Source organism: Hemitrygon akajei, chromosome 15 (genome assembly GCF_048418815.1).
Source record: "Hemitrygon akajei chromosome 15, sHemAka1.3, whole genome shotgun sequence".
Taxonomy (NCBI): domain Eukaryota; kingdom Metazoa; phylum Chordata; class Chondrichthyes; order Myliobatiformes; family Dasyatidae; genus Hemitrygon; species Hemitrygon akajei.
In genome coordinates, this window is record NC_133138.1 from 90,811,380 (window position 1) to 90,883,468 (window position 72,089).

Consider the following 72,089-nt stretch of genomic DNA (forward strand, 5'->3'; position numbering starts at 1 on the left):
TCAGAGTTTATACTGACTGAGATAGATACTTCAAGCCGGTTCTTTCACTGGAATTGATACATGTTTCAACTAGTTAAAAGGATATTAAACCACTGGTATGAGATCAGAATCAGAATTTAATATCACCGGCATATGTCGTGAAATTTGTTGACTTAGCAGCAGCAGTACAATGCAATACATGATAATATAGAAAAAAGTAAATCAATTACAATAATTATATATCTGCCTATTAAATAGCTAGATTAAAAATAGTGTCAAAACAAAAAAAATCACTATTCTTCTGCAAATATGTGAAGGTTTGCCTTATCCCCAATTTTCAAGAAGATGGCAAAGCCCAGATAACAACAGGTGTTGCGTTCTTGATGCAGCACCTCATGGAGATACAGGAGATGGAGATATAGGAGATGGAGATACAGGACTTTACTTTCTCTTCCCACAGGTGCAGCCTAACCTACTGAGTATTTCCAGCATTTAGCTTTTAGTTCAAATCTCCACTAGCTGCAATATTTTGCTATTTCATTTTTCTAAGCAGTTTGTTAGCAAGATCTGTGAGACATATGTAATTCTATCTGCTTAGAACCCTGTCCTGCCCAGCTCCACTAACCTTTCCTGGTCTTGAAATATCAACATGCCCCAGATGCTGAACATCTTGCTGAGTATTTCAAGTTTTCCCATTTTTATATCAGAGTTAAACACTGTAGGCCTCCGTTAGTCTCAATAGACCATGGATTTGCGCCTTGGAAAGTTTCCAGTTTTTTTTTAATGGAAGTCCAGTAGTTGCCCGAGCTGCAAGTCTTCCCTCTCCACGCCACCGATGTTGTCCAAGAGAAGGGCATTAGGACCCATACAGCTTGTCACCGGTGTCATCGCAGAGCAATGTGTGGTAAGTGCCTTGCTCAAGGATAGCGGAGATAGCAGAGTCAATGGATATGAGAAGAAGGCAGGAACGGGGTACTGATTGTGGATGATCAGCCATGATCACAGTGAATGGTGGTGCTGGCTCAAAGGGCCGAATGGCCTACTCCTGCGCCTATTGTCTATTGACACACACGCAGCGTCAGCCAAGGCTCAAACTAGCCACCTTCAGATCACCAGACAAACGCCTTAACCACTTGGCCACACGCCAACACAGTTAAACACTAGCATCTATTGAAAAAGCCAGTCGATGTTCGGCAGAGTCTCGGCCCGAACGTTGACTGGACTCTTTTCCATAGACGCTGCCTGGCCTGCTGAGTTCCTCCAGCATTTTGTGTGAGTTGCTTCGATTTCCAGCATCTGCAGATTTTCTCTTGTTGTTTTGTGAAAAGAGTAGGATCCATCATTAAGGAATCCCACCACCCAGGACATGCTCTCTTTACATTGCTGCCGTCAGGGGCCAAGTACAAGAAGCTGAACAGACACATTCAATGTTTCAGGAACAATTTTTTCTTCTCTACCATCAGAAAAACCAATGAATACCTCACTATTTTGCTCTTTTTAAACTATATTTCCTATTGTAACTTATACTGTTTTATGTATTGCACTGTACAGCTGCGGCAAAGCAATATATTTCGCATTTGTCAGTAATAACATTTTATACTATTAAATACTATTTACCACATAGCATTAACATAGTGAGAGCTTACCGCAGTTTGTAAAGCTGATGATTTATTTCAAGGCTCGAAATGTCAAGTACTATACGGTGTAGGTTTAGGATGAGAGGGCAGGTGTGCGGGGTATTGCTGATGACTCGCGGCTGTCGGCTGCTGATTGACAGCTGGCTGGATCGCGCGAGATCTGCGCAGGAGGCGGGACTGCCGTGCCTATATAAGGCGGCAGCGTGCGCTGCGCTGGTCTTATTGCCGGAGCACCGGGACGTGCAAGATGGAGGACTACGAGCTGGATAATGCGTTGGAAAGCGCCTCGCTGCCGTCGCGGACTTTCCTGTTCGGTGAGAGCCGACTAAGACTCGGCAGGGGCCGTACGCTCAACCCTCGGCCTAGTTTGGGAGCGTCCGCTTCTGCAGGCCCGGCCCCGTATGCCAGCCCACGTGTAGCGGGCCTGAGGCCTCGGTCTCTAAGTTTGGATCGGGCGGTGGGTGCACGGGGTTCGGTCCCGTAATGGGTGTAGCTTGGCTGCCTCATGGGGCCGCTCTCGCGTAGTAGGTAAGGGGAGGTCCCAATCTGGCCCACTGCTCATCGTCTCTGTCCCTTTCCCAGGCTGCGAACTAAAGGCTACTGCAAAGGAATTCAAAATGGAAGTGGCGGACGATAACTCCGAGCATCAGCTGTCTCTTCGGGTGGTATGTATTCCCCCACTCCATGCGATACCACACCGAGACCGGCACCACATAATCGGCTCCTGGGCCCACCTCGCGTCAGGTGGATGGTCTCCACCCGAAACTTCGGTCCTTGTCTCACCCGTTATGCTTATGCATAACTCGTGCTGAGGCTCCTGTATTGGTGTATAATACATAAATGTTAATGTCTTTACAATCGGTACAGCAATCTGTCCTTTCCCTGTTACAGTTGACTTAGATCCCAGTGGTGCGCAATTTGAATGAGCCTTCCATGCCAGATCTTGTCCACGTGGACAGCATTTACCCCATATAATTCATCACTATGCTTCGTTACAGTTTGAGGAAAGCTGTATAAGATGTTGGTGAGGCCTAATTTGGAGTTTTGTGTACCTACAGGAAAATGCAAATAAGGTTGTAAGAGTGCAGAGAAAGCTTATGGGGATATTGCTGGGACTTGAGAAACTGAGTTGTAGGGAAAGGTTGAATAGGTTAAGACTATTCCCTGGAGTGTTGGAAGAATGAGAGAAGTGATAGATAGGATGGGCCAGCTGGTGGTGGTGTGGCATCAGCACTGGACTTCAAGGCAGGGTTCAAACCCACCTAGGTCACAATCTGGGCAGCAGTATTTGCATGGAAGAAAGGCCTGGCAATCTAACCCTAACCATTCCCTATCTTGCCATGAAAACCCTATGAGTCGCACTTGACTTAATGACTGAACAACATAGACAGGATAACTGCAAACAGGCTTTTTTCTGAGCTTGAGTGGTGATTACAACTAAAGGTCATGGGTTAAGGGTGAAAGATGAAATATTTAAGGGCAGCTTCACTCAGGGTGGGTAGAGTGAAATGAACTCCAGTGCAATTTCAACATTTTTAGGAGAAATTTGGAGAGGTATGTAGATGGACAAGGTATGGAGGGCTGTGGTCCAGGAGCAGATTGATGAGATTAGGCAGCGTAATAGTTTGGCATGCACCAGATGGACTGAAGGGCCTGTTCTGTAACTCTTGTCTTTTCAAGGAAATATAAATCCTTAACCTTCGTTTATATTGTGTGACTCATCTGGCTATTGTTTCTTCTATTAGCTTGATATAATTGTGCATGGTATGATGAGGGGATGGTCTCACTCTTCGTCAAATGTATTCTCAGCGTTGTCCCCCTTTGATTTTACAGGTTTGTCTTGGTGCTGATGCTAGTGATGATGTACACTTGGTAGAAGCAGAAGGATTGAATTTTGAAGGCAAGAATACAAAAATCACATTGGCTGCTTTGAGGTTATCTGTACAACCTACAGTAAGTATGCAATATGAGCACCCTGCAGGTCACAGGAACAAATTGTTTATAATACATGGGGGGGTTGCACTTGTCCTATAACAGCTTTTTTGCATAATTATTGAGTATCCTGCTTTTGGAAATGAATGGGTGAATAAAAGTCCTTTTCTGGTTGGCTGCAGGTAACTTTTAATCAGTGCTCTAAGTAGGCTTTCCAACTCTTGAGTTTGTGCCACAATTCATGTTGCACTATTACAACATGATTAATGTCTGTAGTCCTTGTTTTCAATGAGCACCAAGTTGGAATTCTGTTAACCCATGGGTACCGAGTGCCAAAGGCTCACTATCCTCTGAAGGTATTTCTCACCAGTCTTTAAAAAATAACAACTCTTATTTCAGGGGATGTAAATATCACAAATCCAACATGTCTCAGCTAGGTTTTTAATGAGCTTGCAGATTACTTGAGCTTAGGTCCTGTCTGCTAAGTTTCTCCCTGACAAAAGTACCATTCAGAATCAAATCACCTTTTTTGGTATTGTCATTTTTAAAATCACTACCATTTGTGAACAGCTGGAGTCTTGTTCCTGGGCTGTCCCACATTTTTATTTTACTCTATTTGTTAGAATCAAGTGCAGTTGCTGGTTAAGGAGGTTGGGGCTGCTCCTGTCAATTGCAGGAGTGGGGGAGCTGTGCAGAACGGGCGCCCCATTTTTTTGGTAACATCTGACAGTTAACATAAAAGCAAATTATTCATGGATACTTTCATTGGCTTACAACATTTAGTAGTTCAGTGACGCTACTTTTCCTAGAAAAGATTGAATTTTTAATTGTTTTGAAACTAGGTTAGTTTGGGAGGATTTGAAATTGAGCCACCAGTGACATTCAGACTGAAATCTGGAACAGGACCTGTGTACATCAGTGGACAACATCTCATAGGTGAGTAAGTGCTTGAGAAATACCTGGGTGGAGGGAAGGTGAGTGATTTAACAGTAGTTTAAGGGTGGTTAGCACTGGTGCATGTCTGTCTGGTGTGGAAGCAACTGGGTTAGGGTACCAAAAAACTGAGGTACCAGGTCTGGAATTTAAAAGTTTGTGTTTAAAAAATTTGAAGAGAATAGTGTTGTTTGGACTTTCACTATTTGCTTTCTATTGACTTGGTATGTGAAAGTTATTCTTACATGTACAAAGGTAAAGACCTTGCATGCCATCCATTTTTATCCTATTCATGGATTGAACTAGTACAAGGAAAGTATAGCCATGTGAATGCAGAGAAAGTGAAGTGCAAGGCCATAATGGGGGGTATATTGATAGGTGAACTATGGAACTGTCTATAACAGCAGAATGGTAACTTACTTATGTCGTGGTTTCTCGTGCCTCACAAATGACTAGGAGACGCAAAAGATTCTTCAAGAAGGGTTAAACTTTAATTTGCAAATCAAAGCTGAGACAGTCATTGAGCTAATCGCTGATTGTCTCCCCCCCCCCCCCCCCCCGGAAGTCAGTGGCTAGCTCTCACTGACATTGAGGGGGAATGCTAATTTTGAGAAGTATCAAGGATTCCCCTTTCACATTTGGTGATTAATCTTTCAGCTGATTTGGATTCTGATGAAGAGGATGACAGTGTGTTGGAGAATGCTGTAGCAAAACAAGCAGTTAAGCGAGCAGCTCCTGGAGATTCGAAATTAATACAGGTAAGAATGACAAAGCTGAATTCTGTGAAATTCATTTTCTGCTGTTAACTAGATTTATTTCACTCATTGACACTGTGGCATAGTCACTCTTAAACAGGTTGGGGTGTGGGTGCTCAAAGTTCTGTTTGCTTTTCTCTAGTTAAATCTATCCCCAGTATAACTTTTTTTTGCTTGACAGAAAAAAATGAAAATGGAGGATGAAGATGACTTTGAGTGAGTATTTTCAGAACGCATCAATGGAGAATTGTTTGGAAAGTCATAGCTGATCAATCATGTTTTGTCAGTAACATTAGCAATGTAGGATTAAGAAATTTGGGGTGAAGACTGAGCTGATTCAGTCCATTGCTGACAGGCAGGAGGCAGTGAGTGGGAGTGAAAGGGGCCTTTTTTGGTCGGCTGCCAGTGAATAGTGATGTTCCTTGGTGGTCAGTACTGGGGCTGCTACTTTTCACATTGATTGTCATTGATTTGGTAATGGATTTGTGGATGATACAAAGTTCGGTGGAGGGGCAGGTAGTGCTGAGGAGATCGTGATAGGACTTGGACACATTGGAAGAATTGGCAAAAAAAGGTAGGTGGAATAGAGTGTTGGGAAATGTATGATAATGCATTTTGGTAAGGGGAACAGTAGTATAGACTGTCTAAATGGGGAGAAGACTCAAACACCAGAAGTGCGGAGTCCTTGTGCAAGACTCCCAGAAGCTTAATTTACTCCATTTTGAATCTGGTAAAGAAGGTAAATGCAACTTTGGTATTTATTTCAAAGGGAATGGAATTTAAAAGCAAGAGGATAGTAAGTGCTTAGAGTATTGTCAACAATTTTGGGCCCCTAGCTCAGAAAGGTGTTGTCATTGGAGAGAGCTCAGAGGTTTACTAGGATGGTTCTGGGAATGAATCGCTGATTTCATCAGTAGCTGGTTTATTATCCCTGTGAAACCAATTCTATCTTCTTTATATCTAATGATGGCCTTTATTGAAGACTGGTGATGCATTCCACATTCCCTCTGTATTCTAGAGGGTCATCCCCCTTTTGGAAACATCCACTCTCAACTGTAGGTCTTCTAGTATTTCATGAGATATTCCTCAGTGCTCCATTAACCACTTCATTTCCAGGGGCATTCTTGTAAACCTCTGGACTCTCTCCAATGTCAACTAAAAACTGCTCTCATTCTCCCAAGTACAGCTTGGCCAATGCCTTATAAACTTCAACATTGCCTTCTCACTTGTATATTTTAATCCTGTCAAAATGAATTTGCCTTCCTTCCTCAACCTGCATGTTACCCTTGAGAGAATCTTGTATGTGGGCTCCTGTTTTGCACCTCTTTTGGAATTTTCTCTCTAAAAGTAGTCTTGTCTTTCTAAATTCAGCCAAACTGAATGACCATACCCTTCCCTGTACTATATTTCATCTGCCACTTTGTTCTCCCAATCTTGGGTCATTCTGCAGACTCCCTTGTTTCAACAAATCCATCAATTATACAAATCAATGACATTTAACATGAAAAGAAATTCTGTCAATGACCTGTGCAACACCCTTCACTCCATGGTGTGGTACTGCACTAATAAGCTAGTGATCTGTATCCCTTCATTCTCTGCATATTTGTTTTGGAGTAAGTATATGATGGGAGATATTCATAATGTGGAATAAAGGTTAAACTTTAAAGTATAAAAGACGCAAAGAATTGAGTTAAGCAACTGGGCTGTTTTGGCAATATTGAAATGTGAAAATCTTTTTACTTGTGAAGAAATGTGGCTGGTTGACTCACTGAAACAAGCTCTTGTTTAGAGATGATGATGATGATGATGATGAAGAAGATGATGATGAGGATGATGACACGGAAGAGATTGCGGTAGTGACCCCTGCTAAAAAGGTAAAAAAGTTGCAGATTGTGGATCCAGAGGTACCTTTGAGCCCCAGTGAAATAGGCAGAGATGCAAATAAAAAGGACCATTGAGATGGTGGGTAAAGTTTCAGAAGGGAAAACCTTTTGTTTCATTTTCATAAAATCTTCTCAAGCACCTTTTTGCAGTGTTCATTTTGGAAAGCAAAAGCATTAGATTCTTACTGAATGATTAACTGTGAGGATCAATGTTTTCCTTCTCCAGGTGTTGATGTGCAGAAAATGCAGGTGGCCATCTTTTACTATGGCAGATGACAATTTAATGAAATTGCTGTATTATTTTGGACTTCCATTCCATAACAATTTAATACTGGACGTACTGCAGGAAAACCATTACAAGCTGCATTAAAGATCCATAACTGGTCAAAAATCTGATGTTGGGCCACTGAATGAGCTTTTGGGTTGGTAAATGTTTGAAAGGTGGACATTTTAAATTGTATGCTGGGTAAATGTCATTTTCAATCGTGCTTTGTTTGTATCCAGAAAACTCCACAGAAAGTTACTCCTGGATTGAAGGGGGCAGGACCAAAGGGAGCTTCCAGCCAAAATGGCAAAACACCAACCAAAGCCACACCAGCTAAACCACAATCAAAAGTTAGTGTTCCTATACAATAACTTGAATACAAACCAGGTTCCTGTTAGCTGCTTGTGGGGAGTCAGTGATATCAAAATAAGGTTCTTTATTAGCTTGCATATGCATTCTAGTGGATGTTTGTAGATTGAGAGTTAAAATAGATTTATCACCTAGATCAGAAATAATTATTAAATTGGGATTTTCTTCTCAAGTTTACTGCTTATTGGCGTTAATGTTTTTACCTGTACTGTTTCAGTATTGAACTGTAATCAACTTGCAGGACACGTTTCCAGAATCAAAATCCATTGTGTATCATTGCTGCAGCTTAATGTATACATGCTTTACATTGTACTACACAAGTGAGATTAGTTAGTTCCTTTTTACTTTGCAGACACCAGAATTATCAAAGAAATCAGGCAATAAGCCTCAGACACCCAAGACGCCAAAACCCTCATTGACAGCTGAAGATATCAAGGCTAAGTTGAAGGCTTCAGTGGAAAAAGTGAGTGCCTTTGGAATAACCATTAGAACTCGGTTATTTGTTTCTGGTCAGGTAACATCGGCTGGTTTTTATAAAATGTTATTAGACATGCTGGTGGTACATTTAGAATTGGTATAGAAGCCCTAGACTAAGCATTTGAATGTTTGCCAGGATTAAAAACTGATCATAAGCAGATAGCTAATAATTCTGATATGCTAGCTAATTTGCATGCATAAGTCAGGAAGAGGTAAATCAGGTTTGATAAAAGCCTATAAGGTTGTTGATCATTAAATTGGTTCTGCTTTGATTTTCACTGTAAAATAGAGGCTATTGGCATTGTTCATGCATGTGGTTATGTATTTTTAGTTGCTGGGCTGGGGCAGGTTTGCTGTATTTACTGTTGTTTGGCATTTAAACAATTGTTTTAAAAAAGGTTTAAGATCATGGCAATCCCTTAACCAGAATGAATGGTTTTGTGTATTGTATATATGTTGTATGATTCTAATTCTAATTTGTCTCACCAGGGTGTTGGTCTGCCAAAAGGGGAAGCAAAATTCTCCAACTACATTAAACACAGTTTCAGAATGGAAGACCCAGAGGTGAGAAGTTAATGAGGACTAGATTGGCTGTGAACTGGTTGCTCCTATAATCACCCTAATTAGTATGTATTTATTTGGTTCTTTACTGCTATGGGCATTGTCTGAGAAGGTCAAAGCTGTACAACCTTGGAGTGGAGTGTTGGGCTAAATCCACATGGGGCTCCAATCTCTTATTACATCCTTCCCATAAAACAAATTGTCCCAATCCACTCCATCTAAATCCTTTCCTATCTCAAAGTTAGCTTTTCTGCAATCAAAAAACTCAACCCTGGGTCCAGTCCTATCCTTCTCCATAATTATATTGAAACTAATGGCATTGTGATCACTGGACCTGAAGTGCTCCTCAACACATACCTCTGTCACCTGACCTATCTCATTCCCTAACAGGAGATCCAACACTGCCCCTTCTCTAGTTGGTACCTCTATGTATTGCTGCAAAAAACTATCCTGTACACATTTTACAAACTCCAAACCATCCAGCCCTTTTACAGAATGTGCTTCCCAGTCTATGTGTGGAAAATTAAAATTTCCCATAATCACAACCCTGTGCTTACTACAAATATCTGCTATCTCCTTACAGATTTCCTCCTCCAATTCTCACTCTCCATTAGGTGGTCTATAAATGTGTTACTACACCTTTCCCATTCCTCAATTCCACCCAAATAGCCTCCCTAGACGAGCCCTCTATATCTTGCCAAATAACTGCTGAAATGTTTTCTTTGACAAACAATGCAACACCTCCCCCTCTTGCCCCTCCGATTCTATCAAACCTGAAGCAACAAAATCCAGGAATATTTAGTTGCCAATCACACCCCTCCTGCAACCATGTTTCACTAATAGCTACAACATCATATTTCCAGGTATCAATCCATGCTCTAAGCTCATCCACCTTTCTTACAAAGCTCCTAGCATTAAAATAAATGCATTAAAGAAATTCTCCACCTCTTACTCTGTTTATCCCTAACAGTGCAAACAACTTTATCTTCTTTTTGTTCCTTCTCCCCATATCTTCGGTCTGAACGCTTCCCTTCTCTATCACCTGCGTATCCTCCTTCACACTGTCTACAAGCTTTCTCTATTTGTGAACTAACCTCCTCTCTCCTTGTCTCTTCATTTTGATTCCCACCCCCCAACCATTCTAGTTTAAAGTCTCCCCAGTAGCCTTAGCAAATCTCCCCGCCAGGCTATTGGGCCCCCTAGGATTCAAGTGCAACCCGTCCTTTTTGTACAGGTCACACCTGCCCCAAAAGAGGTCCTAATGATCCAGAAACTTGAATCCCTGCCCCTTGCTGCAATCCCTCAGCCATGCATTTATCCTCTACCTCATTCCATTCCTATATCACTGTTACGTGGCACAGGCAGTAATCCTGAGATTACTACCTTTACAGTCCTTCTCAACTCCCTTCCTGACTCCCTATATTCTCCTTTCAGGACCTCTTCCCTTATCCTACCTATGTCATTGGTGCCTATATGTACCATGACCTCTGGCTCCTCACCCTCGCACTTCAGGATATCTTGGACATGATCAGAAACATCCCGGACCCTGGCACCAGGGAGGCAAACTATCATTCGGGTCTCCTGACTGAGTCCACAGAATCGCCTATCTGACCCCCTAACTATCGAGTCTCCTATTACTACTGCCTTTCCTCTTCCTTTCCCTACCCTTCTGAGCTATAGGGCTGACTCTGTGCCGGAAGCACGGCCACTGTTGCTTCCCCCAGGTAGGCTGTCCACCCTCAACAGTACTCAAATAGGAGTACTTATTGTCAAGGGGTACAGCCACTGGGGTACTCTCTAGTACCTTACTCTTGCCTTTCTCTCTCCTAACCATGACCCACTTGTCTGCCTCCCATGGCCCTGATGTGACCTGTAACTCCTCACTCCCTGACCAAAGATCATCGAGCTGCACCTCAGCGCACCTGACACAGATATGGATGTCTGGGAGGCTAGGAGACTCCAGGACCTCCCACATCCGACACCGAGAACAACAAGCTGCCCTCACACTCAAAATTCCGCCTTTCCTCAAATAACAGGATTAATTGAAAACTAAACCTACCTTGCCTCGCCCATTTCCGCCTAAGCCCGTAAGCCTTCACTCTGCTCCTGGCTCACTCCGCTGCCCGCTGTATAAGGCTGTGTTCCTTTTAAATCTTCCACGCTTCACTGCCTGGCGTCACACACCTGCGCAGTTCTGCTTCTATTAACCCCGATGAAAAGAAAAAATAAAAATGGCTCCCGCAGCACTCCCGTTCTGATTCTGACTTCCTCCAAATTCCAGCTGATAAATATAATGTAGTTGAAGACAATCCTCTATATGCAGGTTCTTAACCCACAAGGACTCCACATCATCTGATCCTATGTAACATCTTACTGATGCCACATCCTCTGCCTACCTTCCTATACCTCAAATACAACGTGTAACCTTGGACGTTCAGCTCCCAACCTCAACCATCCTTCAGTCACAATTCTGTGATGGCCACAACATCATACCTGACAATCGTAATAGTGCAACAAGATTATCATATTTCTTAATACTCTGTACATTGAGACACAAAATGGATATTGGGTCGGTTCTAAATGGATGTCACTCTATTGAGGCAGGTCCTCGTGGTTCTGACTCCCCCACTATAGGAAACATTCCCTCCACGTCCACTCCATTTAGGCTTCATGCCCCCACCTTCCCTAGTCTTCTAAATTCCCACTGAGTAAAGTTCTAAAGCCATAGACACTCCTCAGACATTTCCCCTTTCATTCCCAGAGACATTCTTGTGAACCACTTCTGAGCCCTCTCCAATGTTAGTGCATCCTATCTTGGCAAGGCTGCTCAGAATACTGTGTACACCCTGCTTTCTCAACACTTACTCCACCCATCTTTGTACTGTCTGTCAAGTTGGCCATCAATTCCTTCATCAAAATACTTGAAATACAATATGAAAAGCAGTCCTAACACTGAACCCTGTGGAACACCACAGCCAGAGGCCCTCTTTCTTGCCTGTCAGCCGATCTTCTATCCATTTCATATAATGCTGTGCACTCTTTATCTTAATGAGCAGCCTTGTGTGGCACCTTATCAAAGGTCTGAAAATCCAAGTAAACAGCATGAACATTCCATCAGATTTGCCAGGCAAGATTTCCCCTCGAGAAAACTATGCTGACTTTGGCCTTTTTACTTGTGCCTCCAGGTACTCTGAAACCTCATGCTTAATGGCTCTGACATCTTTCCAACCACTGAAATCAGGCTAACTGACCTGTAATTTCCCATCTGCCCTCCCTTAAGAGCATGGTGACATTTGCAACTTCCCACTATCACTACCTGAATTTACCAGGCAGCTATTACTGCAGGGGTTATGCTAGTTGTGCCTTTATAAATTCCTGGTGTACTCTTGGTGGGTTTTGGATGTTTTCCCTGTAATTGGGTTTCCTCCTCCATTCCTGCTTTAAGCTGGTTGTGCAAATGACAGCACAAAGCAGATTTAAAATGATGCCTTAAATGGGCATGATTTTGGACTTTTAACAATTGACTTTGGTCTAGAAAAGGTTAAAAATTGTGATACATTAAGTTAGATTTCTACCCTAAATCCTAAACAAGCTGCAAAGGTGTAGTAAATCATTAACAAGAAATTCTGGAAATCTTGAACAGTCTTATGGAGAGCAGTCATTGCTTTGGGTTGAAGCCATTCAACGGGACTAATCCACTTCCTGAATTCCAGCATTTGGTGTATTGCAGAGGTGTTAAGGGTTGCTGGGTATTCTGAAGTATGTTAATGCATGCAATAAGGCTTTGACTCATGGGATGGGCCTGCTTGTGATATTGTCTGATATAACCTCTTCTGTCTTTTTAGGTCATCAAGGAACTCTGGGGATGGAGGCAGAGTGTAGATGGGAAATGAAGACTGTCGATAGGAAGTAGTTTTCAGACATTGGAGTGAAGTTTTATATTGTTTATGCATCAGTTTCATGTCAATAAATATTTCTTTTCCAATATTCTCATTGGACTAGAATGCTTTCACTTTTTGTCAACAATTGAGCTAGCTGAAGGGGTTGTCTGATGGTAGCAATTACAAGTTGGGCTGAGGGTGGGATAATTACCAAGAATGTGGCCCAGACATCACAAGTTCCCAATGAAGAGATGACAGATGAAATTTATGCAAAAGGCTTCTAACACTGTTAAATTGCCAATATGGGAGTGGGGACAAATAGTGTAGAGCAAGGTTGTAGGCCTTGACTTGGATGCCCTTCCTTAGTTGGGTTGTCTGTAATTTGGGATCTCTATCGGGTTCCTATTCCTCACACTGAAATAGCAATTTGGGCGTTGAGAACTTGAGGCTTCTGAAGCTCCAGAGGATGCATTTCAAGCTAGAGACAAGGATATCCCATGAGATTTTTGCTAAGATACTGTAAAACAGCCCAGAATTACTTACTTAAATACATCGTAACTTGCCATGTGCTTCAATCTTGCTGCTTTTTTTGAGGTGCCTGACATTAAATTTGCAAATTCAAAGTTCAGGCCTGAGAAACCATTCAGTGTTTGAAAGTATCCATATAATTTGGAGCTTCTGAATGGGTTTGTTTGTATTCTAGGAATGTCTTCATGTAATTTTAATGCTCTGGCGGATAGTTCAAAATGTTGACTAAAGGATCCACTACCATGTGACATTTGTGGAAATGAGGGAAATTTTCAATTATTAACATTTAGTACAAGTATAAGAATCAGTTTCATTTTAAAATCCTGTTGCAAGACTTGCAGAATTGTAACATGCATGGAAGAAATCCTTTAGGTGACTTGGAAACAAAGCAAGGCATACTTGGGTCAGGCAACATCTATGCAGAGGGGAGGGGAAGCTCAATGGCTGGCCAGATTGGACAGACTGGTTATTCAACTTCAGAACTAGCCACTTCTGCTTGAAGACAATTTTCTTTCTGGTATGGCTTTTAAGGAGGGAAAAAGTTCTCATTCTGATAATGGTGATAAATCTTTCAGCTCCTGTTAAAAAAAAATGTAGTTGTATGCACAATTCTCTGCAAATTCAAATGTTTTTAAGTCGCTATGCTACCATTCCTCCCTGCAAAGATGCTGCCTGGCTTGCATTTTCATTTCCCATAACTGCAGTTTGCTTTTACACACAATATCACACTTTTAAATATTTCATACCACTCACTGATCACTCAAATTAGAATGACTGAGCAAATACATACGATGAACTGGTTTGTGGCTGTGCAAGGAAAACAAGTGGTTTTTATCGAGAACAATCAATGCTGACCTGGATTTTGCTCAGTGACATGGTCTAGGAAGTGCTGCATGTTCACAAGGGCAGACTGGCACTTTAAGAACTCGTGATAATGAAGGACAATATCTTTTTTCTTTGGATGAGGGCATTTATATAGAGCTTAAAAGAAATACAAGTGATCAGTTTACTGGGATTATACTATAGGCCTGACTGAAGAAGATGGAAGGAATATGTGCAAACAAGGATAATAGGGTATAAGAATAAGAATTTAAACTTTAAAATTTAAACTTTTCCAATATTTAATCAAACATGAATGGGGAATGGTATAGAACTGGAATAGTTCAGCAGTTTGACTCTGTATATAGGTAGTGACATGAACCAGGTTTATGAAAGGTAGTTGAAGCATCTTTCAAGAATTGCTGTGTTCTGGAGGAACTTGGAAACTGTTGATGTCACACCACTCCAAGAACAGATTGTAGGCCAGTTGTCTGTCTTCAAGGGTTGGTAAGATGGAATCATTTGTTAAGAATGTGATTTCAGGTACATGATAATATAGTCCAGTCAGTAAAGTTTACTGGAGGGGAAACCTTGCCTGACAATGTATAGACAGACAGCGCATTTTACATACTTGGATTTTCAGAAGGTGGTGCACATGATGGTCTACCAGGAAAGCCACTAGCATGGATAGAAAATTGGCTGACTTGGAGGCAGTTGCAATAAAATGGGGCCTTTTCTGATTGTCTGCTGTTAAGTAGGGTTTGGTGTTAGGATCATTTTTCATGTTGTATGTTATTGATGCTGGATGATCAAGTTTGCTGAGAACACCAAGGACAGACAGTGGTAAGGAAGCAGGGAGTCTGCAGTAGGACTTGAATAGATCAGGAGAATGGACAAAGTGGCAGATGGAACATATAATGTGTGGTCATACATTTGGGGTAAGTACAACTAATTTCTAAATTGGGGGGAATTGGGAATCCTGCAGGATTCCATGAAAATTACTGCAGGTTGTGTTGGTGGTAAGGAAGACAAATGCAATGTTACATTCATTTAAAGAGAACTAGAATATTACACCAAGTACAGTTATAAGAAAGTTAGTGAACCCTTTGCAATTACAGTACCAGGTTTTCTGCATTAATTACTCATGAAATGTGGTTTGATCTTCATCTAAGTCATAATAATGGATAAACAGATTCTGCCAAAACAAATAACACAAATGTACTACTTGTCAATACTGAGTGTACCATTTATATAACAATTACAGCACGGAAACAGGCCATCTCAGCCCTTCTAGTCCGTGCCGAGCACTTTCACCTAGTCCCACTGTCTTGCACTCAGCCCATAACCCTCCATTCCTTTCCTGTCCATATACCTATCCAATTTTACTTTAATTGACTACCGAACCTGCCTCTGCCACTTCTACTGAATTTAATCAATTGCAGTCTAGGTTCAAGAAATAAGTGAATCTCTGGGGTAATGCCTTCTACAAAAGCTACTTGGAGTCAGGTGTTCTGATCAATGAGATGAGATAGAAGGTGCCCTGCCCTCTGAAAGACAAAGTCAGCTTACTGACAGCCTGCTCTTCTGTTTATGTGCCTTGCTCAAAACAACTAGATGACCTTGGAACAATTGTTGAGATGCATGAAGCTGGAAAAGGCTGCAAAAGCATTACTAAAGATCTGAGTTCATCAGTCTACAAACAGAGGAAATTCAGTACTATCATTACTCTAACACTGGGTGTCCTGCAAAGATCACACTGAGCACAGCATGCAATGCTGAAGGAAGTGATAGAGAACCCAGGGGTAACAGCAAAAGACCTGCAGCAATCTCTAGAATTTGCTACGGTCTGTTCATGTGTCCACAAGGAAAACACTGAACAAGAATTGTATTCATCAAAGGAAACAACTGCTCTCTCAAAAACAAAAATGATTCACATTTTTAAAAGACCACCTGTATCTTCCACAATGTTCTGTAGTGTTACGTACCCCGTAACTGGGTCACTTACCAACAAAGATAGAGAGGTCCGTTGAAGTCTGATGGTACTATTTTTAACAGTATTTATTGATAGAAATACACAAATCATATCAATGCAAACACAGATAATAGACGTCAATACTAAATCTAAAAGCGCGGGTATAATAATAAGAAATAGGTCTATATCGTCGTTTAGGGGGTAATGTATTGTCCGATGGAAATATAAAAGTCACTTTAGTTCAGTCAAGCTGTAGGCTGCAGCCTTTGGTTGGAGAGAGAGACGGGTTAAAACTTGCCCGTTCCTTTTATGATGTCAATCCTTCGAGAGTCGTTGAGAGTTGAGTTCCCCGTTGTTAGCTAAAATCCGTTTTTCCGTGGCAAAGGCCACCGATTCCGGGCAAATGGAAGCGGATGCACGTGGCCTTCCACCGGCTTTCGCTATTACGGGATCGCTAGCGTTTCTTCTGGTGCGTCTGAGGGGCTGTTCCCCCAGACCCTCTTTTTATCCTGACTCACAGGGTCACAGATGTCGATCAGGTTGGGATGATGCAATCCCTCCACCAACCTCCCCCTCGGTTCATTGCCTGGGGGAGGTTTCGATGCATCGTGCAGGATGCAATACACAAGTCCGTCTCCAAGAGACAATAGCCGGTATCAATGGGTCCGCCTTCCGGAGGCCAGGACACAGTCCAACCCTTTTGTGGATTCTGCATGTCTCTCTCATTTCCTGTGTCCCCTGAACTGACTTAATAGTGATCTTGCGATTCTCACAAAGGAGGGGGCTACCCCGCACCCTTCGGCCCCTCAGAGCTGTGGCACATTCGTAACAGTAGACAGATAAAGTTTAATGTTTTGGCAGAAATGTGCACTGCTATGTTTGGAAGGAACATGCAACACCATGCAGATCTCTTCTCTTCCCCCCCCCCCCCCCCAAAACAGCAGTATGGATGTGGTCTACAAGTTACAACAGGAGGTAGGAAATTGATGCCAGAAGGGCAATGTCACAATAGTCATGGGGGATTTCAATATGCAGGTAGACTGGGGAAATCAGACTGGTGCTGGATTCCAGAGGTGGTATTTCTAGAGTGTCTACCAGTGTAGTTTTTATAGCAGCTTGTGGTTGAGCCCACTTGGGGATCAGCTATTCTGGATTGGGTGTCGTGCAACAAACCAGAATTGATTAGAGAGTTCAAGGTAAAAGAACCCCAAGGGTCATGTGATCATAATATGATCAAAATCACCCTGAAATTTAAGAAAGAGAAGCTGAAGTCAGATTTATCAGTATTACAGTGGAATAAAGGGAATTACAGAGCCATGAGAAAGGAGTTGGCCAAAATGGATTGGAAATGAACACTGGCAGGGATGATGGCTGAAATTTCTGAAAGCAGTTGGGAAGGCTCAGGATGTACAGTATTCATCCCAAAAGGAAAAGTATTCCAAAGGCAGGATGACAACTGGCTGATGAGAAGAGTGGAGAGGTCTCTCCAAGATGAGAAGAGTGGGCATACAATAGAGCAAAAATTAAAGGGTTTGGAAGCTTTTTAAAACCAGCAGAAAAAGACTAAAAAGTCATTAAGAAGGTAAAGACGGAATACAAAAGTAAGCTAGCCAATAATAAAGAGGATACCAGAAGTTTAAAAATATATATATATAAAGTGTAAAAGAGGTGAGAGTGGATATCGGACTGCTAGAAATGATGCTGGAGAGGTAGTAATGTGGGATAAGGAAAATGGTGGATGAACTGAATAATCACTGAGGAAGATACTAGCAGTGTGGTGAAAGTCCCAGGTGTCAAGGTTCACAAAATGTGTGAAGTTACCATTGCTAGAGAGAAGATTCTTTGGAAACTAAAAGGTCTGAAGTCACCTGGACCAGATGGTGTACACCCCAGAATTCTGAAAGAGGCAGCTGAAGAGATCGTGGAGACATTAATAATGATCTTTCAAGAATCACCAGAATGGTTCTGGAAGACTGGAAAATTGCAAATGTCACTCCACTCTTCAAGAAGGGAAAGAGGCAGAAGAAAGGAAATTATAGGCCAGTTAGTCTGACCTCAGTTGCGAAGATGTTGGAGTTGATTATTAAGGATGACGTCTCAGGGTACTTGGAGGCACATGATAAGACAGCATGGTTATTCCTCAAGGGAATATCCTGCCTGACAGATCTAGAGAGGCTAAAGAACGACTTGGAAAAATTAGAATGGGCAAAAAATTGGCAGATGGAATACAATGTTGGGAAGTGTATGGTCATGCACTTCGGTAGATGAAACGAATGGGGTACCTATTTTCAAAATGGAGAGAAAATACAAAAAACTTAGGTACAAGCGGTCTTGGGAGTCTGTGCAGGATTCCCTAAAGGTTGAAACAGTAGTGAGGAAGGCAAATGTGATGTTAGCACTCATTTCAAAAGGACTAGAATATAAAAGCTAAGATGTAATGCTGAGACTTTATAAAGCACTGGTGAGGCCTCACTTGGAGTATTGTGAGCAGTTTTGGGCCCCTTATCTTAGAAAGGATGTGCTGAAACTGGAGAGAGTTCAAAGGAGGTTAATGAAAGTGATTCCAGGATTGAATGGCTTGTCATATGAGGAGCATCTGATGTCTCTGAGTCTGTATTCACTAGAATTCAGAAGGATGAGGGTTGACCTCATTGAAACCTATCGAATGGTGAAAGGCCTTGATAGTGAGTGTGGAGAGAATATTTCCTGTGGTAAGAGAGTCTAAGACCAGAAGACAGAACATCAGAATAGAGGGGCATCCTTTTAGAATGGAGATAAGGAGAAATTTCTTTAGCCAGAGAGTGGTGAATCTGTGGAATTCTTTGCCACAAGCAGCTGTGCAGGCCAAGTCTTTATGTATATTTAAGGCAGAGATTGACAGGTTCTTGACTGGTCAGGGTATGAAGGGATACAGGGAGAAAGCAGGAAATTGCGGCTGAGAGGAAAATTGGATCAGCCATGATGAAATGGCAGAGCAGATTCAATGGGCCAAATGGCCTAATTCTGTTCCTACATCTTGTGGTCTTAACCTAGTTGAGATGCTGTGGCATGACCTATTTCATGCAAGGTATCCCAGAAATATTGATGAAATTAAACAGCTTTGTAAAAAAAAAAATTGTATAGGTATATGGACAGGAAAGGAATGGAGAGTTATGGTTTGAGTGCACGTCGGTGGGACTAGGGTGGCAAGGGCTAAAAGGGCCGAGATGGCCTGTTTCCGTGCTGTAATTGTTATACGGTTATATGGAGAAATGGTCTAAAGTTACTTCTTGCTATTGTGCAAGTCTGATTAACAGATAGAGAAAACAGTTCTACCAGTTATTAAATACAAAAGTTCACATACTTTTTCCAGCCTGATCTGAATGATTAAACAATGTGTTCAATAAAGACATGAAAAGTACAATTGTTTCTGTTATTTGTCTATTATTGTGACTTAGATAATGATCAGACCACATTTTATGAATAGCCAGATAATTGCAAAGGGTTGGTTCACAAACTTTTTCTTGCAACTATAAGTAATGCAGAGGATTTATAATGCATTGGTCAGACTGCACTTGGAGTGTTGTGAACAGTTTTGGGCCCTTTATCTAAGAAAAGACATGCTGGCATTGTATTGGAGAGGGTTCAATGGAGGTTCACAAGAATGACTCTGGGAATGAAAGACGTCATCTGTGGATAGTCTGACGTCTCTGGGCAGAGGTACTTGCTGGAGTTAAGAAGAATGGGGGGGTGGTTATTGAAAAGCTTGGATAGTGATGTTCCCTATCGAGGGATGTCCCTTTGAAACATGAGAAGGAATTTCTTTAGCCAGATGATGGTGAATCTAAACCACAGATTACCGCAGACATCTGTGGGGGCCAAGTCACTGGGTATCTTTAAAGTGGAGATTGATAGTTTCTTGATTAGTAAGACCATCGGATGTTATGTGAAAAGGCAGGTGAATGGGTTTGAGAGGGATAATAAAACAAATATAAAAGATGGACTCGCAGAGCATATATTGATGGGCTAAATGGCCCAATTCTACTTCAATGTCTTACGGTTTGCTACAATTAATCTAATTAGGCAAGTTATTTAAATGACATTTTGAGACAATTTTGCAAATTGTGAAGCATTTTAAGGTGGCTATTGAAAAGGGTAAGGATTGTAAGTTACTAAGAGGTATCTAGAAGTAGAGGGTCCTGATGAAGGGTCTCAGGCCGACACATTGACTGTTTACTCTATTTCATAGTTGCTGTCTGCCCTGCTGAGTTCCTCCAGCTTCTGTGTGTGTGGCTCGAATTAAAGGGGAAAGGTTTAGAGTGAAGAGGGATTAAGGAGAAACTTTTCTATGCCAAGTGCAAGTCTTTTGGCATTGCCTGAGGTGGTGGAAATGAGTGCTCTCAACATTTGGAAATATTGGCAATATATAGGGTACACATCAAGTGGTTGTACATGGTGACTAAAGTGGAAAAAAATTATCACCAAGGGTTCATTACGTGTATGTAACCCCCTCACTTAGCTCATATGCCAACTTATCTCGTTAGCCAACCTGGCCAACAGCCATGGGACTTGGGTTGAGAAGGCAACTTTCATAAACAATAGGTATCGAGGTTTGGAATGATTTGGGGTTCAACCAAACAGGAACATCATGGCGTTCCAGTTAAAGGAACCTCAATTTCAGCAAATGCTGCATAAATACTGCCGATACACTATTATTGGTCGGCAAGAGATTAACAGATTGTACACCACATAGAATTCTAAAGAAAATGTACTTACCAATTTCAGGTTTATTGAACAGTTAGTAGGAAAAAGGAAAAGAAAAAATAAAATAAAGGGCCCTTTCCAGTCCGAATGTACACCTGAAGTCGCAGCTTATCCTGGAGTTGTCTTTTTCTCCCCACACACTGGACCCATGGGCTGCGTGAAAGCACACACCACATTCCGAAAGCCGCTCAAAATCCATCTGAAATAAACGGATGCTCTCTCTGGAGTATTGCCCCTTCCCCCTTGGAGCCATTCATCTGCGCAAAGCTCTTTGTGCAACAGGGACTCTCCTTCCCACAGCATCCTCAGCCATCTTCCCTCCTGTCCTCTCCTTAGCTCCCACCAAACCACACTATCCATTGCAAATCTCACTCTGCCCAGTCTTCTAGAACCTTCTCCCATTTCCATCATCCTGATTTACTGACATGACATTCCTAAGTTGAACGGCATAGCCCCTTGCCCTTTAGCTGAAACCAAAACATTCTAAAAACAGAACTGATGCACCATCAATAACTCTCGGAGACGGGAGGCGAACAATAGGCTTTTATTAGCAGCAGGAGACCACCACACAACATCCTGGAGACTGAGGGAGGAGCAGTGCCTCCAATCGCCTTTATACAGGGGTCTGTGGGAGGAGCCACAGGAGCAGTCAGCAGGGGGCGTGTCCAGACAGGTATATGTAGTTCACCACATTCACCCCACCTTTGTTTTAAAAGAGAGTCCCCATGGGGCGAAGTTTCTTACAAGTATATTACAGGTTAAGTCTATCAGGTGGTCGAATCTGTCGCTGCGATCTACGTAGCACCGGCTGTGATTGCACAGATGCCGGTGGTGATTGCACCGGAGACGGTGGTTGTGCTGGTTCCGGCCTGACTGGAGGTGTCAGCCCACTAGGCGTCAGTGATCCCTCATGCATGTGCAAGGCGCCTGGTATATGAGTGTGCGAGACGCCCGGTATAGGATTGTCGTGAGGAGTCTGTGTAGAGCTTGGTGTGCACGGTGTCTCCTCGGGTACAGGGTTCATAGTCACCATGGAGCGTTCGGGGTAGTGGTCCGCTACTCCTGCGGGCGCCAGGTATGGGAGTATCGTGAGGAGTCTGTGTAGGGGTTGGTGTGCGCGGTGACTCGTGGGTATATACATCGGTGGGTACGGGGTTCATAGTCACCGTGGAGCGTTCGGGGTAGGGGTCTGGTGCTCCTGCGGGCACCAAGTCGCGGACGGAGACCGTGTCCTCCCGCCCATCAGGTAAGACCACGTAGTCATACTGGGGGTTTGCATGAAGTAGGTGAACCCTCTCGACCATCGGGGAGTATTTATTGCTCCTCGCATGTTTCCGGAGCAGTACTGGCCCTGGGGACATCAGCCAAGCCGGTAGGGTGGTCCCAGTGGCAGACTTCCTGGGAAAAGAAAAGAGTCGCTCATGAGGGGTGGCATTGGTGGACGTACATAACAGGGAGCGGATAGAGTAGAGTGCCTCGGGGAGGACCTCCTGCCATCGAGAGACCGGCAACCCCTTTGACTTAAGGGCTAAGAGTGTGGCCTTCCACACTGTGGCATTGTCCCTCTCCACCTGTCCATTTCCCCGGGGATTATAGCTTGTGGTCCTACTAGTAGTAATGCCCCTAGCCAGCAGGTACTGGCGCAGCTCGTCACTCATAAAGGAGGACCCTCTATCACTGTGGATATAGCAGGGATATCCGAACAGAGTGAAGAGCTGGTGCAGGGCTTTTATGACGGACGTGGCAGTGGTATCGGGGCAGGGGATGGCAAAGGGGAACCGCGAGTACTCGTCGATAATGTTGAGAAAGTAGACATTGCGGTCGGTGGAGGGAAGGGGGCCCTTAAAGTCGACACTCAGTCGCTCAAAGGGGTGGGTGGCCTTGATAAGTTGCGCCTTTTCAGGACGGTAGAAGTGCGGTTTGCACTCAGCGCAGACTTGGCAGTCCCTGGTCATCGTCCTGATCTCCTCGAGGGAGTAAGGCAGGTTCCGGGCTTTCACGAAGTGGAAAAGCCGGGTGACCCCCGGGTGGCAAAGATCTGCATGGAGGGTGTATAGCCGGTTGAGCTGCGTGCTGGCACACGCTCCCCGGGATAGGGCATCAGGGGGCTCATTGAGCCTTCCAGGCCGGTACAGGATGTCATAGTTGTAGGTGGAGAGTTCCATTCTCCACCGCAAAATTTTATCATTTTTGATTTTGCCCCGCTGTTGGTTGCTGAACATGAATGCAACTGAGTGCTGGTCGGTCAGCAAGGTGAACCTTTTGCCGGCGAGATAGTGCCTCCAGTGCCTAATAGCTTCCACTATGGCCTGGGCTTCTTTCTCCACCGCAGAGTGCCGAATTTCAGGGCCTTGAAGGGTACAAGAGAAGAATGCTACTGGTCTGCCTTCCTGATTGAGGGTAGCAACCAGCGCGAAGTCGGAGGTGTCACTCTCTACTTGGAAGGGAATGGTCTCGTCCACCGCATGCATTGTTGCTTTGGCAATGTCCCCTTTAATGCAGCTGAAGGCCGAGCGGGCCTCGGCAGAGAGGGGAAATGTGGTGGACTTGACCAGGGGGCGGGCCTTGTCTGCGTACTGAGGGACCCATTGGGCGTAATAGGAAAAGAAGCCCAGGCACCGTCTGAGGGCTCTGAGGGTAGTGGGAAGAGGGAGTTCTAACAGGGGGCGCATACGGTCTGGATCAGGGCCAATGACCCCGTTCTCCACGACATACCCAAGGATAGCGAGTCGGGTGGTTCCAAACACACTTGTCCCTGTTATAAGTAGGGTTCAGGGCTTTGGCCACTTGGAAAAATCATTGGAGGTTGGTGTCGTGATCACAGATGGTGATGTTATCCAGATATGGGAACGTGGCCTTCAGTTGGCACTGGTCCACCATCCGGTCCATTTCCCTTTAGAAGACAGAGACACCATTTGTGACACTGAAGGGGACGCGCAGGAAGTGATAGAGCCTGCCGCCCGCCTCGAAGGCGGTGTAGGGGCGGTCCTCTGGGCGGATGGGGAGCTGATGGTAAGTGGATTTCAGATCTATGGTCGAGTACACCTTGTACTGAGCTATCTGGTTGACCATATCCGCGATGCGGGGTAGGGGGTACGCGTCAAGCTGCGTGAACCTATTGATGGTTTGACTATAGTCCACGACCATCCTATTTTTCTGCCCTGTCTGAACAACGACCACCTGGGCCCTCCAAGGACTTGTACTTGGCTCAATGATCCCCTCCCCGAGCAGCCGCTGCACCTCTGACTGAATGAAGGCCCTGTCCCCCGCGCTGTACCTCCTGCTTTTAGTTGCCACAGGTTTACAGTCGGGGGTCAGGTTGGCGAACAGCGGTGGAGGAGGGATCTTGAGGGTGGAGAGGCTGCAAGTGGTGTCAGTAGCGCAGCTGTCGGCATGGTGCTGGGTGGGATGTGTGGGTCGGTGTGTGTGTGTGGTCAGTAGTGGGGTATATGACGAAGTCCCACAAAACTGAGGATTCCTGACAGTGAGTGGTGGGAGGGGCCCGTCATATGCCATAGTCACACTTTCGAGGTGGCTCTGGAAGTCCAGCCCCAATAGCACAGGGGCGCACAGTTGAGGCATGACCAGTAACGCAAAGTCCCGATATTCTGTCCCTGCACCACCAATGTCGCTACACAACCCACCCGGATGTCTGTGGAATGCGATCCAGAAGCCATGGTGACCCTCTGGCTTACCGGCCATGTCACGAGTCCACAGCGTTGCACCGTGTCTGGGTGAATAAAACTCTCAGTGCTGCCCGTGTCAAACAGGCAGCTAGTCCTGTGCCCCTCCACCAGGATGTCCATCATTGGCCTTGCAAGCTGGTGTGGACCACTTTGGTCGAGGGTTACGGAGGCCAGGGTTGAATCGCTGTCATGGTGCCCGGTAAGCACTCATGGGTTGGAGGCGGGGCGAGGTGGTGCTGACAAAGATGGCCGCCCCCATGCCTCGCACGAGGCGGGCAGGCAAGATGGCGGCAACCAAGATGGCGGCCCCCATGCCTCACACGCAGCGCTGCTTGACCCCACTCGTGGTTTAGACTTACAGACCTTGGCGAAATGGCCCTTCTTTTCGCAGCTGGTGCAGGTCGCTTCTCGGGCCGGGCAGCATTTTCGGGGGTGCTTTTCGAGTCCGCAGAAGTAACACTGCGCAGACTTGCGACTGGCAGCAGCTGAGGTCGATTCGCCGGAGGGTTGCGGGGAGTTCCCGGACTCGCGACTGGCAGCAGCTGTGGTCGATTTGCCAGCGGGTGGCGGAGTCTGCAGCATCCATGGGACCGGCGGGAGATCGCGCGGCTGGACAGCATCAGCGTTGTGCAGAGCAGCCTCCAGCGTGTCGGCCAGCTCGATCGCCAAGCATAAGGTAAGATCGACATTTTCCAGCAGCCGCTCGCGCACGTACACTGACCTGATCCCCGTAACGAAGGCATCTCGTACCAGGAGCTCCGCATGTTGTTCCGCCGTCAGTCGCCTGCAGTCGCAGGCCCGCACGACTGTCTGTAGGGCTCGGACAAACTCCGCGCTCGACTCTCCGGCCCGCTGTTGCTGCGTCGCTAAGCGATGTCTTGCGTAGACGGTGTGCACGGGCCGCAGGTACTGTCTTTTGAGGGCGTCCAGAGAACCTTGGTAGGTCAGCAGGTCCCTAATTAGAGAGTATACCCGCGGAGTGACTCTGGAGAGGAGTCAATTCATTTCCTTCAATTCATTTCATCCATCTTTCCCCTCAATTCATTTAATCCACCTTTCCCCTCAATTCAATTCATCCACCTTCCCCCTCAATTCATTTCACCCACCATTCCCCTCAATTCATTTCATCCACCATTCCCCTCAATTCATTTAATCCACCTTTCCCCTCAATTCAATTAATCCACCTTCCCCCTCAATTCACTTCACCCACATTCCCCTCAATTCATTTCATCCACCTTTCCGCTCAATTCACTTCATCCGCCTTTCCCCTCAATTCATTTCCTCCACCTTTCCCCTCAATTCACTTCATCCACCTTCCCCCTCAATTCATTTCATCCACCTTTCCCCTCAATTCACTTCATCCACCTTCCCCCTCAATTCATTTCAACCACCTTTCCCCTCAATTCAATTCATTCGCCTTTCCCCTCAATTCATTTCCTCCACCTTTCCCCTCAATTCACTTCATCCACCTTCCCCCTCAATTCATTTCATTCTCCATTCCACTTAGTTCATTTCATTCACCTTGCCCCTCAATTCTTTTCCTCCACCTTGCTCCTCAGATCATTTCCTCCACCTTTCCCCTGAGTTCATTTCCTCAATTTTCCACTCAGTTCATTTCACCGACATTTCCCCTCAATTCTTTTCCTCCACCTTGCCCCTCAATTCACTTCATCCACCTTTCCCCTCAATTCATTTCGTCCACCTTCCCCCTCAATTCATTTCCTCCACCTTCCCCTCTTTTAATTTCATCCACCTTTCCCCTCAGTTCATTTTGTCCACCTTCCCCATCAGTTCATTTCATCCACCTTTCTCCTCAATTAATTCCATCCACCTTTGCCATCAGTTAATTTCATCCACCTTTCCCCTCAATTAATTTCCTGCACATTCCCCTCAACTTACTTCATCCTCCTTTCCCCTCAATTAATTTCCTGCACCTTCCCCTCAACTTACTTCATCCTCCTTTCCCCTCAATTAATTTCCTCCACCTTCCTCTCAGTTCATTTCTTCCACCTTTCCCCTCAATCCATTTCATCCACCTTCCACGCAATACCTTTCCTCCACCTTTCCCCTCAATTCACTTCATCCACATTTCCACTCAATTCATTTCATCCACCTTTCCCCTCAATTCATTTTGTCCACCTTCCCCCTCAGTTCATTTCATCCACCTTTCCCCTCATTTTATTACTTCACCTTTCCCCTCAATTCATTTCCTCCACCTTCCCCTCAATTCACTTCATCCTCCTTTCCCCTCAATTAAATTCCTCCATCTTCTCCACAGTTCATTTCTTCCACCTTTCCCCTCAATTCATTTCCTCCACCTATCCGCTCTTTTTATTTCCTCCACCTTTTCCCTCAATTCATTTCCTCCACCTTCCCCTTTTTATTTCCTCCACCTTTCCCCTCAATTCATTTCCTCCACCTTCCCCGCAGTTCATTTCTTCCACCTTTCCCCTCAATCCATTTCATCCACCTTCCACACAATACCTTTCCTCCACCTTCCCCTCAATTCACTTCATCCTCCTTTCCCCTCAATTAATTTCCTCCATCTTCCCCTCAGTTCATTTCTTCCACCTTTTCCCTCAATTCATTTCCTCCACCTTCCCCTTTTTATTTCCACCACCTTTCCACTCAATTAATATCCTGCACCTTCCCCTCAATCCATTTCATCCACATTTCCCCTCAATTAATTTCCTCCACCTTTCCCCTCAATTCATTTTGTCCACCTTTCCCCTGAATTCATTTCATCCACCTTTCCCCTCAATTCATTTTGTCCACCTTCCCCCTCAGTTCATTTCATCCACCTTTCCCCTCATTTCATTTCATCGACCTTTCCCCTCAATTCATTTCCTCCACCTTTCCCCTCATTTCATTTCCTCTACCTTACCCCTCAATTCATTTTGTGCACCTCTCCCCTCAATTCATTTTATCCACCTTTCGCTCAATTCATTTCCTCCACCTTTCTCCTCAATTCATTTTGTCCACCTTTCCCCTCAATTAATTTTGTCCAACTTTCCCCTCAATTCATTTCATCCACCTTCTCCTCAATTCACATCACCCACCTTTTCCCCAATTCATTTCATCCACCTTTCCCTTCAATTCATGTCATCCACCTTCCCCTCAATTCACTTCATCCTCCTTTCCCCTCAATTCATTTCCTCCAACTTTCCCCTCTTTTTATTTCCTCCACCTTTCCCCTCAATTCATTTCCTCCACCTTTCCCCTCAATTCTATTTGTCCACCTTTCCCCTCAATTCATTAAGTCCACCTTCCCTCTCAGTTCATTGCATCCACCTTTCCCCTCATTTCATTTCATCGACCTTTCCCCTCAATTCATTTTGTCCACCTTTCCCCTCAATTCATTTCATCCACATTCCCCTCAATTCACTTCATCCTCCTTTCCCCTCAATTAATTTCCTCCACCTTCCCCTCAATTCATTTCTTCCACCTGTCCCCTCTTTTTATTACCTCACCTTTCCCCTCAATACATTTCCTCCACCTTCCCCACAATTCACTTCATCCTCCTTTCCCCTCAATTAATTTCCTCCACCTTCCCCTCAATTCATTTCTTCCACCTTCCCCCTCAATTCATTTCCTCCACCTTCCCCTCTTTTTTCCCTCCACCTTTCCCATCAGTTCATTTCATCCACCTTTCTCCTCAATTAATTCCATCCACCTTTGCCATCAGTTAATTTCATCCACCTTTCCCCTCAATTAATTTCCTGCACCTTCCCCTCAACTTACTTCCTCCTCCTTTGCCCTCAATTAATTTCCTCCACCTTCCTCTCAGTTCATTTCTTCCACCTTTCCCCTCAATCCATTTCATCCACCTTCCACACAATACCTTTCCTCCATGTTTCCCCTCAATTCACTTCATCCACATTTCCACTCAATTCATTTCGTCCACCTTTCCCCTCAATTCATTTCCTCCACCTTCCCCTCAATTCACTTCATCCTCCTTTCCCCTCAATTAAATTCCTCCACCTTCCCCTCAGTTCATTTCTTCCACCTTTCCCCTCAATTCATTTCTTCCACCTTTCCCCTCTTTTTATTTCCTGCACCTTTTCCCTCAATTCATTTCCTCCACCTTCCCCTTTTTATTTCCTCCACCTTCCCCGCAGATCATTTCTTCCACCTTTCCCCTCAATCCATTTCATCCACCTTCCACACAATACCTTTCCTCCACCTTTCCCCTCTATTCACTTCATCCACATTTCCCCTCATGTTATTACCTCACCTTTCCCCTCAATTCATTTCCTCCACCTTCCCCTCAATTCACTTCATCCACCTTTTCCCTCAATTCATTTCCTCAACCTTCCCCTTTTTATTTCCTTCACCTTTCCCCTCAATTAATATCCTGCACCTTCCCCTCAATCCATTTCATCCACATTTCCCCTCAATTCATTTCCTCCACCTTTCCCCTAAATTCATTTTGTCCACATTTCCCCTCAATTCATTTCCTCCACCTTCCCCTTTTTATTTCCTCCACCTTCCCCGCAGATCATTTCTTCCACCTTTCCCCTCAATCCATTTCATCCACCTTCCACACAATACCTTTCCTCCATGTTTCCCCTCAATTCACTTCATCCACATTTCCACTCAATTCATTTCCTCCACCTTTCCCCTCAATTCATTTCGTCCACCTTTCCCCTCAATTCATTTCCTCCACCTTCCCCTCAATTCACTTCATCCTCCTTTCCCCTCAATTAAATTCCTCCACCTTCCCCTCAGTTCATTTCTTCCACCTTTCCCCTCAATTCATTTCTTCCACCTTTCCCCTCTTTTTATTTCCTGCACCTTTTCCCTCAATTCATTTCCTCCACCTTCCCCTTTTTATTTCCTCCACCTTCCCCGCAGATCATTTCTTCCACCTTTCCCCTCAATCCATTTCATCCACCTTCCACACAATACCTTTCCTCCACCTTTCCCCTCTATTCACTTCATCCACATTTCCCCTCATGTTATTACCTCACCTTTCCCCTCAATTCATTTCCTCCACCTTCCCCTCAATTCACTTCATCCACCTTTTCCCTCAATTCATTTCCTCAACCTTCCCCTTTTTATTTCCTTCACCTTTCCCCTCAATTAATATCCTGCACCTTCCCCTCAATCCATTTCATCCACATTTCCCCTCAATTCATTTCCTCCACCTTTCCCCTAAATTCATTTTGTCCACCTTTCCCCTCAATTCATTTCGTCCACCTTTCCCCTCAATTCATTTCGTCCACCTTTCCCCTCAATTCATTTCCTCCACCTTCACCTCAATTAATATCCTCCACCTTCCCCTCAATCCATTTCATCCACCTTACCCCTCAATTCACTTCATCCACATATCCCCTCATTTTATTACCTCACCTTTCCCCTCAATTCATTTCCTCCACCTTCCCCTCAGTTCATTTCTTCCACCTTTCCCCTCAATTCATTTCCTCCACCTTTCCCATCTTTTTATTTCCTCCACCTTTTCCCTCAATTCATTTCATCCACCTTTCCCTTGAATTCATTTCCTCCACCTCTCCCCTCTTTTTATTTCTTCCACCATTTCCCTCAATTCATTTCCTCCACCTTCCCCTTTTTATTTCCTCCACCTTTCCCCTCATTTCATTTCCTCTACTTTTCCCCTTTTTATTTCCTCCACCGTCCCCTCAATTAATGTCCTGCACCTTCCCCTCAATCCATTTCATCCACATTTCCCCTCAATTCATTTCCTCCACCTTTCCCCTCAATTCATTTTGTCCACCTTTCCCCTCATTTTATTACCTCACCTTTCCCCTCAGTTCATTTCCTCCACCTTCCCCTCAATTAATATCCTGCACCTTCCCCTCAATCCATTTCATACACCTTTCCCCTCTTTTTATTTCCTCCACCTTTTCCCTCAATTCATTTCCTCCACCTTCCCCGCAGATCATTTCTTCCACCTTTCCCCTCAATCCATTTCATCCACCTTCCACACAATACCTTTCCTCCATGTTTCCCCTCAATTCACTTCATCCACATTTCCACTCAATTCATTTCCTCCACCTTTCCCCTCAATTCATTTCGTCCACCTTTCCCCTCAATTCATTTCCTCCACCTTCCCCTCAATTCACTTCATCCTCCTTTCCCCTCAATTAAATTCCTCCACCTTCCCCTCAGTTCATTTCTTCCACCTTTCCCCTCAATTCATTTCTTCCACCTTTCCCCTCTTTTTATTTCCTGCACCTTTTCCCTCAATTCATTTCCTCCACCTTCCCCTTTTTATTTCCTCCACCTTCCCCGCAGATCATTTCTTCCACCTTTCCCCTCAATCCATTTCATCCACCTTCCACACAATACCTTTCCTCCACCTTTCCCCTCTATTCACTTCATCCACATTTCCCCTCATGTTATTACCTCACCTTTCCCCTCAATTCATTTCCTCCACCTTCCCCTCAATTCACTTCATCCACCTTTTCCCTCAATTCATTTCCTCAACCTTCCCCTTTTTATTTCCTTCACCTTTCCCCTCAATTAATATCCTGCACCTTCCCCTCAATCCATTTCATCCACATTTCCCCTCAATTCATTTCCTCCACCTTTCCCCTAAATTCATTTTGTCCACCTTTCCCCTCAATTCATTTCGTCCACCTTTCCCCTCAATTCATTTCGTCCACCTTTCCCCTCAATTCATTTCCTCCACCTTCACCTCAATTAATATCCTCCACCTTCCCCTCAATCCATTTCATCCACCTTACCCCTCAATTCACTTCATCCACATATCCCCTCATTTTATTACCTCACCTTTCCCCTCAATTCATTTCCTCCACCTTCCCCTCAGTTCATTTCTTCCACCTTTCCCCTCAATTCATTTCCTCCACCTTTCCCATCTTTTTATTTCCTCCACCTTTTCCCTCAATTCATTTCATCCACCTTTCCCTTGAATTCATTTCCTCCACCTCTCCCCTCTTTTTATTTCTTCCACCATTTCCCTCAATTCATTTCCTCCACCTTCCCCTTTTTATTTCCTCCACCTTTCCCCTCATTTCATTTCCTCTACTTTTCCCCTTTTTATTTCCTCCACCGTCCCCTCAATTAATGTCCTGCACCTTCCCCTCAATCCATTTCATCCACATTTCCCCTCAATTCATTTCCTCCACCTTTCCCCTCAATTCATTTTGTCCACCTTTCCCCTCATTTTATTACCTCACCTTTCCCCTCAGTTCATTTCCTCCACCTTCCCCTCAATTAATATCCTGCACCTTCCCCTCAATCCATTTCATACACCTTTCCCCTCTTTTTATTTCCTCCACCTTTTCCCTCAATTCATTTCCTCCACCTTTCCCTTTTTATTTCCTCCACCTTTCCCCTCAATTCATTTCCTCCACCTTTCCCCTTTTTATTTACTCCACCTTCCCCTCAATTAATATCCTGCACCTTCCCCTCAATCCATTTCATCAACATTTCCCCTCATTTCATTTCCTCCACATTTCCTCTCAATTCATTTTCTCCACCTTTCCCCTCAATTCATTTCATCCACCTTTCCCCTTAATTCATTTCGTCCACATTTCCCCTCATTTTATTACCTCACCTTTCTCCCTCAATTCATTTCCTCCAGCTTCCCCTCAATTCACTTCATCATCCTTTCGCCTCAATTAATTTCCTCCACCTTCCCCTCAGTTCATTTCTTCCACCTTTCCCCACAATTCATTTCCTCCACCTTTCCCCTCTTTTTATTTCCTCCATCTTCCCCTCAATTCACTTCACCCTCCTTTCCCCTCAATTCATTTCATCCACCTTTCCCTTCAATTCATTTCATCCACCTTCCCCTCATTTCACTTCATCCACCTTTCCCCTCTTTTTATTTCCTCCTCCTTTCCCCTCATTTCATTTACTCCACCTTTCACCTCTTTTTATTTCCTCCACCTTTCCCCTCAGTTCATTTCCTCCGCCTTTCCCCTCTTTTTATTACCTCAACTTTCCCCTCAATTAATTTCCTGCACCTTCCCCTCAACTTACTTCATCCTCCTTTCCCCTCAATTAATTTCCTCCACCTTCCCCTCAGTTCATTTCTTCCACGTTTCCCCTCAATCCATTTCATCCACCTTCCACCCAATACCTTTCCTCCACCTTTCCCCTCAATTCATTTCCTCTACTTTTCCCCTAGTTATTTCCTCCACCTTCACCTCAATTAATATCCTGCAGCTTCCCCTCAATCCATTTCATCCACATTTCCCCTCAATTCCTTTCCTCCACCTTTCCCCTCAATTCATTTTGTCCACCTTTCCCCTCAATTCATTTCATCCTCCTTTCCCCTCAATTCATTTCGTCCACCTTCCCCCTCAGTTCATATCATCCACCTTACCCCTCATTTCATTTCATCGACCTTTCCCCTCTATTAATTTTGTCCACCTTTCCCCTCAATTCATTTCCTCCACCTTCCCCTCAATTAATATCCTGCACCTTCCCCTCAATCCATTTCATCCACCTTTCCCCTCAATTCACTTCATCCACATATCCCCTCATTTTATTACCTCACCTTTCCCCTCAATTAATTTCCTCCACCTTCCCCTCAGTTCATTTCTTCCACGTTTCCCCTCAATCCATTTCATCCACCTTCCACCCAATACCTTTCCTCCACCTTTCCCCTCAATTCACTTCATCCACATTTCCGCTCAATTCATTTCCTCCATCTTTCCGCTCAATTCATTTCCTCCACCTTTTCCTTCAATTAATATCCTGCACCTTCCCCTCAATCCATTTCTTCCGCCTTTCCCCTCAATTCATTTTGTCCACCTTTCCCCTCAATTCATTTCCTCCACCTTCCCCTCAATTAATATCCTGCACCTTCCACTCAATCCATTTCATACACCTTTCCCCTCAATTCACTTCATCCAACTTCCCCTCAGTTCATTTCTTCCACCTTTCCCCTCAATTCATTTCCTCCACCTTTCCCCTCTTTTTATTTCCTCCACCTTTTCCCTCAATTCATTTCCTCCACCTTTCCCTTTTTATTTCCTCCACCTTTCCCCTCAATTCATTTCCTCCACCTTTCCGCTTTTTATTTACTCCACCTTCCCCTCAATTAATATCCTGCACCTTCCCCTCAATCCATTTCATCCACATTTCCCCTCATTTCATTTCCTCCACATTTCCTCTCAATTCATTTTGTCCACCTTTCCCCTCAATTCATTTCATCCACCTTTCCCCTCAAATCATTTTGTCCACCTTCCCCTCAATTGACTTCATCCTCCTTTCCCCTCAATTAATTTCCTGCACCTTCCCCTCAATTCACTTCATCCTCCTTTCCCCTCAATTAATTTCCTCCAGCTTCCCCTCAGTTCATTTCTGCCACCTTTCCACTCAATTCATTTCCTCCACCTCTCCCCTCTTTTTATTTCCTCCACATTTTCCCTCAATTCATTTCCTCCACCTTCCCCTTTTTATTTCCTCCACCTTTCCCCTCAATTCTTTTCCTCTACTTTTCCCCTAGTTATTTCCTCCACCTTCACCTCAATTAATATCCTGCAGCTTCCCCTCAATCCATTTCATCCACATTTCCCCTCAATTCATTTCGTCCACCTTCCCCCTCAGTTCATTTCATCCACCTTACCCCTCATTTCATTTCATCGACCTTTCCCCTCTATTAATTTTGTCCACCTTTCCCCTCAATTCATTTCCTCCACCTTCCCCTCAATTAATATCCTGCACCTTCCCCTCAATCCATTTCATCCACCTTTCCCCTCAATTAACTTCATCCACATATCCCCTCATTTCATTACCTCACCTTTCCCCTCAATTCATTTCCTCCACCTTCCCCTCAGTTCATTTCTTCCACCTTTCCCCTCAATTCATTTCCTCCACCTTTCCCATCTTTTTATTTCCTCCACATTTTCCCTCAATTCATTTCATCCACCTTTCCCCTCAGTTCATTTCATCATCCTTTCCCCTCATTTTATTACCTCACCTTTCCCCTCAATTCATTTCCTCCACCTTCCCCTCAATTCACTTCATCCTCCTTTCCCCTCAATTCACTTCATCCTCCTTTCCCCTCAATTAATTTCTTCCACCTACCCCTCAGTTCATTTCTTCCTCCTTTCCCCTCAATTCATTTCATTCCACCTTTCCCCTCATTTCATTTCATCGATCTTTCCCCTCAATTCATTTTGACCACCTTTCCTGTCAATTCATTTCCTCCACCTTTCCCCTCAATTCATTTCCTCCACCTTCCCCTCAATTCACTTAATCCTCCTTTCCCCTCAATTAATTTCCTCCACCTTCCCCTCAGTTCATTCCTTCCACCTTTCCCATCAATTCATTTCCTCCACCTTCCCCCTCTTTTTATTTCCTCCACCTTTCCCCTCAGTTCATTTCCTCCACATTTCCCCTCGTTTATTACCTCACCTTTCCCCTCAATTCATTTCCTCCACCTTCCCCTCAATTCACTTCATCCTCCTTTCCCCTCAATTAATTTCCTGCACCTTCCCCTCAATTCACTTCATCCTCCTTTCCCCTCAATTAATATCCTCCACCTGCTCTTCACTTCATTTCTTCCACCATTCCACTCAATCCATTTCATCCACCTTCCACCCAATACCTTTCCTCCACCTTTCCCCTCAATTCACTTCATCCACATTTCTACTCAATTCATTTCCTCCACATTTCCCCTCAATTCATTTCATCCACCTTTCCCCTCAATTCATTTTGTCCACGTTCCCCCTCAGTTCATTTAATCCACATTTCCCCTCATTTTATTACCTCACCTTTCCCCTCAATTCATTTCCTCCACCTTCCCCTCAATTCACTTCATCCTCCTTTCCTCTCAATTAATTTCCTCCAGTTTCCCCTCAGTTCATTTCTTCCACCTTTCCCCTCAATTCATTTCCTCAACCTTTTCCCTCTTTTTATTTCCTCCACATTTTCCCTCAATTCATTTCCTCCACCTTCCCCTTTTTATTTCCACCACCTTTCCCCTCAATTAATATCTTGCACTTTCCCCTCAATCCATTTCATCCACATTTCCCCTCAATTCATTTCCTCCACCTTTCCCCTCAATTCATTTTGTCCACCTTTCCCCTCAATTCATTTCGTCCACCTTCCCCCTCAATTCATTTCATCCCCCTTTCCCCTCATTTCATTTCATCGACCTTTCCCCTCAATTCATTTTATCCACCTTTCCCCTCAATTAATTTCCTCCACCTTCCCCTCAGTTCATTTCTTCCACCATTCCCCTCAATCCATTTCATCCACCTTCCACCCAATACCTTTCCACCACCTTTCCCCTCAATTCACTTCATCCACATTTCCACTCAATTCATTTCCTCCACATTTCCCCTCAATTCATTTCATCCAACTTTCCCCTCAATTCATTTCTTCCAACTTCCCCCTCAGTTCATTTCATCCACATTTCCCCTCATTTTATTACCTCACCTTCCCCTCAATTCACTTCATCCTCCTTTCCCCTCAATTAATTTCCTCCACCTACCCCTCAGTTCATTTCTTCCACCTTTCACCTCAATTCATTTCATCGATCTTTCCCCTCAATTCATTTTGTCCACCTTTCCCCTCAATTCATTTCCTCCACCTTTCCCCTCAATTCATTTTGTCCACCTTTCCCCTCAATTAATTTTGTCCACCTTCCCCTCAATTCATTTCATCCACATCCCCCTCTGTTCAGTTCATCCACCTTTCCCCTCATTTCATTTCCTCTAACTTTCCCCTCAATTTATTTTGTGCACCTCTCCCCTCAATTCATTTTGTCCACCTTCCCCTCAATTCATTTCCTCCACCTTCCCCTCAATTCACTTCATCCTCCTTTCCCCTCAATTAATTTCCTCCACCTTCCCCTCAGTTCATTCCTTCCACCTCTCCCCTCAATTCATTTCATCCACCTTCCACCCAATACCTTTCCTCCACCTTTCCCCTCAATTCACTTCATCCTCCTTTCCTCTCAATTAATTTCCTCCAGTTTCCCCTCAGTTCATTTCTTCCACCTTTCCCCTCAATTCATTTCCTCAACCTTTTCCCTCTTTTTATTTCCTCCACATTTTCCCTCAATTCATTTCCTCCACCTTCCCCTTTTTATTTCCACCACCTTTCCCCTCAATTAATATCTTGCACTTTCCCCTCAATCCATTTCATCCACATTTCCCCTCAATTCATTTCCTCCACCTTTCCCCTCAATTCATTTTGTCCACATTTCCGCTCAATTCATTTCCTCCATCTTTCCGCTCAATTCATTTCCTCCACCTTTTCCTTCAATTAATATCCTGCACCTTCCCCTCAATCCATTTCTTCCGCCTTTCCCCTCAATTCATTTTGTCCACCTTTCCCCTCAATTCATATCATCCACCTTACCCCTCATTTCATTTCATCGACCTTTCCCCTCTATTAATTTTGTCCACCTTTCCCCTCAATCCATTTCATCCACCTTTCCCCTCAATTCACTTCATCCACATATCCCCTCATTTTATTACCTCACCTTTCCCCTCAATTAATTTCCTCCACCTTCCCCTCAGTTCATTTCTTCCACGTTTCCCCTCAATCCATTTCATCCACCTTCCACCCAATACCTTTCCTCCACCTTTCCCCTCAATTCACTTCATCCACATTTCCGCTCAATTCATTTTCTCCATCTTTCCGCTCAATTCATTTCCTCCACCTTTTCCTTCAATTAATATCCTGCACCTTCCCCTCAATCCATTTCTTCCGCCTTTCCCCTCAATTCATTTTGTCCACCTTTCCCCTCAATTCATTTCCACCACCTTCCCCTCAATTAATATCCTGCACCTTCCACTCAATCCATTTCATACACCTTTCCCCTCAATTCACTTCATCCAACTTCCCCTCAGTTCATTTCTTCCACATTTCCCCTCAATTCATTTCCTCCACCTTTCCCCTCTTTTTATTTCCTCCACCTTTTCCCTCAATTCATTTCCTCCACCTTTCCCTTTTTATTTCCTCCACCTTTCCCCTCAATTCATTTCCTCCACCTTTCCGCTTTTTATTTACTCCACCTTCCCCTCAATTAATATCCTGCACCTTCCCCTCAATCCATTTCATCCACATTTCCCCTCATTTCATTTCCTCCACATTTCCTCTCAATTCATTTTGTCCACCTTTCCCCTCAATTCATTTCATCCACCTTTCCCCTCAAATCATTTTGTCCACCTTCCCCTCAATTCACTTCATCCTCCTTTCCCCTCAATTAATTTCCTGCACCTTCCCCTCAATTCACTTCATCCTCCTTTCCCCTCAATTAATTTCCTCCAGCTTCCCCTCAGTTCATTTCTTCCACCTTTCCACTCAATTCATTTCCTCCACCTCTCCCCTCTTTTTATTTCCTCCACATTTTCCCTCAATTCATTTCCTCCACCTTCCCCTTTTTATTTCCTCCACCTTTCCCCTCAATTCATTTCCTCTACTTTTCCCCTAGTTATTTCCTCCACCTTCACCTCAATTAATATCCTGCAGCTTCCCCTCAATCCATTTCATCCACATTTCCCCTCAATTCATTTTGTCCACCTTCCCCCTCAGTTCATTTCATCCACCTTTCCCCTCATTTCATTTCATCGACCTTTCCCCTCTATTAATTTTGTCCACCTTTCCCCTCAATTCATTTCCTCCACCTTCCCCTCAATTAATATCCTGCACCTTCCCCTCAATCCATTTCATCCACCTTTCCCCTCAATTCACTTCATCCACATATCCCCTCATTTTATTACCTCACCTTTCCCCTCAATTCATTTCCTCCACCTTCCCCTCAGTTCATTTCTTCCACCTTTCCCCTCAATTCATTTCCTCCACCTTTCCCATCTTTTTATTTCCTCCACATTTTCCCTCAATTCATTTCATCCACCTTTCCCCTCAGTTCATTTCATCATCCTTTCCCCTCATTTTATTACCTCACCTTTCCCCTCAATTCATTTCCTCCACCTTCCCCTCAATTCACTTCATCCTCCTTTCCCCTCAATTCACTTCATCCTCCTTTCCCCTCAATTAATTTCTTCCACCTACCCCTCAGTTCATTTCTTCCACCTTTCCCCTCAATTCATTTCATTCCACCTTTCCCCTCATTTCATTTCATCGATCTTTCCCCTCAATTCATTTCCTCCACCTTCCCCTCAATTCATTTTGTCCACCTTTCCCCTCAATTAATTTTGTCCACCTTCCCCTCAATTCACTTCATCCAAATCCCCCTCTGTTCAGTTCATCCACCTTTCCCCTCATTTCATTTCCTCTAACTTTCCCCTCAATTTATTTTGTGCACCTCTCCCCTCAATTCATTTTGTCCACCTTCCCCTCAATTCATTTCCTCCACCTTCCCCTCAATTCACTTCATCCTCCTTTCCCCTCAATTAATTTCCTCCACCTTCCCCTCAGTTCATTCCTTCCACCTTTCCCATCAATTCATTTCCTCCACCTTCCCCCTCTTTTTATTTCCTCCACCTTTCCCCTCAGATCATTTCCTCCACATTTCCCCTCGTTTATTACCTCACCTTTCCCCTCAATTCATTTCCTCCACCTTCCCCTCAATTCACTTCATCCTCCTTTCCCCTCAATTAATTTCCTGCACCTTCCCCTCAATTCACTTCATCCTCCTTTCCCCTCAATTAATTTCCTCCACCTGCTCTTCACTTCATTTCTTCCACCATTCCACTCAATCCATTTCATCCACCTTCCACCCAATACCTTTCCTCCACCTTTCCCCTCAATTCACTTCATCCACATTTCTACTCAATTCATTTCCTCCACATTTCCCCTCAATTCATTTCATCCACCTTTCCCCTCAATTCATTTTGTCCACGTTCCCCCTCAGTTCATTTAATCCACATTTCCCCTCATTTTATTACCTCACCTTTCCCCTCAATTCATTTCCTCCACCTTCCCCTCAATTCACTTCATCCTCCTTTCCTCTCAATTAATTTCCTCCAGTTTCCCCTCAGTTCATTTCTTCCACCTTTCCCCTCAATTCATTTCCTCAACCTTTTCCCTCTTTTTATTTCCTCCACATTTTCCCTCAATTCATTTCCTCCACCTTCCCCTTTTTATTTCCACCACCTTTCCCCTCAATTAATATCTTGCACTTTCCCCTCAATCCATTTCATCCACATTTCCCCTCAATTCATTTCCTCCACCTTTCCCCTCAATTCATTTTGTCCACCTTTCCCCTCAATTCATTTCGTCCACCTTCCCCCTCAATTCATTTCATCCCCCTTTCCCCTCATTTCATTTCATCGACCTTTCCCCTCAATTCATTTTATCCACCTTTCCCCTCAATTAATTTCCTCCACCTTCCCCTCAGTTCATTTCTTCCACCATTCCCCTCAATCCATTTCATCCACCTTCCACCCAATACCTTTCCACCACCTTTCCCCTCAATTCACTTCATCCACATTTCCACTCAATTCATTTCCTCCACATTTCCCCTCAATTCATTTCATCCAACTTTCCCCTCAATTCATTTCTTCCAACTTCCCCCTCAGTTCATTTCATCCACATTTCCCCTCATTTTATTACCTCACCTTCCCCTCAATTCACTTCATCCTCCTTTCCCCTCAATTAATTTCCTCCACCTACCCCTCAGTTCATTTCTTCCACCTTTCCCCTCAATTCATTTCATCGATCTTTCCCCTCAATTCATTTTGTCCACCTTTCCCCTCAATTCATTTTGTCCACCTTTCCCCTCAATTCATTTCCTCCACCTTTCCCCTCAATTCATTTTGTCCACCTTTCCCCTCAATTAATTTTGTCCACCTTCCCCTCAATTCATTTCATCCACATCCCCCTCTGTTCAGTTCATCCACCTTTCCCCTCATTTCATTTCCTCTAACTTTCCCCTCAATTTATTTTGTGCACCTCTCCCCTCAATTCATTTTGTCCACCTTCCCCTCAATTCATTTCCTCCACCTTCCCCTCAATTCACTTCATCCTCCTTTCCCCTCAATTAATTTCCTCCACCTTCCCCTCAGTTCATTCCTTCCACCTCTCCCCTCAATTCATTTCATCCACCTTCCACCCAATACCTTTCCTCCACCTTTCCCCTCAATTCACTTCATCCTCCTTTCCTCTCAATTAATTTCCTCCAGTTTCCCCTCAGTTCATTTCTTCCACCTTTCCCCTCAATTCATTTCCTCAACCTTTTCCCTCTTTTTATTTCCTCCACATTTTCCCTCAATTCATTTCCTCCACCTTCCCCTTTTTATTTCCACCACCTTTCCCCTCAATTAATATCTTGCACTTTCCCCTCAATCCATTTCATCCACATTTCCCCTCAATTCATTTCCTCCACCTTTCCCCTCAATTCATTTTGTCCACCTTTCCCCTCAATTCATTTCGTCCACCTTCCCCCTCAATTCATTTCATCCCCCTTTCCCCTCATTTCATTTCATCGACCTTTCCCCTCAATTCATTTTATCCACCTTTCCCCTCAATTAATTTCCTCCACCTTCCCCTCAGTTCATTTCTTCCACCATTCCCCTCAATCCATTTCATCCACCTTCCACCCAATACCTTTCCACCACCTTTCCCCTCAATTCACTTCATCCACATTTCCACTCAATTCATTTCCTCCACATTTCCCCTCAATTCATTTCATCCAACTTTCCCCTCAATTCATTTCTTCCAACTTCCCCCTCAGTTCATTTCATCCACATTTCCCCTCATTTTATTACCTCACCTTCCCCTCAATTCACTTCATCCTCCTTTCCCCTCAATTAATTTCCTCCACCTACCCCTCAGTTCATTTCTTCCACCTTTCCCCTCAATTCATTTCATCGATCTTTCCCCTCAATTCATTTTGTCCACCTTTCCCCTCAATTCATTTCCTCCACCTTTCCCCTCAATTCATTTTGTCCACCTTTCCCCTCAATTAATTTTGTCCACCTTCCCCTCAATTCATTTCATCCACATCCCCCTCTGTTCAGTTCATCCACCTTTCCCCTCATTTCATTTCCTCTAACTTTCCCCTCAATTTATTTTGTGCACATCTCCCCTCAATTCATTTTGTCCACCTTTCCCCTCAATTCATTTCCTCCACCTTTCCCCTCAATTCATTTTATCCACCTTTCCCCTCAATTAATTTTGTCCACCTTTCCCCTCAATTCATTTCATCCACCTTCCCCTCAATTCACTTCACCCACCTTTCCCCTCATTTCACTTCATCCACCTTTCCCCTCAATTCATTTCCTCCACCTTTCCCCTCTTTTTATTTCCTCCACTTTTCCCCTCAATTCATTTCCTCCACCTTCCCCTCAATTCACTTCATCCTCCATTCCCCTCAATTAATTTCCTGCACCTTCCCTTGAATCCATTTCATCTACCTTCCACACAATTCCTTTCTTCCACATTTCCCCTCAATTCATTTCCTCCACTTTTGCCCTCAGTTCTCTTTGTCCACCTTTCCCCTCAATTCATGTCATCCACCTTTCCCCTCATTTTATTACCTCACCTTTCTCCTCAATTCATTTCCTGCACCTTCCCCTAAATTCACTTCATCCTCCCTTCCCCTCAATTAATTTCCTCCACCTTCCCCTCAGATCATTTCTTCCACCTTTCCCCTCAATTCACTTCACCCACCTTTCCCCTCATTTTATTACCTCACCTTTCCCCTCAATTCATTTCCTCCACCTTTCCCCTCTTTTTATTTCCTCCACCTTTCCCCTCAATTCATTTCCTCCACCGTCCCCTCTTTTTATTTCATCGACCTTTCCCCTCAATTAATTTCCTGCACCTTCCCCTCAATCCATTTCATCTACCTTCCACACAATTCCTTTCTTCCACATTTCCCCTCAATTCATTTCCTCCACTTTTGCCCTCAGTTCTCTTTGTCCACCTTTCCCCTCAATTCATTTCATCCACCTTTCCCCTCATTTTATTACCTCACATTTCCCCTCAATTCATTTCCTGCACTTTTGCCCTCAGTTTTCTTTGTCCACCTTTCCCCTCAATTCATGTCATCCACCTTTCCCCTCATTTTATTACCTCACCTTTCTCCTCAATTCATTTCCTGCACCTTCCCCTCAATTCACTTCATCCCCCTCAATTAATTTCCTCCACCTTCCCCTCAGATCATTTCTTCCACCTTTCCCCTCAATTCATTTCCTCCACCTTTTCCCTCTTTTTATTTCCTCCACCTTTCCCCTCAATTCATTTCCTCCACCTTCCCCTCTTTTTATTTCCTCCACCACTCCCCTCAATTCATTTCCTCCACCTTTCCCCTTTTTATTTCCTCGACCTTCCCCTCAATCCATTTCATCTACCTTCCATCCAATTCCTTTCTTCCACATTTCCCCTCAATTCATTTCCTCCACCTTTGCCCTCAGTTCATTTTGTCCACCTTTCCCCTCAATTTATTTCCTCCGCCTTCCCCTTTTTATTTCCTCGACCTTTCACCTCAATTCATTTCCTCCACCTTCCTCTCAATTCATTTTGTCCACCTTTCCCCTTTTTATTTCCTCCACCTTTCCCCTCAATTCATTTCATCCACTTTTCCCCTCAATTCATTACCTCCACCTTTTCCCTCAATTCATTTTGTCCACCTTTCCCCTCAATTCATCTCATCCACATTTCCCCTCAATTCATTTCGTCCACCTTCCCCCTCAATTCATTTCATCCACCTTCCCCTCAATTCATTTCATCCAACTTTCCCCTCATTTCATTTCATCGACCTTTCCCCTCAATTCATTTTGTCCACCTTTCCCTTATATTCATTTCATCCATCTTCCCCTCAATTCACTTCACCCACATTTCCCCTCAATTCATTTCATCCAACTTTTCCCACAATTCATTTCCTCCACTTTCCCCTCAATTCACTTCATCCTCCTTTCCCCTCAATTAATTTCCTCCACCTTCCCCTGAATTCATTTCTTCCACTTTTCCCCTCAATTCATTTCCTCCACCTTTCCCCTCTTTTTATTTACTCCACCTTTCCCCTCAATTAATTTCATCTACCTTCCCCTCAATTCACTTCATCCTCCCTTCCCCTCAATTAATTTCCTCCACCTTCCCCTCAGATCATTTCTTCCACCTTTCCCCTCAATTCACTTCACCCACCTTTCCCCTCATTTCACTTCATCCACCTTTCCCCTCAATTCATTTCCTCCACCTTTCCCCTCTTTTTATTTCCTCCACCTTTCCCCTCAATTCATTTCCTCCACCGTCCCCTCTTTTTATTTCATCGACCTTTCCCCTCAATTAATTTCCTGCACCTTCCCCTCACTCCATTTCATCTACCTTCCACACAATTCCTTTCTTCCACATTTCCCCTCAATTCATTTCCTGCACTTTTGCCCTCAGTTTTCTTTGTCCACCTTTCCCCTCAATTCATGTCATCCACCTTTCCCCTCATTTTATTACCTCACCTTTCTCCTCAATTCATTTCCTGCACCTTCCCCTCAATTCACTTCATCCCCCTCAATTAATTTCCTCCACCTTCCCCTCAGATCATTTCTTCCACCTTTCCCCTCAATTCATTTCCTCCACCTTTTCCCTCTTTTTATTTCCTCCACCTTTCCCCTCAATTCATTTCCTCCACCTTCCCCTCTTTTTATTTCCTCCACCACTCCCCTCAATTCATTTCCTCCACCTTTCCCCTTTTTATTTCCTCGACCTTCCCCTCAATCCATTTCATCTACCTTCCATCCAATTCCTTTCTTCCACATTTCCCCTCAATTCATTTCCTCCACCTTCCCCCTCAGTTCATTTCATCCACCTTACCCCTCATTTCATTTCATCGACCTTTCCCCTCTATTAATTTTGTCCACCTTTCCCCTCAATTCATTTCCTCCACCTTCCCCTCAATTAATATCCTGCACCTTCCCCTCAATCCATTTCATCCACCTTTCCCCTCAATTCACTTCATCCACATATCCCCTCATTTTATTACCTCACCTTTCCCCTCAATTCATTTCCTCCACCTTCCCCTCAGTTCATTTCTTCCACCTTTCCCATCTTTTTATTTCCTCCACATTTCCCCTCAATTCATTTCCTCCACCTTTCCCATCTTTTTATTTCCTCCACATTTTCCCTCAATTCATTTCATCCACCTTTCCCCTCAGTTCATTTCATCATCCTTTCCCCTCGTTTTATTACCTCACCTTTCCCCTCAATTCATTTCCTCCACCTTCCCCTCAATTCACTTCATCCTCCTTTCACCTCAATTAATTTCTTCCACCTACCCCTCAGTTCATTTCTTCCACCTTTCCCCTCAATTCATTTCATTCCACCTTTCCCCTCATTTCATTTCATCGATCTTTCCCCTCAATTCATTTTGACCACCTTTCCCGTCAATTCATTTCCTCCACCTTCCCCTCAATTCATTTAGTCCACCTTTCCCCTCAATTAATTTTGTCCACCTTCCCCTCAATTCATTTCATCCACATCCCCCTCTGTTCAGTTCATCCACCTTTCCCCTCATTTCATTTCCTCTAACTTTCCCCTCAATTTATTTTGTGCACCTCTCCCCTCAATTCATTTTGTCCACCTTCCCCTCAATTCATTTCCTCCACCTTCCCCTCAATTCACTTCATCCTCCTTTCCCCTCAATTAATTTCCTCCACCTTCCCCTCAGTTCATTCCTTCCACCTTTCCCATCAATTCATTTCCTCCACCTTCCCCCTCTTTTTATTTCCTCCACCTTTCCCCTCAGTTCATTTCCTCCACATTTCCCCTCGTTTATTACCTCACCTTTCCCCTCAATTCATTTCCTCCACCTTCCCCTCAATTCACTTCATCCTCCTTTCCCCTCAATTAATTTCCTGCACCTTCCCCTCAATTCACTTCATCCTCCTTTCCCCTCAATTAATTTCCTCCACCTGCTCTTCACTTCATTTCTTCCACCATTCCACTCAATCCATTTCATCCACCTTCCACCCAATACCTTTCCTCCACCTTTCCCCTCAATTCACTTCATCCACATTTCTACTCAATTCATTTCCTCCACATTTCCCCTCAATTCATTTCATCCACCTTTCCCCTCAATTCATTTTGTCCACGTTCCCCCTCAGTTCATTTAATCCACATTTCCCCTCATTTTATTACCTCACCTTTCCCCTCAATTCATTTCCTCCACCTTCCCCTCAATTCACTTCATCCTCCTTTCCTCTCAATTAATTTCCTCCAGTTTCCCCTCAGTTCATTTCTTCCACCTTTCCCCTCAATTCATTTCCTCAACCTTTTCCCTCTTTTTATTTCCTCCACATTTTCCCTCAATTCATTTCCTCCACCTTCCCCTTTTTATTTCCACCACCTTTCCCCTCAATTAATATCTTGCACTTTCCCCTCAATCCATTTCATCCACATTTCCCCTCAATTCATTTCATCCACCTTTCCCCTCAATTCATTTTGTCCACCTTTCCCCTCAATTCATTTCGTCCACCTTCCCCCTCAATTCATTTCATCCCCCTTTCCCCTCATTTCATTTCATCGACCTTTCCCCTCAATTCATTTTATCCACCTTTCCCCTCAATTAATTTCCTCCACCTTCCCCTCAGTTCATTTCTTCCACCATTCCCCTCAATCCATTTCATCCACCTTCCACCCAATACCTTTCCACCACCTTTCCCCTCAATTCACTTCATCCACATTTCCACTCAATTCATTTCCTCCACATTTCCCCACAATTCATTTCATCCAACTTTCCCCTCAATTCATTACTTCCAACTTCCCCCTCAGTTCATTTCATCCACATTTCCCCTTATTTTATTACCTCACCTTCCCCTCAATTCACTTCATCCTCCTTTCCCCTCAATTAATTTCCTCCACCTACCCCTCAGTTCATTTCTTCCACCTTTCCCCTCAATTCATTTCATCGATCTTTCCCCTCAATTCATTTTGTCCACCTTTCCCCTCAATTCATTTCCTCCACCTTTCCCCTCAATTCATTTTGTCCACCTTTCCCCTCAATTAATTTTGTCCACCTTCCCCTCAATTCATTTCATCCACATCCCCCTCTGTTCAGTTCATCCACCTTTCCCCTCATTTCATTTCCTCTAACTTTCCCCTCAATTTATTTTGTGCACCTCTCCCCTCAATTCATTTTGTCCACCTTCCCCTCAATTCATTTCCTCCACCTTCCCCTCAATTCACTTCATCCTCCTTTCCCCTCAATTAATTTCCTGCACCTTCCCCTCAATTCACTACATCCTCCTTTCCCCTCAATTAATTTCCTCCACCTGCTCTTCACTTCATTTCTTCCACCATTCCACTCAATCCATTTCATCCACCTTCCACCCAATACCTTTCATCCAACTTTCCCCTCAATTCACTTCATCCACATTTCTACTCAATTCATTTCCTCCACATTTCCCCTCAATTCATTTCATCCACCTTTCCCCTCAATTCATTTTGTCCACGTTCCCCCTCAGTTCATTTAATCCACATTTCCCCTCATTTTATTACCTCACCTTTCCCCTCAATTCATTTCCTCCACCTTCCCCTCAATTCACTTCATCCTCCTTTCCTCTCAATTAATTTCCTCCAGTTTCCCCTCAGTTCATTTCTTCCACCTTTCCCCTCAATTCATTTCCTCAACCTTTTCCCTCTTTTTATTTCCTCCACATTTTCCCTCAATTCATTTCCTCCACCTTCCCCTTTTTATTTCCACCACCTTTCCCCTCAATTAATATCTTGCACTTTCCCCTCAATCCATTTCATCCACATTTCCCCTCAATTCATTTCATCCACCTTTCCCCTCAATTCATTTTGTCCACCTTTCCCCTCAATTCATTTCGTCCACCTTCCCCCTCAATTCATTTCATCCCCCTTTCCCCTCATTTCATTTCATCGACCTTTCCCCTCAATTCATTTTATCCACCTTTCCCCTCAATTAATTTCCTCCACCTTCCCCTCAGTTCATTTCTTCCACCATTCCCCTCAATCCATTTCATCCACCTTCCACCCAATACCTTTCCACCACCTTTCCCCTCAATTCACTTCATCCACATTTCCACTCAATTCATTTCCTCCACATTTCCCCACAATTCATTTCATCCAACTTTCCCCTCAATTCATTACTTCCAACTTCCCCCTCAGTTCATTTCATCCACATTTCCCCTTATTTTATTACCTCACCTTCCCCTCAATTCACTTCATCCTCCTTTCCCCTCAATTAATTTCCTCCACCTACCCCTCAGTTCATTTCTTCCACCTTTCCCCTCAATTCATTTCATCGATCTTTCCCCTCAATTCATTTTGTCCACCTTTCCCCTCAATTCATTTCCTCCACCTTTCCCCTCAATTCATTTTGTCCACCTTTCCCCTCAATTAATTTTGTCCACCTTCCCCTCAATTCATTTCATCCACATCCCCCTCTGTTCAGTTCATCCACCTTTCCCCTCATTTCATTTCCTCTAACTTTCCCCTCAATTTATTTTGTGCACCTCTCCCCTCAATTCATTTTGTCCACCTTCCCCTCAATTCATTTCCTCCACCTTCCCCTCAATTCACTTCATCCTCCTTTCCCCTCAATTAATTTCCTGCACCTTCCCCTCAATTCACTACATCCTCCTTTCCCCTCAATTAATTTCCTCCACCTGCTCTTCACTTCATTTCTTCCACCATTCCACTCAATCCATTTCATCCACCTTCCACCCAATACCTTTCCTCCAACATTCCCCTCAATTCACTTCATCCACATTTCTACTCAATTCATTTCCTCCACATTTCCCCTCAATTCATTTCATCCACCTTTCCCCTCAATTCATTTTGTCCACGTTCCCCTCAGTTCATTTAATCCACATTTCCCCTCATTTTATTACCTCACCTTTCCCCTCAATTCATTTCCTCCACCTTCCCCTCAATTCACTTCATCCTCCTTTCCTCTCAATTAATTTCCTCTAGTTTCCCCTCAGTTCATTTCTTCCACCTTTCCCCTCAATTCATTTCCTCAACCTTTTCCCTCTTTTTATTTCCTCCACATTTTCCCTCAATTCATTTCCTCCACCTTCCCCTTTTTATTTCCACCACCTTTCCCCTCAATTAATATCTTGCACTTTCCCCTCAATCCATTTCATCCACATTTCCCCTCAATTCATTTCCTCCACCTTTCCCCTCAATTCATTTTGTCCACCTTTCCCCTCAATTCATTTCGTCCACCTTCCCCCTCAATTCATTTCATCCCCCTTTCCCCTCATTTCATTTCATCGACCTTTCCCCTCAATTCATTTTATCCACCTTTCCCCTCAATTAATTTCCTCCACCTTCCCCTCAGTTCATTTCTTCCACCATTCCCCTCAATCCATTTCATCCACCTTCCACCCAATACCTTTCCACCACCTTTCCCCTCAATTCACTTCATCCACATTTCCACTCAATTCATTTCCTCCACATTTCCCCTCAATTCATTTCATCCAACTTTCCCCTCAATTCATTTCTTCCAACTTCCCACTCAGTTCATTTCATCCACATTTCCCCTCATTTTATTACCTCACCTTCCCCTCAATTCACTTCATCCTCCTTTCCCCTCAATTAATTTCCTCCACCTACCCCTCAGTTCATTTCTTCCACCTTTCCCCTCAATTCATTTCATCGATCTTTCCCCTCAATTCATTTTGTCCACCTTTCCCCTCAATTCATTTCCTCCACCTTTCCCCTCAATTCATTTTGTCCACCTTTCCCCTCAATTAATTTTGTCCACCTTCCCCTCAATTCATTTCATCCACATCCCCCTCTGTTCAGTTCATCCACCTTTCCCCTCATTTCATTTCCTCTAACTTTCCCCTCAATTTATTTTGTGCACCTCTCCCCTCAATTCATTTTGTCCACCTTTCCCCTCAATGCATTTCCTCCACCTTTCCCCTCAATTCATTTTATCCACCTTTCCCCTCAATTAATTTTGTCCACCTTTCCCCTCAATTCATTTCATCCACCTTCCCCTCAATTCACTTCACCCACCTTTCCCCTCATTTCACTTCATCCACCTTTCCCCTCAATTCATTTCCTCCACCTTTCCCCTCTTTTTATTTCCTCCACCTTTCCCCTCAATTCATTTCCTCCACCGTCCCCTCTTTTTATTTCATCGACCTTTCCCCTCAATTAATTTCCTGCACCTTCCCCTCAATCCATTTCATCTACCTTCCACACAATTCCTTTCTTCCACATTTCCCCTCAATTCATTTCCTGCACTTTTGCCCTCAGTTTTCTTTGTCCACCTTTCCCCTCATTTTATTACCTCACCTTTCTCCTCAATTCATTTCCTGCACCTTCCCCTCAATTCACTTCATCCCCCTCAATTAATTTCCACCACCTTCCCCTCAGATCATTTCTTCCACCTTTCCCCTCAATTCATTTCCTCCACCTTTTCCCTCTTTTTATTTCCTCCACCTTTCCCCTCAATTCATTTCCTCCACCTTCCCCTCTTTTTATTTCCTCCACCACTCCCCTCAATTCATTTCCTCCACCTTTCCCCTTTTTATTTCCTCGACCTTCCCCTCAATCCTTTTCATCTACCTTCCATACAATTCCTTTCTTCCACATTTCCCCTCAATTCATTTCCTCCACCTTTGCCCTCAGTTCATTTTGTCCACCTTTCCCCTCAATTTATTTCCTCCGCCTTCCCCTTTTTATTTCCTCGACCTTTCACCTCAATTCATTTCCTCCACCTTCCTCTCAATTCATTTTGTCCACCTTTCCCCTTTTTATTTCCTCCACCTTTCCCCTCAATTAACTTCCTGCACCTTCCCCTCAATTCATTACCTCCACCTTTTCCCTCAATTCATTTCATCCACTTTTCCCCTCAATTCATTACCTCCACCTTTTCCCTCAATTCATTTTGTCCACCTTTCCCCTCAATTCATCTCATCCACATTTCCCCTCAATTCATTTCGTCCACCTTCCCCCTCAATTCATTTCATCCACCTTCCCCTCAGTTCATTTCATCCAACTTTCCCCTCATTTCATTTCATCGACCTTTCCCCTCAATTCATTTTGTCCACCTTTCCCTTATATTCATTTCATCCATCTTCCCCTCAATTCACTTCACCCACATTTCCCCTCAATTCATTTCATCCACCTTTTCCCACAATTCATTTCCTCCACTTTCCCCTCAATTCACTTCATCCTCCTTTCCCCTCAATTAATTTCCTCCACCTTCCCCTGAATTCATTTCTTCCACTTTTCCCCTCAATTCATTTCCTCCACCTTTCCCCTCTTTTTATTTACTCCACCTTTCCCCTCAATTAATTTCCTCCACCTACCCCTCAGTTCATTTCTTCCACCTTTCCCCTCAATTCATTTCATCGATCTTTCCCCTCAATTCATTTTGTCCACCTTTCCCCTCAATTCATTTCATCGATCTTTCCCCTCAATTCATTTTGTCCACCTTTCCCCTCAATTCATTTCCTCCACCTTTCCCCTCTTTTTATTTACTCCACCTTTCCCCTCAATTAATTTCCTCCACCTACCCCTCAATTCATTTCTTCCACCTTTCCCCTCAATTCATTTCATCGATCTTTCCCCTCAATTCATTTTGTCCACTTTTCCCCTCAATTCATTTCCTCCACCTTTCCCCTCTTTTTATTTACTCCACCTTTCCCCTCAATTAATTTCCTCCACCTACCCCTCAGTTCATTTCTTCCACCTTTCCCCTCAATTCATTTCATCGATCTTTCCCCTTAATTCATTTTGTCCACCTTTCCCCTCAATTAATTTTGTCCACCTTCCCCTCAATCCATTTCATCCACATCCCCCTCTGTTCAGTTCATCCACCTTTCCCCTCATTTCATTTCCTCTAACTTTCCCCTCAATTTATTTTATCCACCTTTCCCCTCAATTAATTTTGTCCACCTTCCCCTCAATTCACTTCACCCACCTTTCCCCTCATTTCACTTCATCCACCTTTCCCCTCAATTCATTTCCTCCACCTTTCCCCTCTTTTTATTTCCTCCACTTTTCCCCTCAATTCATTTCCTCCACCTTCCCCTCTTTTTATATCCTTGACCTTTCCCCTCAATTAATTTCCTGCACCTTCCCCTGAATCCATTTCATCCTCCTTCCCCCTCAATTAATTTCCTCCACCTTCCCCTGAATTCATTTCTTCCACTTTTCCCCTCAATTCATTTCCACCACCTTTCCCCTCTTTTTATTTACTCCACCTTTCCCCTCAATTAATTTCCTCCACCTTTCTCCTCAATTCATTTCCTGCACCTTCCCCTCAATTCACTTCATCCTCCCTTCCCCTCAATTAATTTCCTCCACCTTCCCCTCAGATCATTTCTTCCACCTTTCCCCTCAATTCACTTCACCCACCTTTCCCCTCATTTCACTTCATCCACCTTTCCCCTCAATTCATTTCCTCCACCTTTGCCCTCTTTTTATTTCCTCCACCTTTCCCCTCAATTCATTTCCTCCACCGTCCCCTCTTTTTATTTCATCGACCTTTCCCCTCAATTAATTTCCTGCACCTTCCCCTCAATCCATTTCATCCACCTTCCACCCAATTCCTTTCTTCCACATTTCCCCTCAATTCATTTCCTGCACTTTTGCCCTCAGTTTTCTTTGTCCACCTTTCCCCTCAATTCATGTCATCCACCTTTCCCCTCATTTTATTACCTCACCTTTCTCCTCAATTCATTTCCTGCACCTTCCCCTCAATTCACTTCATCCCCCTCAATTAATTTCCTCCACCTTCCCCTCAGATCATTTCTTCCACCTTTCCCCTCAATTCATTTCCTCCACCTTTTCCCTCTTTTTATTTCCTCCACCTTTCCCCTCAATTCATTTCCTCCACCTTCCCCTCTTTTTATTTCCTCCACCACTCCCCTCAATTCATTTCCTCCACCTTTCCCCTTTTTATTTCCTCGACCTTCCCCTCAATCCATTTCATCTACCTTCCATCCAATTCCTTTCTTCCACATTTCCCCTCAATTCATTTCCTCCACCTTTGCCCTCAGTTCATTTTGTCCACCTTTCCCCTCAATTTATTTCCTCCACCTTCCCGTTTTTATTTCCTCGACCTTTCACCTCAATTCATTTCCTCCACCTTCCTCTCAATTCACTTTGTCCACCTTTCCCCTTTTTATTTCCTCCACCTTTCCCCTCAATTAACTTCCTGCACCTTCCCCTCAATTCATTACCTCCACCTTTTCCCTCAATTCATTTCATCCACTTTTCCCCTCAATTCATTACCTCCACCTTTTCCCTCAATTCATTTTGTCCACCTTTCCCCTCAATTCATCTCATCCACATTTCCCCTCAATTCATTTCGTCCACCTTCCCACTCAATTCATTTCATCCACCTTCCCCTCAATTCATTTCATCCAACTTTCCCCTCATTTCATTTCATCGACCTTTCCCCTCAATTCATTTTGTCCACCTTTCCCTTATATTCATTTCATCCATCTTCCCCTCAATTCACTTCACCCACATTTCCCCTCAATTCATTTCATCCACCTTTTCCCACAATTCATTTCCTCCACTTTCCCCTCAATTCACTTCATCCTCCTTTCCCCTCAATTAATTTCCTCCACCTTCCCCTGAATTCCTTTCTTCCACATTTCCCCTCAATTCATTTCCTCCACTTTTGCCCTCAGTTCTCTTTGTCCACCTTTCCCCTCAATTCATGTCATCCACCTTTCCCCTCATTTTATAACCTCACCTTTCTCCTCAATTCATTTCCTGCACCTTCCCCTCAATTCACTTCATCCTCCCTTACCCTCAATTAATTTCCTCCACCTTCCCCTCAGATCATTTCTTCCACCTTTCCCCTCAATTCACTTCACCCACCTTTCCCCTCATTTCACTTCATCCACCTTTCCCCTCAATTCATTTCCTCCACCTTTCCCCTCTTTTTATTTCCTCCACCTTTCCCCTCAATTCATTTCCTCCACCTTCCCCTCTTTTTATTTCATCGACCTTTCCCCTCAATTAATTTCCTGCACCTTCCCCTCAATCCATTTCATCTACCTTCCACACAATTCCTTTCTTCCACATTTCCCCTCAATTCATTTCCTGCAATTTTGCCCTCAGTTTTCTTTGTCCACCTTTCCCCTCAATTCATGTCATCCACCTTTCCCCTCATTTTATTACCTCACCTTTCTCCTCAATTCATTTCCTGCACCTTCCCCTCAATTCACTTCATCCTCCCTTCCCCTCAATTAATTTCCTCCACCTTCCCCTCAGATCATTTCTTCCACCTTTCCCCTCAATTCATTTCCTCCACCTTTTCCCTCTTTTTATTTCCTCCACCTTTTCCCTCAATTCATTTCCTCCACCTTCCCCTTTTTATTTCCTCCACCTTTCCCCTCAATTCATTTCCTCCACCTTCCCCTCTTTTTATTTCCTCCACCACTCCCCTCAATTCATTTCCTCCACCTTTCCCCTTTTTATTTCCTCGACCTTCCCCTCAATCCATTTCATCTACCTTCCACCCAATTCCTTTCTTCCACATTTACCCTCAATTCATTTCCTCCACCTTTGCCCTCAGTTCATTTTGTCCACCTTTCCCCTCAATTTATTTCCTCCACCTTCCCCTTTTTATTTCCTCGACCTTTCACCTCAATTCATTTCCTCCACCTTCCTCTCAATTCATTTTGTCCACCTTTCCCCTTTTTATTTCCTCCACCTTTCCCCTCAATTAACTTCCTGCACCTTCCCCTCAATTCATTACCTCCACCTTTTCCCTCAATTCATTTCATCCACTTTTCCCCTCAATTCATTAACTCCACCTTTTCCCTCAATTTATTTTGTCCACCTTTCCCCTCAATTCATCTCATCCACATTTCCCCTCAATTCATTTCGTCCACCTTCCCCCTCAATTCATTTCATCCACCTTCCCCTCAATTCATTTCATCCACCTTTCCCCTCATTTCATTTCATCGACCTTTCCCCTCAATTCATTTTGTCCACCTTTCCCTTATATTCATTTCATCCATCTTCCCCTCAATTCACTTCACCCACATTTCCCCTCAATTCATTTCATCCACCTTTTCCCACAATTCATTTCCTCCACCTTCCCCTCAATTCACTTCATCCTCCTTTCCCCTCAATTAATTTCCTCCACCTTCCCCAGAATTCATTTCTTCCACTTTTCCCCTCAATTCATTTCCTCCACCTTTCCCCTCTTTTTATTTACTCCACCTTTCCCCTCAATTCATTTCCTCCACCTACCCCTCAGTTCATTTCTTCCACCTTTCCCCTCAATTCATTTCATCGATATTTCCCCTCAATTCATTTTGTCCACCTTTCCCCTCAATTCATTTTGTCCACCTTTCCCCTCAATTAATTTTGTCCACCTTCCCCTCAATTCATTTCATCCACATCCCCCTCTGTTCAGTTCATCCACCTTTCCCCTCATTTCATTTCCTCTAACTTTCCCCTCAATTTATTTTGTGCACCTCTCCCCTCAATTCATTTTGTCCACCTTTCCCCTCAATTCATTTCCTCCACCTTTCCCCTCAATTCATTTTATCCACCTTACCCCTCAATTCATTTCATCCACCTTCCGCTCAATTCACTTCACCCACCTTTCCCCTCATTTCACTTCATCCACCTTTCCCCTCAATTCATTTCCTCCACCTTTCCCCTCTTTTTATTTCCTCCACTTTTCCCCTCAATTCATTTCCTCCACCTTCACCTCTTTTTATTTCCTTGACCTTTCCCCTCAATTAATTTCCTGCACCTTCCCCTGAATCCATTTCATCTACCTTCCACACAATTCCTTTCTTCCACATTTCCCCTCAATTCATTTCCTCCACTTTTGCCCTCAGTTCTTTTTGTCCACCTTTCCCCTCAATTCATGTCATCCACCTTTCCCCTCATTTTATTACCTCACCTTTCTCCTCAATTCATTTCCTGCACCTTCCCCTCAATTCACTTCATCCTCCCTTCCCCTCAATTAATTTCCTCCACCTTCCCCTCAGATCATTTCTTCCACCTTTCCCCTCAATTCATTTCCTCCACCTTTTCCCTCTTTTTATTTCCTCCACCTTTTCCCTCAATTCATTTCCTCCACCTTCCCCTTTTTATTTCCTCCACCTTTCCCCTCAATTCATTTCCTCCACCTTCCCCTCTTTTTATTTCCTCCACCACTCCCCTCAATTCATTTCCTCCACCTTTCCCCTTTTTATTTCCTCGACCTTCCCCTCAATCCATTTCATCTACCTTCCACCCAATTCCTTTCTTCCACATTTACCCTCAATTCATTTCCTCCACCTTTGCCCTCAGTTCATTTTGTCCACCTTTCCCCTCAATTTATTTCCTCCACCTTCCCCTTTTTATTTCCTCGACCTTTCACCTCAATTCATTTCCTCCACCTTCCTCTCAATTCATTTTGTCCACCTTTCCCCTTTTTATTTCCTCCACCTTTCCCCTCAATTAACTTCCTGCACCTTCCCCTCAATTCATTACCTCCACCTTTTCCCTCAATTCATTTCATCCACTTTTCCCCTCAATTCATTACCTCCACCTTTTCCCTCAATTTATTTTGTCCACCTTTCCCCTCAATTCATCTCATCCACATTTCCCCTCAATTCATTTCGTCCACCTTCCCCCTCAATTCATTTCATCCACCTTCCCCTCAATTCATTTCATCCACCTTTCCCCTCATTTCATTTCATCGACCTTTCCCCTCAATTCATTTTGTCCACCTTTCCCTTATATTCATTTCATCCATCTTCCCCTCAATTCACTTCACCCACATTTCCCCTCAATTCATTTCATCCACCTTTTCCCACATTTCATTTCCTCCACCTTCCCCTCAATTCACTTCATCCTCCTTTCCCCTCAATTAATTTCCTCCACCTTCCCCTGAATTCATTTCTTCCACTTTTCCCCTAAATTCATTTCCTCCACCTTTCCCCTCTTTTTATTTACTCCACCTTTCCCCTCAATTCATTTCCTCCACCTTTCCCCTCAATTCTATTTGTCCACCTTTCACCTCAATTCATTTCATCGACCTTTCCCCTCAATTCATTTCGTCCACCTTCCCTCTCAGTTCATTTCATCCACCTTTCCCCTCATTTCATTTCATCGACCTTTCCCCTCAATTCATTTTGTCCACCTTCCCCTCAATTCACTGCACCCACCTTTCCCCTCAATTCATTTCTTCCACCTTTCCCCTCAATTCGTTTCCTCCACCTTTCCCCTCTTTTTATTTCCTCCACCTTTCCCCTCAATTCATTTCCTCCACCTTCCCCTCTTTTTATTTCCTCGACCTTTCCCCTCAATTAATTTCCTGCACCTTCCCCTCAATTCACTTCATCGTCCCTTCCCCTCAATTAATTTCCTCCACCTTCCCCTCAGATCATTTCTTCCACCTTTCCCTTCAATTCATTTCCTCCACCTTTCCCCTCAATTCTATTTGTCCACCTTTCACCTCAATTCATTTCATCGACCTTTCCCCTCAATTCATTTCGTCCACCTTCCCTCTCAGTTCATTTCATCCACCTTTCCCCTCATTTCATTTCATCGACCTTTCCCCTCAATTCATTTTGTCCACCTTCCCCTCAATTCACTGCACCCACCTTTCCCCGCAATTCATTTCTTCCACCTTTCCCCTCAATTCATTTCCACCACCTTTCCCCACTTTTTATTTCCTCCACCTTTCCCCTCAAGTCATTTCCTCCACCTTCCCCTCTTTTTATTTCCTCGACCTTTCCCCTCAATTAATTTCCTGCACCTTCCCCTCAATTCACTTCATCGTCCCTTCCCCTCAATTAATTTCCTCCACCTTCCCCTTAGATCATTTCTTCCACCTTTCCCCTCAATTCATTTCCTCCACCTTTCCCCTCTTTTTATTTCCTCCACATTTTCCCTCAATTCATTTCCTCCACCTTCCCCTTTTTTTTTCCTCCACCTTTCCCCTCAATTCATTTCCTCCACCTTCCCCTCTTTTTATTTCCTCCACCACTCCCCTCAATTCATTTCCTCGACCTTCCCCTCAATTAATTTCCTGCACCTTCCCCTCAATCCATTTCATCTACCTTCCACCCAATTCCTTTCTTCCACATTTCCCCTCATTTCATTTCCTCCACCTTTCACCTCAATTCATTTCCTCCACCTTCCTCTCAATTCATTTTGTCCACCTTTCCCCTTTTTATTTCCTCCACCTTTCCCCTCAATTAACTTCCTGCACCTTCCCCTCAATCCATTTCATCCACCTTCCACCCAATTCCTTTCCTCCACATTTCCCCTCAGTTCACTTCATCCAGTTTTCCCCTCAATTCATTACCTCCACCTTTTCCCTCAATTCATTTTGTCCACCTTTCTCCTCAATTCATCTCATCCACCTTTCCCCTCAATTCATTTCGTCCACCTTCCCCCTCAGTTCATTTCATCCACCTTTCCCCTCAATTCATTTCACGCACCTTCCCCTCAATTCATTTCATCCACCTTTACCCTCATTTCATGTCATCGACATTTCCCCTCAATTCATTTTGTCCACCTTTCCCTTCAATTCATTTCATCCACCTTCCCCTCAATTCACTTCACCCACATTTCCCCTCAATTCATTTCATCCACCTTTCCCCACAATTCATTTCTTCCACCTTCCCCTGAATTCATTTCTTCCACTTTTCCCCTCAATTCATTTCCTCCACTTTTCCCCTCTTTTTATTTCCTCCACCTTTCCCCTCAATTCATTTCCTCCACCTTTCCCCTCAATTCATTTCCTCCACCTTTCCCCTCAATTCTATTTGTCCACCTTTCACCTCAATTCATTTCATCCACCTTTCCCCTCAATTCATTTCGTCCACCTTCCCCCTCAGTTCATTTCATCCACCTTTCTACTCATTTCATTTCATCGATCTTTCCCCTCAATTCATTTTGTCCACCTTTCCCCTCAATTCATTTCATCCACCTTTACCCTCATTTCATTTCATCGACCTTTCCCCTCAATTCATTTTGTACACCTTTCCCCTCAATTCATTTCCTCCACCTTTCCCCTCATTTCATTTCCTCCACCTTTCACCTCAATTCATTTCCTCCAGCTTTCCCCTCAATTAACTTCCTGCACCTTCTCCTGAATCCATTTCAACCACCTTCCACCAAATTCCTTTCCTCCACAATTCCCCTCAATCCACTTCATCCACTTTTCCCCTCAATTCATTACCTCCACCTTTTCCCTCAATTCATTTTGTCCACCTTTCCCCTCAATTCATCTCATCCACCTTTCCCCTCAATTCATTTCGTCCACCTTCCCCCTCAGTTCATTTCATCGACCTTTCCCCTCAATTCATTTCATCCACCTTCCCCTCAATTCACTTCACCCACATTTCCCCTCAATTCATTTCATCCACCTTTCCCCACAATTCATTTCATCCACCTTCCCCTCAGTTCATTTCATCCACCTTTCCCCTCATTTCATTTCATCGACCTTTCCCCTCAATTCATTTCATCCACCTTCCCCTCAATTCACTTCACCCACATTTCCCCTCAATTCATTTCATCCACCTTTCCCCACAATTCATTTCATCCATCTTCCCCTCAATTCACTTCACCCACATTTCCCCTCAATTCATTTCCTCCACCTTCCCCTTGTAACCCCTGGGTCACCTCAGGCATCGCTCAAACTCGTTCTAGTCTAGGGGGAGCAGCCTTCAGCCCCGCCAAACTGGGTAATCAGCTGGTGTGGATGCTGTGTGATGTCCCCGCCTCGCCCAAAAACAGACAGTACACCTTATGCGATTAAATGAGTATAATTTATAAAGAGTACTATAACTAAGCGATTACTAACGATACAGTATATATGAATAAGAGAAAAAAAAGAAAAGGCGCCAAACTTATCAAAGTCCAAACCACTTCGTGCACAATCGTTGGAGCTCAATTACTGAAGTCTTCTGGTATTCGATCCCCTCCGAACTCCTCGACCCGCCTCCTGGGACCCCCACGGTGGTCGACCAGACGCTCCACACTCCTCTGTCTCCGTCTCCTCTCCTCACCGAAAACCTTGGGCCGGGGACCCCCGCTCGGGGTCCGTACCGTCGCCCAGCTTCCAGCATCCCGTCCTCTCTCTCTCACTCCATCGCGCCGACTCCCCAAAACCCCCACCAACAATCAGTTTATAGTCCCAAACAAGCTTCCAGCACTTATCATAACAAAGACACTAGCATTCCTACTATTAACACAGGCGCCAGCATTCCTACTTTTAACAAAACAAAGACGCCATTTTGATTACATACACAGTAACAAAGAAAAAGAAAAAAAACCCCCGTTACACTCTCCCCCCACCAAATAAAAGTCATGTCCTCATGACTATTAGATAACTCATCACCTTTCCTGCCAACACACCATAACCCAAACACCAGCAGTGACATCTCCTCCCCACACAGTAAACCTCACGCCCTGTTCCTTAGGCGCTATATAGGCCAACTATCTGGGCGTTCCCAAACCCTTCTGAGACCTCCGTACCCCCCTCACCTAAACCCTTAGGCTAGGACACAGCTGAGGATACCTTGGGTCCACTACCAACTCCTCTTTCAATCTCTCACTCATACCCCACACTGCACACAGCTAACCCTCCCCACTACACCTGACTCAGTGGAAGAAGGGCCAAAGGTCTCTTCCTCAATCGAGGGAAAGTCAGCAAAAGGCAGCATGTACCACACATCCAGCACATCAGCCTTTGAATCCGTATTCTTCCTCATTTCTTCGATCGGTAGCTGCTGTTTGATCTTCTCCAAACGGAAACACGTGACCTGCACTGCTCCTGCAGTCTCTTCAGCCTCCTGCAATTGAGATTATCATCTTCTCTGGCCCCTGGCTCAGCAGTTCTGACTCCTGCATCCCGACCATCTCAATCTGGAATGCAGTTACTCCAACAGCTTCTTCCACCCCGACCTGAAAAGCAGCAGTTAAAGATTGGTCACCCTCCAGTTCAGTATTCACTGCACTTCTCTCCAGCTTTTTTTCTCCTCATGACTTCTTCCAGATCAACCTTCAGGTTTTGCACTTCATTTGAACTGTCGATGGTCATCTTCAGGTTCCCTTCAAGCTACCGCTTCCCCCTTCCGAGATTTGTCCGCAATTTCTTCACCTCCGCAAACTCCCTTCTCCAGGCTCTCAGTTTACTGTGGCCCTCAGTCAAACAACTTTCTTCGTTCTCTCCAACTTGTAAGTCTTTCAAATTGTTCCAGATCACTCTCTCCGGTCTCTCAGTCTTCATTTCAAACTTGATTCCGTAGAGACAACTCTGGCAAGTGTCCAGAAAACACTTTAACTCTGTAGTTCTCAGCCGCTCCTGCAACGACCTCACTTCATATTCTCCTGAGGCAAATCCAAATACCAGGAGATCATCCACATATGTCAAAATTCCAAACGCCTCCACACCCCCATGGTCTTCCACATGCCCTGCAGGAAGGTTGCAAGGGCTCCGGAGATACCCTGTGGTATCTTTTCGGACCGGAAAGACTCCTAGGAAACTTAACCGCCGTCTTCTCCTTGGCGGCCTCACTCATCGGGATCTGGCAACATCCACTCCTCAGATCCAGCACCTTAAACCTCTTCGCACTACTCAGATAGGCCATCGCCTCTATGGCCCAATATAATCCACACACACGCTGCCTACGTCTGCCACGCTGTAGGGGCCAGTCGCCACAACCTCTGCCTCACCGAGGTGTCTTCAGCAGTCAACTCCCCTCCCTGGTGGTATTTCGCAGCATCCACTAAGAGGGTCTCACCCTCAGATACTCCTCCAGGCCATACCACCACCGGCTCTCGTTGGAATTCGGTATTGGCCCAATGCTGCTACACACGTCCGCACAAGCAGCTCGAAACTCTGGGTGCATCGATAATGCCTCCAAACAGCTCTCACCCGCCTCCTCCAGGCAGGCCCCCAAGCGCACCAACAGGATATTGGTTCTCTCCATAACCGAAACGCTGCCCGTCTCAACAGGGTCCGGACACATCAACATTAACGATTCACGAACCTCAGTCACCTCCACATTTGCCTCTAAGAACTCCATTTTCACTGACCAACAACCGTCGTCTTTATAATCACCGGCACTGGTACCCCAAATCTCCAGTGCCGTCAATGTCATCAAGGGTAAAGGCTTCCAAAAGCGGTTATAAAACAAACTGTACAGCAACTTAACCGGTGCCCCGGTGCCGAGGATGGCTTTAACTTGACTTCCATCCATCCGTAACAACACCTGAGTGCGTGGTCCCTCTAAGCCTTCAGGAATAGGGTCTGTTCCTTGCGGGAGTTCCTTGGTACATTGCTGGGAACGTGCTCCCCCAGAGACCCCAAGCCGTTCCCCCACTGGGCCTCCTCTAAGTTTCCCGACATCTCTCGGATCAACGGAACAACTGATCCCCTTGACAGATCCCCCTGTCTCCGCAAGCAATTTATCTGCCCTCCTAACCAAAAGGGATACCCTAAAAACTTCCCACCAATCTCCTGCCACGGATATGATAAGCTCCCCAGCTGCGGCATTTGACCCAGTCGAACCACACGCATTTTCCCACACTTTACAGAACTGGCAGCTGTCACTTCGAGGTAATTGCGCCCGACAGTTCTAACAACGCTACCAGCCCGCCTACTCAAACTTTCAACCAATCCCTGTCGCTTTCCCTCAGCCAAGCACTGCCACTCACCCAACAACTGAGAGGTCTGCTCCGCCCACGTCTCCGCCCCTTTAGGGCTGGACATTATTCCAACAACCGGGCGGAGCCCACCATAGCTGAAACATCCCAACCTGTCACTCCTCACTCTCCAAACAGTTCGGACAACCCATGGTACCACGACCATTTCGTCAGCGCTAGTTGGAACCCGAACAATGACCTCCGGGCTACCAACAGCAGCCACCCAACCCAACACACATGCAGAGATAACCGGCAATCGCACACCCACAAAGGCACACCAGCTCTTCGCCGCAGACACAATTCAAAGAGGGCGATCACACAGCTTCCACAGAAATCAATCCCGGACGATCGCACCCACAATGTAACCCCTGGGTCACCTCAGGCATCGCTCAAACTCGTTCTAGTCTAGGGGGAGCAGCCTTCGGCCCCGCCAAACTGGGTAATCAGCTGGTGTGGATGCTGTGTGATGTCCCCGCCTCGCTCAAAAACAGACAGTACACCTTATGCGATTAAATGAGTATAATTTATAAAGAGTACTATAACTAAGCGATTACTAACGATACAGTATATATGAATAAGAGAAAAAAAAAGGCGCCAAACTTATCAAAGTCCAAACCACTTCGTGCACAATCGTTGGAGCTCAATTACTGAAGTCTTCTGGTATTCGATCCCCTCCGAACTCCTCGACCCGCCTCCTGGGACCCCCACGGTGGTCGACCAGACGCTCCACACTCCTCTGTCTCCGTCTCCTCTCCTCACCGAAAACCTTGGGCCGGGGACCCCCGCTCGGGGTCCGTACCGTCGCCCAGCTTCCAGCACCCCGTCCTCTCTCTCTCACTCCATCGCGCCGACTCTCCAAAATCCCCGCCAACAATCAGTTTACAGTCCCAAACAAGCTTCCAGCACTTATCATAACAAAGGCGCCAGCATTCCTACTATTAACACAGGCGCCAGCATTCCTACTTTTAACAAAACAAAGACGCCATTTTGATTACATACACAGTAACAAAGAAAAAGAAAAAAAACCCCCGTTACACCCTCAATTCACTTCATCCTCCTTTCCCCTCAATTAATTTCCTCCACCTTCCCCTGAATTCATTTCTTCCACTTTTCCCCTCAATTCATTTCCTCCACCTTTCCCCTCTTTTTATTTCCTCCACCTTTCCCCTCAGTTCATTTCCTCCACCTTTCCCCTCAATTTTATTTGTCCACCTTTCACCTCAATTCATTTCATCGACCTTTCCCCTCAATTCATTTTGTCCACCTTCCCCTCAATTCACTGCAGCCACCTTTCCCCTCAATTCATTTCTTCCACCTTTCCCCTCAATTCATTTCCTCCACCTTTCCCCTCTTTTTATTTACTCCACCTTTCCCCTCAATTCATTTCCTCCACCTTTCCCCTCAATTTTATTTGTCCACCTTTCACCTCAATTCATTTCATCGACCTTTCCCCTCAATTCATTTTGTCCACCTTTCCCCTCAATTCATTTCCTCCACCTTTCCCCTCTTTTTATTTCCTCCACCTTTCCCCTCAATTCATTTCCTCCACCTTCACCTCTTTTTATTTCCTCGACCATTCCCCTCAATTAATTTCCTGCACCTTCCCCTCAATCCATTTCATCTACCTTCCACACAATTCCTTTCTTCCACATTTCCCCTCAATTCATTTCCTCCACTTTTGCCCTCAGTTCTCTTTGTCCACCTTTCCCCTCAATTCATTTCATCGACCTTTCCCCTCAATTCATTTTGTCCACCTTCCCCTCAATTCACTGCAGCCACCTTTCCCCTCAATTCATTTCTTCCACCTTTCCCCTCAATTCATTTCCTCCACCTTTCCCCTCTTTTTATTTCCTCCACCTTTCCCCTCAATTCATTTCCTCCACCTTCACCTCTTTTTATTTCCTCGACCTTTCCCCTCAATTAATTTCCTGCACTTTCCCCTCAATCCATTTCATCTACCTTCCACACAATTCCTTTCTTCCACATTTCCCCTCAATTCATTTCCTCCACTTTTGCCCTCAGTTCTCTTTGTCCACCTTTCCCCTCATTTTATTACCTCGCCTTTCTCCTCAATTAATTTCCTCCACCTTCCCCTCAGATCATTTCTTCCACCTTTCCCCTCAATTCATTTCCTCCACCTTTCCCCTCTTTTTATTTCCTCCACCTTTTCCATCAATTCATTTCCTCCACCTTCCCCTTTTTATCTCCTCCACCACTCCCCTCAATTCATTTCCTCCACCTTTCCCATTTTTATTTCCTCGACCTTCCCCTCAATTAATTTCCTGCACCTTCCCCTCAATCCATTTCATCTACCTTCCACCCAATTCCTTTCTTCCACATTTCCCCTCAATTCATTTCCTCCACCTTTGCCCTCAGTTCATTTTGTCCACCTTTCCCCTCAATTTATTTCCTCCACCTTTCCCCTCATTTCATTTCCTCCACCTTTCTCCTCAATTCATTTCCTCCACCTTCCTCTCAAATCATTTTGTCCACCTTTCCCCTTTTTATTTCCTCCACCTTTCCCCTCAATTAACTTCCTGCACCTTCCCCTCAATCCATTTCATCCACCTTCCACCCAATTCCTTTCCTCCACATTTCCCCTCAATTCACTTCATCCAGTTTTCCCCTCAATTCATTACCTCCACCTTTTCCCTCAATTCATTTTGTCCACCTTTCTCCTCAATTCATCTCATCCACCTTTCCCCTCAATTCATTTCGTCCACCTTCCCCTCAGTTCATTTCATCCACCTTTCCCCTCAATTCATTTCACGCACCTTCCCCTCAATTCATTTCATCCACCTTTCCCCTCATTTCATTTCATCGACCTTTCCCCTCAATTCATCTCATCCACCTTTCCCCTCAATTCATTTCATCCACCTTCCCCCTCAGTTCATTTCATCCACCTTTCCCCTCAATTCATTTCACGCACCTTCCCCTCAATTCATTTCATCCACCTTTCCCCTCAATTCATTTCATCCACCTTTCCCCTCATTTCATTTCATCGACCTTTCCCCTCAATTCATCTCATCCACCTTTCCCCACAATTCATTTCCTCCACCTTCCCCTGAATTCATTTCTTCCACTTTTCCCCTCAATTCATTTCCTCCACCTTTCCCCTCTTTTTATTTCCTCCACCTTTCCCCTCAATTCATTTCCTCCACCTTTCCCCTCAATTCATTTCCTCCACCTTTCCCCTCAATTCTATTTGTCCACCTTTCACCTCAATTCATTTCATCCACCTTTCCCCTCAATTCATTTCGTCCACCTTCCCCCTCAGTTCATTTCATCCACCTTTCTACTCATTTCATTTCATCGATCTTTCCCCTCAATTCATTTTGTCCACCTTTCCCCTCAATTCATTTCATCCACCTTTACCCTCATTTCATTTCATCGACCTTTCCCCTCAATTCATTTTGTTCACCTTTCCCTTCAATTCATTTCATCCACCTTTCCCTTCAATTCATTTCATCCACCTTCCCCTCAATTCACTTCACCCACATTTCCCCTCAATTCATTTCATCCACCTTTCCCCTCAATTCATTTCCTCCACCTATCCCCTCTTTTTATTTCCTCCACATTTTCCCTCAATTCATTTCCTCCACCTTCCCCTCTTTTTATTTCCTCCACCACTCCCCTCAATTCATTTCCTCGACCTTCCCCTCAATTAATTTCCTGCACCTTCCCCTCAATCCATTTCATCTACCTTCCACCCAATTCCTTTCTTCCACATTTCCCCTCAATTCATTTCCTCCACCTTTGCCCTCAGTTCATTTTGTCCACCTTTACCCTCAATTTATTTCCTCCACCTTTCCCCTCATTTCATTTCCTCCACCTTTCACCTCAATTCATTTCCTCCACCTTCCTCTCAATTCATTTTGTCCACCTTTCCCCTTTTTATTTCCTCCACCTTTCCCCTCAATTAACTTCCTGCACCTTCCCCTCAATCCATTTCATCCACCTTCCACCCAATTCCTTTCCTCCACATTTCCCCTCAATTCACTTCATTCAGTTTTCCCCTCAATTCATTACCTCCACCTTTTCCCTCAATTCATTTTGTCCACCTTTCTCCTCAATTCATCTCATCCACCTTTCCCCTCAATTCATTTCGTCCACCTTCCCCCTCAGTTCATTTCATCCACCTTTCCCCTCAATTCATTTCACGCACCTTCCCCTCAATTCATTTCATCCACCTTTCCCCTCATTTCATTTCATCGACCTTTCCCCTCAATTCATTTTGTCCACCTTTCCCTTCAATTAATTTCATCCACCTTCCCCTCAATTCACTTCACACACATTTCCCCTCAATTCATTTCATCCACCTTTCCCCACAATTCATTTCCTCCACCTTCCTCTGAATTCATTTCTTCCACTTTTCCCCTCAATTCATTTCCTCCACCTTTCCCCTCTTTTTATTTCCTCCACCTTTCCCCTCAATTCATTTCCTCCACCTTTCCCCTCAATTCATTTCCTCCACCTTTCCCCTCAATTCATTTCCTCCACCTTTCCCCTCTTTTTATTTCCTCCACCTTTCCCCTCAATTCATTTCCTCCACCTTCACCTCTTTTTATTTCCTCGACCTTTCCCCTCAATTAATTTCCTGCACTTTCCCCTCAATCCATTTCATCTACCTTCCACACAATTCCTTTCTTCCACATTTCCCCTCAATTCATTTCCTCCACTTTTGCCCTCAGTTCTCTTTGTCCACCTTTCCCCTCATTTTATTACCTCACCTTTCTCCTCAATTAATTTCCTCCACCTTCCCCTCAGATCATTTCTTCCACCTTTCCCCTCAATTCATTTCCTCCACCTTTCCCCTCTTTTTATTTCCTCCACCTTTTCCCTCAATTCATTTCCTCCACCTTCCCCTTTTTATTTCCTCCACCTTTCCCCTCAATTCATTTCCTCCACCTTCCCCTCTTTTTATTTCCTCCACCACTCCCCTCAAATCATTTCCTCCACCTTTCCCATTTTTATTTCCTCGACCTTCCCCTCAATTAATTTCCTGCACCTTCCCCTCAATCCATTTCATCTACCTTCCACCCAATTCCTTTCTTCCACATTTCCCCTCAATTCATTTCCTCGACCTTTGCCCTCAGTTCATTTTGTCCACCTTTCCCCTCAATTTATTTCCTCCACCTTTCCCCTCATTTCATTTCCTCCACCTTTCTCCTCAATTCATTTCCTCCACCTTCCTCTCAAATCATTTTGTCCACCTTTCCCCTTTTTATTTCCTCCACCTTTCCCCTCAATTAACTTCCTGCACCTTCCCCTCAATCCATTTCATCCACCTTCCACCCAATTCCTTTCCTCCACATTTCCCCTCAATTCACTTCATCCAGTTTTCCCCTCAATTCATTACCTCCACCTTTTCCCTCAATTCATTTTGTCCACCTTTCTCCTCAATTCATCTCATCCACCTTTCCCCTCAATTCATTTCGTCCACCTTCCCCTCAGTTCATTTCATCCACCTTTCCCCTCAATTCATTTCACGCACCTTCCCCTCAATTCATTTCATCCACCTTTCCCCTCATTTCATTTCATCGACCTTTCCCCTCAATTCATCTCATCCACCTTTCCCCTCAATTCATTTCGTCCACCTTCCCCCTCAGTTCATTTCATCCACCTTTCCCCTCAATTCATTTCACGCACCTTCCCCTCAATTCATTTCATCCACCTTTCCCCTCATTTCATTTCATCGACCTTTCCCCTCAATTCATTTTGTCCACATTTCCCTTCAATTAATTTCATCCACCTTCCCCTCAATTCACTTCACCCACATTTCCCCTCAATTCATTTCCTCCACCTTTCCCCTCTTTTTATTTCCTCCACCTTTCCCCTCAATTCATTTCCTCCACCTTCACCTCTTTTTATTTCCTCGACCATTCCCCTCAATTAATTTCCTGCACCTTCCCCTCAATCCATTTCATCTACCTTCCACACAATTCCTTTCTTCCACATTTCCCCTCAATTCATTTCCTCCACTTTTGCCCTCAGTTCTCTTTGTCCACCTTTCCCCTCAATTCATTTCATCGACCTTTCCCCTCAATTCATTTTGTCCACCTTCCCCTCAATTCACTGCAGCCACCTTTCCCCTCAATTCATTTCTTCCACCTTTCCCCTCAATTCATTTCCTCCACCTTTCCCCTCTTTTTATTTCCTCCACCTTTCCCCTCAATTCATTTCCTCCACCTTCACCTCTTTTTATTTCCTCGACCTTTCCCCTCAATTAATTTCCTGCACTTTCCCCTCAATCCATTTCATCTACCTTCCACACAATTCCTTTCTTCCACATTTCCCCTCAATTCATTTCCTCCACTTTTGCCCTCAGTTCTCTTTGTCCACCTTTCCCCTCATTTTATTACCTCACCTTTCTCCTCAATTAATTTCCTCCACCTTCCCCTCAGATCATTTCTTCCACCTTTCCCCTCAATTCATTTCCTCCACCTTTCCCCTCTTTTTATTTCCTCCACCTTTTCCATCAATTCATTTCCTCCACCTTCCACTTTTTATTTCCTCCACCTTTCCCCTCAATTCATTTCCTCCACCTTCCCCTCTTTTTATCTCCTCCACCACTCCCCTCAATTCATTTCCTCCACCTTTCCCATTTTTATTTCCTCGACCTTCCCCTCAATTAATTTCCTGCACCTTCCCCTCAATCCATTTCATCTACCTTCCACCCAATTCCTTTCTTCCACATTTCCCCTCAATTCATTTCCTCCACCTTTGCCCTCAGTTCATTTTGTCCACCTTTCCCCTCAATTTATTTCCTCCACCTTTCCCCTCATTTCATTTCCTCCACCTTTCTCCTCAATTCATTTCCTCCACCTTCCTCTCAAATCATTTTGTCCACCTTTCCCCTTTTTATTTCCTCCACCTTTCCCCTCAATTAACTTCCTGCACCTTCCCCTCAATCCATTTCATCCACCTTCCACCCAATTCCTTTCCTCCACATTTCCCCTCAATTCACTTCATCCAGTTTTCCCCTCAATTCATTACCTCCACCTTTTCCCTCAATTCATTTTGTCCACCTTTCTCCTCAATTCATCTCATCCACCTTTCCCCTCAATTCATTTCGTCCACCTTCCCCTCAGTTCATTTCATCCACCTTTCCCCTCAATTCATTTCACGCACCTTCCCCTCAATTCATTTCATCCACCTTTCCCCTCATTTCATTTCATCGACCTTTCCCCTCAATTCATCTCATCCACCTTTCCCCTCAATTCATTTCGTCCACCTTTCCCCTCATTTCATTTCATCGACCTTTCCCCTCAATTCATCTCATCCACCTTTCCCCTCAATTCATTTCGTCCACCTTCCCCCTCAGTTCATTTCATCCACCTTTCCCCTCAATTCATTTCACGCACCTTCCCCTCAATTCATTTCATCCACCTTTCCCCTCATTTCATTTCATCGACCTTTCCCCTCAATTCATTTTGTCCACATTTCCCTTCAATTAATTTCATCCACCTTCCCCTCAATTCACTTCACCCACATTTCCCCTCAATTCATTTCATCCACCTTTCCCCACAATTCATTTCCTCCACCTTCCTCTGAATTCATTTCTTCCACTTTTCCCCTCAATTCATTTCCTCCACCTTTCCCCTCTTTTTATTTCCTCCACCTTTCCCCTCAATTCATTTCCTCCACCTTTCCCCTCAATTCATTTCCTCCACCTTTCCCCTCAATTCTATTTGTCCACCTTTCACCTCAATTCATTTCATCCACCTTTCCCCTCAATTCATTTCGTCCACCTTCCCCCTCAGTTCATTTCATCCACCTTTCTACTCATTTCATTTCATCGATCTTTCCCCTCAATTCATTTTGTCCACCTTTCCCCTCAATTCATTTCATCCACCTTTACCCTCATTTCATTTCATCGACCTTTCCCCTCAATTCATTTTGTTCACCTTTCCCTTCAATTCATTTCATCCACCTTTCCCTTCAATTCATTTCATCCACCTTCCCCTCAATTCACTTCACCCACATTTCCCCTCAATTCATTTCATCCACCTTTCCCCTCAATTCATTTCCTCCACCTATCCCCTCTTTTTATTTCCTCCACATTTTCCCTCAATTCATTTCCTCCACCTTCCCCTCTTTTTATTTCCTCCACCACTCCCCTCAATTCATTTCCTCGACCTTCCCCTCAATTAATTTCCTGCACCTTCCCCTCAATCCATTTCATCTACCTTCCACCCAATTCCTTTCTTCCACATTTCCCCTCAATTCATTTCCTCCACCTTTGCCCTCAGTTCATTTTGTCCACCTTTACCCTCAATTTATTTCCTCCACCTTTCCCCTCATTTCATTTCCTCCACCTTTCACCTCAATTCATTTCCTCCACCTTCCTCTCAATTCATTTTGTCCACCTTTCCCCTTTTTATTTCCTCCACCTTTCCCCTCAATTAACTTCCTGCACCTTCCCCTCAATCCATTTCATCCACCTTCCACCCAATTCCTTTCCTCCACATTTCCCCTCAATTCACTTCATTCAGTTTTCCCCTCAATTCATTACCTCCACCTTTTCCCTCAATTCATTTTGTCCACCTTTCTCCTCAATTCATCTCATCCACCTTTCCCCTCAATTCATTTCGTCCACCTTCCCCCTCAGTTCATTTCATCCACCTTTCCCCTCAATTCATTTCACGCACCTTCCCCTCAATTCATTTCATCCACCTTTCCCCTCATTTCATTTCATCGACCTTTCCCCTCAATTCATTTTGTCCACCTTTCCCTTCAATTAATTTCATCCACCTTCCCCTCAATTCACTTCACACACATTTCCCCTCAATTCATTTCATCCACCTTTCCCCACAATTCATTTCCTCCACCTTCCTCTGAATTCATTTCTTCCACTTTTCCCCTCAATTCATTTCCTCCACCTTTCCCCTCTTTTTAGTTCCTCCACCTTTCCCCTCAATTCATTTCCTCCACCTTTCCCCTCAATTCATTTCCTCCACCTTTCCCCTCAATTCATTTCCTCCACCTTTCCCCTCTTTTTATTTCCTCCACCTTTCCCCTCAATTCATTTCCTCCACCTTCACCTCTTTTTATTTCCTCGACCTTTCCCCTCAATTAATTTCCTGCACTTTCCCCTCAATCCATTTCATCTACCTTCCACACAATTCCTTTCTTCCACATTTCCCCTCAATTCATTTCCTCCACTTTTGCCCTCAGTTCTCTTTGTCCACCTTTCCCCTCATTTTATTACCTCACCTTTCTCCTCAATTAATTTCCTCCACCTTCCCCTCAGATCATTTCTTCCACCTTTCCCCTCAATTCATTTCCTCCACCTTTCCCCTCTTTTTATTTCCTCCACCTTTTCCCTCAATTCATTTCCTCCACCTTCCCCTTTTTATTTCCTCCACCTTTCCCCTCAATTCATTTCCTCCACCTTCCCCTCTTTTTATTTCCTCCACCACTCCCCTCAATTCATTTCCTCCACCTTTCCCATTTTTATTTCCTCGACCTTCCCCTCAATTAATTTCCTGCACCTTCCCCTCAATCCATTTCATCTACCTTCCACCCAATTCCTTTCTTCCACATTTCCCCTCAATTCATTTCCTCGACCTTTGCCCTCAGTTCATTTTGTCCACCTTTCCCCTCAATTTATTTCCTCCACCTTTCCCCTCATTTCATTTCCTCCACCTTTCTCCTCAATTCATTTCCTCCACCTTCCTCTCAAATCATTTTGTCCACCTTTCCCCTTTTTATTTCCTCCACCTTTCCCCTCAATTAACTTCCTGCACCTTCCCCTCAATCCATTTCATCCACCTTCCACCCAATTCCTTTCCTCCACATTTCCCCTCAATTCACTTCATCCAGTTTTCCCCTCAATTCATTACCTCCACCTTTTCCCTCAATTCATTTTGTCCACCTTTCTCCTCAATTCATCTCATCCACCTTTCCCCTCAATTCATTTCGTCCACCTTCCCCTCAGTTCATTTCATCCACCTTTCCCCTCAATTCATTTCACGCACCTTCCCCTCAATTCATTTCATCCACCTTTCCCCTCATTTCATTTCATCGACCTTTCCCCTCAATTCATCTCATCCACCTTTCCCCTCAATTCATTTCGTCCACCTTCCCCCTCAGTTCATTTCATCCACCTTTCCCCTCAATTCATTTCACGCACCTTCCCCTCAATTCATTTCATCCACCTTTCCCCTCATTTCATTTCATCGACCTTTCCCCTCAATTCATTTTGT

The 72,089-nt window shown here is 44.3% G+C and overlaps 1 protein-coding gene across 1 annotated transcript; it reads left to right on the top strand.

Annotated features, from left to right (window-relative positions):
* The first annotated feature begins 1,789 nt into the window (after positions 1-1,789).
* On the top strand, positions 1,790-12,780 carry LOC140739527 (nucleophosmin-like). The gene is made up of 11 exons (XM_073067918.1): positions 1,790-1,930; positions 2,199-2,281; positions 3,450-3,569; positions 4,391-4,484; positions 5,139-5,239; positions 5,418-5,452; positions 7,026-7,110; positions 7,624-7,734; positions 8,106-8,216; positions 8,720-8,794; positions 12,637-12,780. Exons 1-11 carry the CDS (start codon positions 1,864-1,866, stop codon positions 12,682-12,684), a joined length of 930 nt encoding a protein of 309 aa, XP_072924019.1. The 5' UTR covers positions 1,790-1,863; the 3' UTR covers positions 12,685-12,780.
* Positions 12,781-72,089: the final 59,309 nt, after the last annotated feature.

Bases quoted from the DNA above. Each gene is read 5' to 3' on its own strand.
- LOC140739527 (XM_073067918.1), top strand. From the start codon at position 1,864: ATGGAGGACTACGAGCTGGATAATGCGTTGGAAAGCGCCTCGCTGCCG. The intron at 3,570-4,390 runs GTAAGTATGCAA...TTTTGAAACTAG, and splicing joins GGTTATCTGTACAACCTACA to GTTAGTTTGGGAGGATTTGA. The intron at 7,735-8,105 runs GTTAGTGTTCCT...TTTACTTTGCAG, and splicing joins CAGCTAAACCACAATCAAAA to ACACCAGAATTATCAAAGAA.